General features: G+C 40.8%; 1 protein-coding gene across 2 annotated transcripts; it reads left to right on the plus strand.

Annotated features, from left to right (window-relative positions):
* Positions 1-20,699: 20,699 nt before the first annotated feature.
* slc38a4 (solute carrier family 38 member 4) lies at positions 20,700-58,527 on the plus strand. Of its 2 annotated transcripts, none has more exons than XM_069156523.1 (16): positions 20,700-20,786; positions 36,331-36,593; positions 37,096-37,189; positions 38,517-38,632; positions 41,489-41,562; positions 42,100-42,192; positions 42,447-42,528; positions 42,615-42,697; positions 43,322-43,380; positions 44,293-44,544; positions 46,083-46,162; positions 46,287-46,387; positions 46,584-46,708; positions 53,058-53,202; positions 54,315-54,412; positions 54,597-58,527. In XM_069156523.1, exons 2-16 carry the CDS (start codon positions 36,469-36,471, stop codon positions 54,699-54,701), a joined length of 1,632 nt encoding a protein of 543 aa, XP_069012624.1. In that variant the 5' UTR covers positions 20,700-20,786; positions 36,331-36,468; the 3' UTR covers positions 54,702-58,527. The 2 variants fall into 2 exon arrangements, with proteins under 2 accessions (XP_069012624.1, XP_069012623.1); XM_069156522.1 differs by lacking the exon at positions 20,700-20,786 and adding an exon at positions 32,417-32,520.
* Positions 58,528-60,948: the final 2,421 nt, after the last annotated feature.

Genomic DNA, 60,948 nt, shown 5'->3' on the forward strand with positions numbered 1-60,948 from the left:
TTTTTTTCATTTAACTGGACCTCCAACCACGTATTACTCTCCGGGGTGAGTGAAGACCATCTCAACATGCCAGTATGCAGAAACAATAGTGAGATTCAGAAGTGTTGCATGTTATAAAAATGACCAAAATTTAATCTGTTGGCTAGATTTTGCATTTCAGAAATAGATAATATATTTCTGTAACAAGTGTTTTGTAATTTAAAGGTAAATTATATGAATGGTTGGCCCTATTCACTTTTTTGCCAAGACTCTCAAATCTGTCTGTTAACCAGAAGGTGATTAGCTTAGTTTACCACTTAGCTGGTAGTTAAACAAGAGATGTAAACTAATGTTATGTAAACTTACTGAGCTTTAGAGGTGCTAGTCGGAGGATTTAACTCGTGACCTGTGGCTAGAGATGAGCCAACAATTTCCAAGTCTTTATGCTAACATAAACTAATCAGCTGCTTGCTGTAGGCTTGAACCTATATTTAGCATAAAGACTATGTATGTAGACAGTATATGAAAAGGGACGTTGCCATGAAGTGCAATACCACCAGGGGCCAATTAACTCCAGAAACACTCTGGCTCCACGACTCATTTTGGTGTCATTAGCTGAAGTCACTCCTTGTCATTAGTTTTCTGGCGGCCAATCTGAAAATAGTTCCATCATTAATTAGATATTTAGCCTCAAAAAGTGGCATTTTTGGGGGCATCTGTTGGATTGACAAGCCCATGGTGCAGGGCATAGTGTCCTTGGGTTTCCAATCAGATCAAGTTAGATCCACCACTTGCTCCTCCCCAGCTTGTCCAAATATTTCTGGCTTCAAAATAGTAAGATGGCAGCGGCCAAAATTCGAACTTCAGGCTTCATAATACAAACCAATGGGTGACGTCACTGTTACACTGATAGAGACATTCGAAAGGTATCACGCTTCTCATCTACCTCTAAGCAAGAATTTCTCCAAGTCTTAAACTATTTTAAGCTAAGCTAGGGACATAATTGTAGGAATAAAGTGCAATTTTAGTTTCCATGCACATTCATAACTAAGAGAGAAATTTCAGACGTGTTAATTTTGTGTTTAAAACAGCTGTCAAAATTTCCCCTCCACTTTTCACAGGCAAAGCATTGCACTATTCAAGTGTGTATCTCCCAGCATGAACTGTCTCCATTTTCGGCACTTGAACTTTAAGGACTGACTGAGTGTCCAGAACTGAAGTGTGATTTTAAACACCAGGTGAGATGAATAAACCCACTAATGGAAAATGAAATCCATCCAACCATCATGCTGAAAATGATGTTAGAAAACCATTAAACAAATCATCTTTTTTCATCAGCCCTTTGAAAGCAGACATCAAATTATGTGATCTGTTGTTGCTTAATCATGGAGGGACGTAGTTTCTTCAATAACTTCAAATATAAATTCTGTATGTATTACAGTAATGACAGATTTTGTTCTCAAATTTTTAAAACATGATATCAGTCCTAATTGGAACAGGTGATCAGTTCCGATCTGCACAATCAGGACCGATATCATGTTGGGCCTTTATCATGGGGGGGAAAGCACAGCCTACGTTCTTGAAAGTCTGCACAGTGCTTCATTTTATCCATTTCCATCCAGCAGCTGCTCTGTGTGCTGCAGTTAATGATGACCCTTCAAGCGCTGCAGCCTGTGACAGGTCTGAGGAGCTGCCAGAGTGCTTTTAATGGCAGGACCTGCCATATTTGATTAAGTGCAGATACCATAATTACCTTAAGAATGTGCAAGTCCATCATCTGTATTAAAGAGCAGTTAAGTTGTGTGTGTGTGTGTGTGTGTGTGTGTGTGTGTGTGTGTGTGTGTGTGTGTGTGTGTGTGTGTGTGTGTGTGTGTGTGTGTGTGTGTGACAGAGGGCTCGTGTTTTCTAGCATGCGTACGTGCAGGTGCTCTGTACTGTGGTAGTACTAGTAAACATAGACGGTATATAAAAGTAGACGTTGCTTCCAGCTCTGAAAAATGAGGCCGATGTGGAAGTGCCTCAAGCTGCAATACAACCGAGTGCCACTAGAGGTTGGCTTCAAAAAGCCTCTGGTTCCATAGACTCCCATTCAACTAGTCTCATTAAAATCTCAGTCAATAACATCAGACAGAATGATAACCCACCTTCTGTCGAAACGTGATGGATGGTCACCTTTGACCTGACCTGTCAAGTGATTTATGATCCCTAATCCCCGCCCATTTTATGGCCGTGGGAAAGGCAGTGAGGAATTTAAGGTTGATGACCTTTGACCTGTCAAGTGATTTATGATCCCTTTTAAGGTCCATTAAGGAGGTATAGTATTTATGGTGGATGACGTTTGACCCGTCAAGGTATTTATGATCCCTAAGGTCCATTAAGGAAGGAAGTAAGGTATTTATGGTGGATGACCTTTGACCTGTCATAAAGGTGGTTTATGACCCGTCAAATGTCCACTAAGGAAGTAAGTAAGGTATTTATGGTGGATGACTTGTGACCTGTCCAATGGTTTATGAACCTCTTTCGATCTTAGCTGACCTTAGCCCCCATACAGACTTCCCCTGATGACGTGGCCCCACAGGTAGAGTTTAAAATGAACCAATGAGAGTGGAGTAGGTTGGGTTTATACTGAGCCAATGGATTCGTACGGTCAAAATGAAGTCGTCACTCTGAGCACCGCCACGACAACTGGTAACTAAAAAGTTAAACCATCCAAGTCTCCGATTAACTAATCCATTGTGCCAGAATCAAACAATATCCATGCAAGCACCGTTCAGCAAACATTTAGGGTATTGTGTCAGATAGTCAGCCTTCAACCACAGAGCACACAGATCTTTGTAAGTCACCAAGATAATGACAGCAGTCAAAGCACAGTTGGAACATATTGAGCGAGCAACCACACTGCTACTCAATTTTCCAGCCTTTTTTCAGTTCAGCTTCACTGGACTCCCCACAAGTCTTCTGTCTCTGTCTTTTCTTATCTTACCTTGAAACCCTTACCACAGAGATTTACACCTGAAAAAGTAAACATTTCAACAGTTACTAGATTTAAAATGTTCACTTCTGCACAGTTGTACTCACTTAAAATGGACAGCAATGGATATATGTCGCTTTGTGTTATGACAACATTTTGCAACTGTAAACTGTAAGTAATCCACATTAAGTCAACACAAGCATGAGAGAGACATTAAGATATCACTTTCCTTCATTGCACATGTTAGCTGAACACGTCCCGATGCAGAGTACACTTCTGCATGATGCCACACATTGTGCTCTCTGTTTATGACAGTTGACGTGAAACAAAGAAGCCAAGTATAGTTTAGTATAGCCGATGACACTGATACCAATCTTGGAGATCAGCTGAAGGCTGACTATCTGACACAATACCCTAAATGTTTGCTGAACGGTGCTTGCATGGACATTGTTTGATTCTGGCACAATGGATTAGTTAATCGGAGACTTGGATGGTTTAACTTTTTAGTTACCAGTTGTCGTGGCGGTGCTCAGAGTGACGACTTCATTTTGACCGTACGAATCCATTGGCTCAGTATAAACCCAACCTACTCCACTCTCATTGGTTCATTTTAAACTCTACCTGTGGGGCCACGTCATCAGGGGAAGTCTGTATGGGGGCTAAGGTCAGCTAAGATCGAAAGAGGTTCATAAACCATTGGACAGGTCACAAGTCATCCACCATAAATACCTTACTTACTTCCTTAGTGGACATTTGACGGGTCATAAACCACCTTTATGACAGGTCAAAGGTCATCCACCATAAATACCTTACTTACTTCCTCTTACTTCCTTCCTTAATGGACATTTGACAGGTCATAAGCCACCTTTATGACAGGTCTAAGGTCATCCACCATAAATACCTTACTTACTTCCTCTTACTTCCTTCCTTAATGGACATTTGACGGGTCATAAACCACCTTTATGAGAGGTCAAAGGTCATCCACCATAAATACCTTACTTACTTCCTTAATGGACATTAGGGATCATAAATGCCTTGATGGGTCAAAGGTCATCCACCATAAAATACCTTACTTCCTTAATGGACCTTAAAAGGGATCATAAATCACTTGACAGGTCAGGTCAAAGGTCACCATCCATTGCATTTTGACAGAAGGTGGGTTATCATTCTCTCTAACATTTCTCCACGTTATCTCGGTGTTGTTAGCTAAAGTCACTCCTTCTTATTAGTTTTCTGGCGGTCCATCTGAAAATAATCCCATCATCAACTGGAAAAGAAGCTTCAAAAAGCTGTGTTTTTGGGGGCGTGTCAGTTTGATTGACAGGCCTGTGGTGCAGTCACGTTACAGCTATCGGTGGGCGGGGCGTAGTATTGCAGTTTCCCATCAGATCGAATCAGATCCCCCGCTCGCTCCCTCGTTTCCACTTCGCTATCAGCTGCACATTTTTCCTCCTGCTCTCTTCCACTGTTTGTCAGTTTTTCTTTTCCCAAAATACATGTTTCACATGTGCACAATCATATGTGAATGTGGTCACGTGAGTTTTTGCACGTGAAATTCATGTAGTTTTTCTGTAACGGTTGTACCTTCTAGATTCAGCTCAGCAGGGGTTAAGCACACGATTTAGAATTCTAATGTTGTTGAAAATTCATGAAGTGGCAGAATTTAGTCATTTTTCATGTGACCTTTCACCCTTTTTAGGTTAAAGGGGATGTGTTAATTGAGCATCACCTAAAACTAGCAACCCACTCCCACAGTATTTACTGTTTGAGCTGAGAAGACAACACAGACAAACCTGTGTCATGTGGAAGCTTGGAGTGAAATTTGGATGTACAGTTCCCACTAAAAGTGGAAGTAGAGGGAAATTTAATGTTTGTGCTACTTTAAGAATTAGAGATCAAAACACGACAAAAGTAGAGACTCACTTTCAGCTTTTATTTCATGCTGTTTATGCACATATGTTTTGTCATTTCAAACAAAGAGGCATTTCAATGTTGACTCCCCTTATTTCAAATGTGCAAAAGTAAGTTAACAGAAGGAGGAAATAAAAGTAATAAAGTCTAATACTTGGTTGTTATGAAGGCGTCAAGTCTACGACCTGCTGACATAGCTAAGCATCTTCTTTGGTCATTATTTTCCAGACTTTCAAAGCCTTCAGTTGATGTTTGTACCAGTGACTCAAATTTTGGTAAAAAAAAGGGATTTGATAAAAATAGAAGGGTTTAAATCTGGTGACTCAGTCTGACACCTTCTAGTTTCTGTCCCTGATTAAAACTGTTGCAGGACGAATTGCTGAGTAAAAATGTTTACTTATGTATTCATTGTGCTACCATCATGTCTTCATCAAATCAATAAAGTCGAGTGAGTCACTTCCAGAAGCATCATGTCTAAAGGTCCTGACATTTGTGGGCACGTCGTGTGTTTCTCTGGTTAAAGTTAATTTTTTTTTGTCTCATTTGTCCATAAAACTTTAGAACCTTTCTGGCTTGTCTTTTGGCTAATTCCAGTCTATTGTTTTTCTTTTATTCTTCTAGACCAGAGGTCTTCAACAAGGGGTCCGCGACCCCTACGGGATCCGCGGAGGTACTGCAGGGGGTCGTGAAATTTTTGGTTGATTAGACAATTTTTCATATTTTTTTAATATCCCCCCCACCCCCATTTTTTCCCCCACAAATTTAAATGTCTTTAAATACACATTAACATGAATCCAACATATTGTAGCGAATGGATAAATGGAGGCAGAAGATGTTATCTTTCAGTCAGAAATGGACACATTCAGTGACAGACGGGAGCTCTCTCAAGCTGGACACCGGTTCACTCACAGCGGGACACTAACCTGGACGTGTCCCTCCAAGTCTCCTGCACACAAAGAGGAGGACCCGCCCCTATCGCTGCTGTGCCAATCAAGGCCGCATGTTACACGCTGGCTCTGTCAGGTTCCCTGTGATTGGCCGAGAGCCTATTCAGTCCCCAGCTGACTAAGATCCCAGACACAAGGACGCACACTGCAATATTTTTGGAAAAGAAGATACAATAACAAGATATGTTTATACATGGCACTAGGCCCAGTTTGATATAAAAAACATGTTGTACAATATATATATAGTAGGGGGTCCCTGCTTCATCTCTTTATCAGTTTGGGAGTCCTTGGCCTGAAAAACGTTGAAGACCCCTGTTCTAGACAAACTGTTTTTCTGGTCAGTTGTTCTCTGGTCTCTCTGTCTTCTGGCTCCAACTTCAACCTTAAAAGACAAAAGAACAGACTGAAATAACAGCTCAACACCTGCAGTCCTTTTACTGTATGTATGAACAATTCATGTAAAACAGAGCACCTGGACAACAAGTCACTCCTACCAGTCACTCGTTAGCGCACATTTGCGCATCTGAAAAAGAAGGGGACTCTATATTAAAATGACTTTTTAATCAAATCTGTGTCAATATAAAGTAGCAAAAACATCCATTGTTAACATTTTGTTGGAGGGAAATTAATGTGTTGTGATGAGCTGAGCTGCATCTCTGATTTAGGATCAAACATCAAATTCTAACAACAGGTTTTCGTGACTTTTTGAGCTGCAGAAACGTAAAAACAGTAAATTCGACTTTCATCTTTCAAATAAATCCTTTAATCAACTCAAGACCATTACACTGCAGGTCATGCAGAGCACTGCTGTCAGAGTTGGAACAAGAACCAGGACCACACAAATTTATTGCATTTTTGTTCTCTTTTTTTAAATCTAACACTGTCCTTTGCTTTACATTGATTTGTACTTGTGTCTGAAGAGACTGCAAATCAATTTTCATTTCCTGCCTTGCAGAATTTTTTTTCCCCATCATTGTCATTAGTTGCAATCAGAAACAGCAGCATTCATAACATTCTTGTGCACAATTTGGCTCTTTTTTTGTGTCATTTATTTCAAATTTTCTTTCAGTTTGAACACAAACATTGTTACAGGTGTGTGTTTGTCAGTATGTACATCTGGTGGCTCTTGGAAATGAGGGCAGAATATAAAAAGCTCTGTATGTCTGAACAGACCAAGAAAAGTGACCGACACAAACTGAACTGAATCATCTGACAGCACCACCCATTCTGTGATTGACAGGTTTGACCTCTGTAGTTGCAGCATGAAAGTAAATTCAAAATCGTTGAGAATTTTATTGCTTACAATGTAAAAGAGCTTTGGAAGTTTTCACATTTAATCCATTTAGTTCACTTTCTCATCCAGAGTAATTTACTGGGACAATAATAAAATATCCTCATTACCAGATTACTGCAAAATACCCAAATGTTCCTCGAATCTTCGAGGCTAATGAAGAGTGCAAAATGCCGTTAGCAGAAACATGATGAGAAGACGGAGAGAACTTGCCCCTCCATTAGAGCTGCTCATTTCTGAGGATTAAAGTATCTTCCGGCTGCTGTGGTACACATTCATACATTTGGCAGATTTAGGTCTTTGTGATTGCAGCTAACAATGACAGCTTTTTACTGTCTATTGTGTGCGGTATTTCCCACGGACTAACGTTCTCCATTCTGATCCTGCAGTCCAACACCAATTAAAGCTTTAAAAAAACTTCAGTCCTTTGTCTCATTCAAATCAGGTCTTTTTGTCTGACAAAAAATCCAGGGGCTCAGAGGCAGTTTTGTTTTACTGTACGTGCTGACAAAGCAGTTTGGCTTCACTCTGTAGGATTTAAAATCTTTTGGTTTCAGCTAAATCCTTCAAGGATGTGAAATAGTTTGGATTCATTTACTTAGTACTTATACAATTTAAGTATTCTTCATGTTTGTATTTTAATACACAACAGTTAAGATGATTGAAACCACAGCAGTCAATATCTGTACTGAACTCCTCCGCTGGTTTTATTATTGTAGAGAAGTGGCACTCTCAAGTGGACACATGAGGTACTTCTACTTCATCCAAAGCTCCTTTTCACTATGTGGACTGTACATCCCTGGCAGATAAGAGGAATCCCAAAGTATGAGCTAACTATTTGTCCCTGTGTTGTGGAGGAACCCCGTCACGCTATAGTTATAAGACTTATATTATGTTTTGCTTAAGGGTGAATGAACTATCAATGACTTCAGCATTACATCATGCATTAATGCCTCATGAAATCATCAAGAGTCTTTTATTCATGATGTCAAACATGAAGAACACATTAATCACAGAATTAACTATGGTTAATTCAATGACTATAATGAGCATGATGAATTCTTTGCAAAAAAAATTGTGGACCACAATTGTGAACCACTGAACCAAACTCTGCAGCACAGAGGACTGAGAAATTAATCTTGGATTTTATTTCGATATGCACAACATTTTGTTTATGGATGGGATTTGATGTTTCCTAATTCATAAAGTCAAATTAAATAAAACAAAAAGTCACTTATTCACTTCCATTCATTAACCTCCATTTTGGTTTGTTTATCTCAGCCACTTCTGCTTCGGGCATAATGTCATTACTATAGCAACTAATGTGGATGAAACTGAAAATAAGGGTTGCCACTCGGACTCAGATCAGATCTCATCACCTGGAATATATAATGTAGACGATCAGGAAGATTCTGATAAGATATGAAGAAAAAAAGGCATCTTAGCTGGCAGTGTTCCCAGATTCATGTTGTCACTACACAGTTATCCTTTATGGCTCGTGCCAGACTGGATAGCGCAGGAGGTATAGCTCTGCTGGTGATTGGTTGTTACCGCAAAGTGAAGTCATGTCAGGATTATTTAAATGCCGCATTTAACTTCAGTGTCATCACCCTTAGCCACCACCATTGGTCGCTGATTGGTCAACTTTCACAATTTCTAAGCAAATCTTAATGTGAACAGGGTTTCCAGATGATAATCACAGTGAAGAAAACTGAAGCTGTGAGACATAGTCGGGCTACAAAAGTGCATCAAGACAAAAAGGAAAACAGGAAAATTAAGTAGGAAGTTTTATGAGCAAATAAAAAAAAATAACGAGTATAACATTATAAGTACATTTATATATTTTACATGTATACCTTTACATGTACATATATTTTGTTATATTATTTGTATGTATTTTTCATTTTATGTATTTATATTTTATACAATACAATGCATTTAATTTAGTTTCTTCATTTGTTAATGGACAACTATAAAGTTGTATTTCTACTAAAGTTTTATTCCTTCCATTTTAATTATTTCACGGATTGCATTATCTATTAATGTATTCAGTTATAATTTTGACTTGTGTTCACTACATTTAGTCAGTGTCAAGCCTCATGCGCAGTGAAAGACAGAAAACATGAAAATAACTGTCAAAATGACAAGACAACATCTACTGCAAAATCAGAAACATTTATATTCAAACTTAACATCACCCAGAAGAGACCCAGAAGTTTATTAAATGTGTTACTGACTTTCATGAAGTTTGTACATGAGACTGGCCAGCAGCTCACCAGAGAAATACAATAAAAGTTCCAAGAACAGCATGATCAAACCTGTGCTCATTATAATATTATTTCCAGTCCCAAAATCACATCAAAGCAGCTCTCCTGGGAACACTTCTCAGAGTAAAAGACAACTGAGCGTAATTCACTATAAAAAAAAAAAGAAGTCACTTTACGAGTTGCTCATCTGCTGTTTGTAAAGAAACTGTGTGTGTGTGTGTGTGTGTGTGTGTGTGTGTGTGTGTGTGTATGTGTGTGTGTGTGTGTGTGGCCCTTCCTGTCAGGGATCATTTTCCTTCACCACCATGTTGACACAAGTGTGCTCGCACTGACAACTGTGGGAGGTAAAAACTACTGCGCATATCATACATCATGCTTTCATCGCTGTATGTAACGACAACCCCCAACAACACACGTGTGACTGTGTGGGTGTGTGTCTGTGTGTACACACACACAGACACACACCCACACAGTCACGGGGGAAAGGTGTGTCCCAGGGGAGGTTATGGAGTTCACATTCCAGGTAGAGGTCATGAGGCCTGAATGTGTCCTTGAATGAAACACAAAGCTGCAACAGTTTTGGTTTCACCTGCTTTAAATTCATTTATTTCTGGAGCTCTTTCTTCTCCTCCAGAATTATGCAAAAATTATGCTTTTTTTTTTTTAAAGTCACATATTTTAGTTCTCTGATTAGTCAAATGGATGGCCTCAACTTAAGACCAGTTTAAGGTCAGAGGGTCAAATCCAAAAATATAATGTTGACAGGAAGGTGGCGGTGCCCGTTTTGCAGGTGGCAGGCGTTCAGACAAAGTGTCGCCCTCACACACACAGCAGATCCTCCAATAAGTGTGTCATCTGCAGCTCCGGAAACAATAACATTCTCACTCAGGGGCTTCTTTTAGTCCCCCCCCCCAACCCACACACACACACACACACACACACACACACACACACACACACACACACACACACACACCCGACCGTCCGGACAAAAGCTCAAAGAGAAGAAGGAGGGAAAAACGGATTCCCCTTGATAAGGCTCGGCCTCTTAGAAAATTCCAGAGGCCCTTGCCATTTGTTCAGCTGCCTGATGGAAAAGTACAGGGCTTTGACCGGCCACCCGCCCACCCACTCGCTCGCATGGTAGCATCGCGTCTCGTCCTCCTGAGCTGCAGCTCTGTCTGTAGAATTAGTGCAATTCAATTTGTGAAAACAACTGCCGCATGACGTTCCGTCGGACAAATCCCTGTTTGTGCAAACGCTCTCACGAGGGACAACTCCTCATCATGAGTGGTGACACAGCAGGAAAAACAAGCCAGAGGAGGACACGGAAATATCGGAGACATTTGCACTGAGTCCGGGTGCTTTGAGGAAGTAAAGGCCCTAAAAACCTTTTTTTTCTTAATCACCTTTTTACAATGAGTGAAGGGATCCAACATGAACGCACAACATTCTGCAAAAGTTAGAACAGTTTTGATTGTTTAACTTCCACTTGGTTCATACTTGTCACTATCCTGATATTGTTATTGTTCTAAAAACAGTATTAAACCTGATTAGCTCCACGTGGCAGACAAACTAAAGTGAAGCTAAAAGAATGATGTCAGATATATTACTCCAATTTAATACAAATGTTCTCTTCATCAGTTGGATGTGTAAACAGGCAAATCTTTAGTGGCAAGTTTACTTTTTAAAATGTGATGTCAGTGTTGCTTGCAGCCCGGTCATGGGGTGGTGAAATGGCCAAACTGTCAAAGTAATGGATTGATTCGCAGTCAAGGCCCTTTTGGGGTTGTGCTAACAGACGTATTTGCTCTGGTTGCACTCCACACTCCACCTACTGATGTTTGATGGACAGTAAATGTTGGACGTGTTGAGCAACACGTCTGAAGCTTTTGGCACCCTTGAACTCTCACCCCGACAAAGATGCGAAAATTGACACCAAATGGGTGTCATTTTCTGCACACACTGCAACAGACTGAACTGAGGTTTCCATCTGAATGGAGGAACAAGGTCAGACATCCGTTCTGCTGAAGTGTCTTTGAGCAGGACATTGGTTCCCCATTGGTTCCAGGAGGACGGGAGACATTACAGGGACCAATATGATTAGTTCATGTGACAGCGGTGACAGTAATTGGCGGCTGCCTTCGTCAGTCACGTGGGGACAAACAGCTAATGGAGGTTATTTTAGGGTTTGACAGAGAGAAGTCTGCCTGTTGGCTCCTGTGTCAGAGGATTATATTGCAAAGTTTGAGCTCTGCCAGATAGTCTTTATTTTTATATGGGAATAGTAATATTTAGATTTTACAGATGCTGAACTCTGATGGTCATGGCTATTTTAGGTGCACAGTTGGAAATTGAGGGTTATTGGAGGGTATTTGAGACCAAAAATATCAAAATCAGGTCAGAAATGTTTAAAATTACAGATGTGGTATGAATTTTACAATTAATAGTTTTATAGTTTTAGTAAGTTTGAGTATAGAATATATAGAAGATGGTTCGCAAATGATATTTCAGATGGACACATGACACTTCTCAAGTTTTCCCCCGCTGCCTCTAAAGGAAAAGGAAAAAATAAAACAAGCATCACCTTATTTAATGGCATTTAGAAAAGGAGGGACATTTCCCAGAATGACCCAAATGACCTTTATCCACGTTAGCTTATTTGACATCAATTTTAACGCTGTAAAGTGAATATTTTTATATTACCAATGATGAAAATGAGTGAATAATCTGAAAGGTTAATAGTGAAACGTAGGCAGAGAAAAATACCACCAGCTCTGCTGTTTTCAGCTGGCAGCTTTAGCAAAAACACTCTGATAAACCAACTGTGTCTTTCAAACACAAGACAGTTTGCAACTATTGAGTCGACATAGTGGTTTAACAGCTCAGTTCAGTGAATGACTTGTTAAAGACAAAGGTATTTTTCTCGGAAGTTGTTGAAGAGCAAAACAACAGAAAAGCAATGCATTCACAAAAGAACAAAAATTTAACTTGGGTCATAATTAATATGACATTTCATAAACACAAACTAATGTGTAGGCTAGGCTAAAAGGGGAACCCCTTAGAACGTGCAATCAGGATCTTAAAATGTGTCAAGTATCAAACTAATCACGTGACAGTCAGTATACCCCTGTGATAGCAAAAAAAAAAAAAAATAAATAAAAAAGGATAGATAATTTAGCATACTTCATTTTCTAAAATTGTAACAAATATAGGCTTTTAAATGAGTCTGGAGTTGCAGCCCATACTGTATCTGTGGAATTTAAATTCCTCTGTTGTGTAAAGTTTACATCTGTTTACACAAATGATTACTTTTAACATGACATTTTCCAAAATATTTTTGGTAAAAATAAACACACTGATATTTAAGGTCATATTTATTAGCTTATTTATAAGAGATTCCTTTCAAGCAGTCATGATTGATAATGTATCGTTTTCTCATAATTATATCTCATAATTGTGAGATGTGTTCTTGGAATTATGTTAATAAGTCATACATATAAATTAGAAATATAAATACATTTAAGCAAATATTTAATGTATTTTTGATGTAAAAACTCTTTGCAAACATGTTCACAACATGATTCATAACATGTTATAAATGTCTAAGGCTCTCATGTATTTCTTAAAATTTTCAAAGAGATAAAAACATATCAGATCTATCCATTTTCCTTCTGGGTTAATGTGACATCAAGTAAAAGTTATTTTTCAGACAAACCAATGTGAATCCGGATTTGAAATATTTCACAGCAGATGGCCGATTAATAATTCTTTTGTCTGCCGTGTTTCCAAACAAAAATAAATCTACGATCCGGATAACCCATGCTGTGCAATAACTGACCAACTCCACGTGTCCCCTGTTTTCTCCAAACTTGTTTCGGGACACGTGTGCGTCGTGACGGTGGTCCCTCCGACCCAGCCGACCGTTGGCCTGTTTGGGTTTGTTGGGGCCGGACTCCGTCAGCAGGAAGGGAGCAGGGGGTGAGCATGTGAACGTCAACAACAGCCACAGCCACCAGAAAAGCTCCCCCCAGACCCATTAGTGAGCAGGGGCCTGAAAAATAGGCGTCGGAAAAACATATTGCATAATACCTTCCGTAACAAGCCTCAGAAATTAATAGGTGGTGCGGAGAAGCGGAAGAATCGGGAAATTATGTCGAGGCCTTGCAGTATTGTGTTGTCGCCCCGACATGAGGGGCACACAGGAGGGCTCGGAGCATTCACCAAGGGGAACGCCAACTGCTTGCGGAGGATACACACTGTTCTCTAACAATGTGCAACAATGAAAATATTTGCTGTCATTTAAAGTAGATAAAAAAAAAAAAACGTTCTCCAAACGATCACTAATTAACAATGAAAGAGATTCAACACACTGGGACACTTACGAAAACCACTAAAGACTAAACGGTTTAATCGTATCCTTTTCCAAAAGTCTTTTTTTACCATGGTCCTAGAAAATTCCACTTTCTAGTTAGTAGCTGTGGTAAAATATGTCATAAAAACACTATTAGATAAGATCTGTGGTGTGATGTTTGCAAATACATTTGAACAAGTCTGACTTTAAGATAAGGAAACTCAGTTTCCTCTGCTTGGTTTGCACAGTGTGAAAGGGCAATGAAATTCTGCATAATGAGGGAGGGAGGATATTTCTACTGATAATAAAGTTAAAGGTTCACCTCCATGTGCTACTTTAGCAACAGAAAAATAGGAATGGCATAAATATTTCAGCTATAAACTGTTGCGAAATCTCAGGTGAAGATTTTTTTCTTTTTCTTTTTCTGATAGTCACAGTCCTGCACATTGATCACATGATACTACAGTGTGATGACCTCACCAATCAGCCAGGACACAACACCAGCAAATATGGAGGAATTGATGCTGGAGCAAGAACTATGCCTCATTTTTTTCTAAAGTCTGCAATTGTCACATACTAACATGGCATTGCACTCTGCTCACGTTGGCGGGAGGTTTCTATTGTTCACAGTTGGTGAGTTTCTACCATAAACTCTATAATAAAGTGGACATGGTTCCGGGTCTGAAAAATTAGGCCAGGGTGTAAGTGCCTCAAGCTGCAATACCACGAGGGCCGCCAGAGGTTGGCTCTAAAGAGCCTCCAGCTCTATAGACTCCCATCCCACAACTAAAGCTAAAGTTTTAACTTAGCTAAAGTCTCTCCTTCTTATCAGTTTTCTAGGAGTCCGTCTAAAAATAATCCTATCCTAAGTAGAAAATAAGCCTTGAAAAGATGAGTTCTGGGGGCGTGTCTGTTTGATGCCTACCGATAACTGTAACCTGACTGTGGTGCAGTCAGGTTACAGTTATCGGTAGGCGGGACGTCGAATCTGTGGATTTCCAATCCGATCAGTCAGATCCAATGTTCACTTCTCCCCAAAAAGTATATGCTCTTCGATCCGACAGCTGAGTTGTTAGGGCACATCCCACGTGGGTGCATCTGCTCTGAGCAGCAAGCCTCGGGTTCGGTTCCTTCACTGGGTGGACCTTTACTGCATGTCCTGCCCCTACTCAATTCCCCCTTTATCTGCTGTCTCCCTGTCCATATAAAAGAAAAGAAAAGTATTCTCTAATCTAAATTAGTAGAATTGCATACCCTTTAAGTGCCACTAGTTTTAAGTGGAGGGAATCTTTAGCCTGAACTCCTGTGGACTTTGTTTCAAATGTATTCATGTCATATGTTTAGACTGCAGTTGTACTGAAAAATTGAATGTGTGTATTTGTGTGTGAGTGTGAGGCTCGGTTACTGAAACTGTTATATACTCCATGAACCCACTCTGGGTAAATAAAGGTTGGAAAAAAATACACTTTTCTTTGCTGTGCAAACCTACATGGAGCCATGAGTGCTTAGTGGGAGATCTGTTGACTCAGTATCCACTCTAATAAAATGGTATTTGTCCATGTTGTGGGGACATGTTTGTTTCAATGAACTCTTGAAAAGCTTCAATTTAAATTTAATTTTAGGTAAATTCAGTGTTTTGCAGTTCAGTTATTGGTGTTGAGACATAAATCTATTCTTAGTCTGTATTTGCTCTAATGGTCAAAATAACATCCATCTGGATAAACATCCATTTGTAAGAGGTGAGGGGTCTTTGTGAGGGTCCGTGCTCTCTCCCTCGGACAGATGAGAACTTCTTTTATGCTAAATCAAGCAGGCAGATGTTGGACTTAACAAAAACACATACTGACCATTCGCCCTCCTGTGCTGTTTGTCTGCGAGACTTTCAACTGCAGCAAAACACAGATGTGGTTATTATCCTGAAAACATGGTGGGATTACATAACACATGTCTCTCCGGCCTTGAGCAAGGCACTGCCTGGCTCAAAGTTTCAATTCCCTGTCTGACTTCATCATCTTCATCTTCATGTGCGGTGAAGTCAGCTTGTCCCAGCGATGGTTCCAACACAGGAGGAGAAAGTTGCCGCGTGCATTCGTGTCATTTCTGTGCCGGTTACATAACGAGAGCTTTTGTTTGACTGGTTTGTTCAATGGGAGTCTCCCCACAGTAACAGGTACGCTCCAGTCCCCAGTTTATGTAAGCTCTATTTGTTAATATTACATTCCAAGTTCAAGCTATCAAGTTTGTTGGAAGAGAGTGGACAGGACGGCTGCTGCTGGTTCAGTTGTCGCCGTGCATATTTAACTCTTAACGAGTTGGAGAGACATTGTTGTTGAGTCGCAATCATCCAACAGAAGTGCTGCACAAAGTCAGCTCTCGTTGATTCATTTTTAAACATGGTTGTGTCTTTTCTACAACTGTGTGACTCATTCAAGATAGCGAAGCCTTTACATGCCTGGTAAAAAAGTGAGATCACCTCCTTCATAGCCAAGATATGCAATTGAAAATTGAGTCAGACCTGTGACCGCAAACATGATGAAACATGTTTTTTCTTTTGCACTTGAACTACAATCAATGTGCTCAACATAAAGGAATAAAAACACGGAAAAGTGACAACTGTAAAAAAAAAAAAAAAAAAAAAAAAAAAAGGAGCAATATAATCCACTATCACACTGTCTTTATTGCTTCTTTCATCATGTAGGTAAAATGTAATTTGCATAAAGAGCTCATGTGAGCTCCATTATCTTTATTGTTGGAGGTTAAAGGGTTAAAGTGGAGCAGCTAACTCAAGTTCATGCAGGTGAGGGCTTTTCAGGTTACTGCCTTCAGACCAAGTCATCTCAGTGTAAATGCAAAATACACCCTACTACAATGTTAATCTCATGTCTGCTATTATATTTGGACAACAGAAGTTACTAATATTGTCTATAATCTCATGTCTGTCAATGATTTTGTTATTTTTGATTAATGAATTGGGTTTCATTTGTAACAGACTTCAGATTAATTTATTAAACACTAATAAGGTGAATCACTTTTGAAAAGCTTTTAGGTTTTTTTTACTTCAGACTAGCTACTATTATTGTTTTTAATAAGTGCCTGTTTATTCAATATAACTTTATCTTGGCTTTTTCTAAACTTTCTGTTATCAGGGGAAAATGAACATTTTGGAGGCTACAGTGCTTAAACACACGCAGCTGTGGTGTTTTTACTGAAGTTACTGAAAAGACATCGACACAAGGAGCAACTCTTTAAGTTTGAAATGACAAAGCCGAGGCTCTCATCAGACCTGCTGGCACAATGTTTGAGCTGATCGATGTGCTCCATGGCTACATGGACATTATCCGTTTTCATTTTAAAATTGGGGTGCAGTCTGTAGGCAGCCATTTCACTCCATCATCACCATCATATAATTTAAACATAAAAGTCTTAAATTCAACTCTTCTACTACATTCATAAATGAACGTTACTGTCCTGAAACATGCGTAGGATACTGTGTGAAGAGAAACGCAGTGGAGTTGAGGCACACATTGTGCAGTGCCGCCGTGTTGTCACCAACCTTCAGCTGTCTCCTTTTCCAGATATGAAAGGCATGTTCTCTTTCAGATAACTGGGTCAGACGGCTTTGTGAGTTGAGTTTCGAATAGTTCTGGCGTGTAGTTCAGAATCTCAGCCTGCAGATCCTCCAGTCTCAGAAACAGAGTCTCCACTGCAACAGATGTACAGCAGCTAGAGCAGCAGCTTTGTAAACAATATTTACTTATTGATAGACAAAAAGTATAAGAGCAGTGCCACGTGCAGCTCACATGATACAGAGGAGGAAAAAGACACCAGCAGACAGCTCGTCGTTGAACACAGCACACATGGAGGGTCAATGATGAGCATAAATGTTCTCAAGAACTACTTACCTGTTGACAGAAGTCTGAAGTGTTCATAATCATTGTCAGCTGAAGCAGGCCGACTCTCATGTGAAATGCTTTACTGAGTTTCTGTGCTGTGATTCAGAACATGAGACAACTCTTGTCACGCAGCACCAGAACAAGTCGAGCTGCTGCGCTGTGAGCTGCCCTACATGGTTATTTCTGAACTCAGTGGCCACTCAGAACATTCAGGTGTATTCTTCTTTTGTGTTTTTGATCTGGAAACATCATCAGTGATCTTCAGTCAGACATAGGTGATGTATTTTTTCTATCCCAGAAACATTAGTCATTCCTTAAATATAACAGTATTTGTTTCAGGCTCTGCCCTGTTCTACATGAATGTAGCTGCCCCATTATTTCAGAGTCTTCTACACAGTGAGGATTTTTGTCACCTGGGACATGTTGCGTTGGGATCAGACTTCTGGCATTTTATGTGGTCATATCAGCTTGTTCTCATTTGTACGGCGTCAAATAAACTACTGCCGTTTTGTTGAAGTCATTGGCATCAGAGGCACCAAGACTGCCCGGGTCGAAGAAGAAGGTCATTTGACCGAGTAGAAAGAGTGACAAAGTTTGTGTAGGGAGGCCGATGGGGGTATTGGATGGAACAAATACTGGACTTTCACCTTGGACATTGAAGTTTGAGTACGTAAGAAAGCAAAAGTTAACATAGATTTCTTGCATGAGTAAGTTAGTTGGGTAAGGGAATGTATTTACCTTATGTAACTTATGGAAAGTAACTTAAAGGACATGTGTAACTTTGAAAGTACTTATCTTTAACCAAAACCATAATCTTTTTCTAACCCTAATCAATAAGTTTTGATCCCTAAACATTAGAAACTGCAACAGTGTCACATTAAACCAAAACCATGATCTTTTCCTGAGCATAACCTTGTGGTTTTTAGTGCCTAAACCTAAAACACCTTGCGTTTCAATACTGTGTGAAACGCAGTGATGAAACTGCAGTATTTGACGCCCTGGAATGAGAACGGTTTGTGCATTTTGAACCTCTTTCAGAGGCTTCTGGTTCTGAGTTTCCAACCAACCAGTTTCAGAGTCAGTACAAGCTGAGGCAAGAGAGGTGCTGGGCGACGGCTACCTTGTCAGAAGAAAGGCCACTCAAAGGCAATGATCATAAAGTATTTATATGTTGCACAATAATAGAGAAATAAAGGTTACTTCCTGTGTGCCTGGGAAAATGTTGTTCACTGGAGGATAAAACCAAAAGAATGCACAAAAGCTAAGTTGACTGTCCATATATGAAACATTAAAGTGAGACAGTTACTCTGTGAAAGTCTGCAAGATGGGAAAAAAAGTCATCTATCAGGACAAACGTAGCATTTCCTGCTTTTTCCCTGCTATTTGTTCTACACCTTGTTTAAATTTTTGCAAATAAACATGTATTTCAAACTAAAAAAATTATATTTTTCTTTTGATCTTGTGAATGGGCTACTAGAAGATATACCGCATATTAGTGTAGTATGTTTGACAGCCAGCAGTGTTTTTAATCTCATGTGGAGTGGGATTACAAATGTTTAGAAATGCCTAAATACATAAATGCCTGTTTTTTAAATGGACTCGTTGGAGTCGTTATTTCTTTGAAAAAAATCCTCCAGCACAGAGAGTCCTGTGTTCGTATTCATAGGTTTGTCTGCAGTAAATGGAAGAAGAACAGAGATTTGTGCAACAGAAATACTCGATGAATGAGCAGACAAAGAAAAGGGTGCTGCAGCAAATCAAAGAAAGAATGAGAGCGCCACCCACGCTGTTTGACTGACAGCTGAACTCTGAGGAGCGAAGTGCAGAGAAAAGGAGTTAAGTAGGACCACACTGTAGACATCTGGCAGATTATTGGTAAGAAGAGAAGCAAAATGTACTAAACATAAAAAGTAGCCATCAGAAAGTTCCTGTTGCAGACACCTGGAAGAGTTTAAAGAGGAAAAACGATTTCTACACTAAATTTTTTAGCTCTTTTCATCTTCCGCATTGTTTTGAAATGTATTTTTCTTCAAAGATTCATACATTGTTACCTGCTTTTTATAACTCTTTTACTTGTGCGCCTGATGTTGTCATGTCCAGTCTGAAACTTTTTTGTTTTCTGGTTATTCCTACAAAGACCTACAGGGAGTCTGGAATAGTATTTTTAGATTGATGTTAATTGAGGTTGCCGTTGTTTAATCTTTGTTTTACAGCTGCATTGTTTTTTCTTTATTATTTTGACTATACTTTTAAGTTTTGTATCTTCTTCTGTGAATCACTTTTCGATGCTTTATTGTGTTTCTGAATGGTGCAATACAAATGTCATTTGAGCTGAATAAATACATCTAAATAACATATACACAGATTTTTAATGAGTATTCACATCCTGGTTAATGGTTCAATCCTTGAAAACAAATGAACATTTTAAAACAGGAGAGGTTGTTTTTTTTGTGAAATTCTGAATTGGAATGAAGTAAAAAAAATAATAATAATAAATAAATAATAATAATAATAATAATAATAATAATAATAATAATATGCATCCCTCTGAAAAGGTAAACGATCCTCAGACTGTCCACCACATGAAAACTTAAATGAAGGTTTATAGGGAAATTCTTCCACTATTTCTGACACTACTCCCATCTTTGCTTTTGCTTTCCCTTTAAAACAGAACTACAGTGAACGGGCAGTGCGGAGCTCTTTCCTCCCACAACGTGGTCAGCCAGAATGTAAACAAAGGATCTGACTCAGAAAACGACCGCAATCATTGAATAAACCTTTTCTTTTTTTTTATCTTAAACGTTGCGCAATCGTACTTTAGCCACTGCAAATATGTACAGTTTACTGATTACCATACGGGAAGATTACACATTTTTAGATGAGGAAATTGTTGACTCAATCCACTTAATTTATGGCCACAAGATGTTTTCCAGCTTTTAAGTATCTTTTAAGTACCTGGAGCACAAAAAAAAGAGGTCTCGGAGAGAACAAGGGGCCCCCAGCAGCGTGCGGTGGCGTAACACGACGCTTCGAAGGTTGCCATCATCACATGGCAGATGGAAATTTCCACTGAGTCTCCTTGCTTGTTAAATGGGAAGGGTCTTCAACTCTTGTTTCCAGTAGTCCGCCTCCTCCTCCGCCCGCTGCAGCTGTTCGCCGCTCCGACACACTCGGTAAGACCCCAAAACTTCCTTCCACATCTCTTCTTTATTCCTTTTCTCTCCCTCGTGTGATTAGATGGTTAATTTCTGACCATGTTTGACGCGCGGAAAGCGGGCAGTTTAATTCCGGTTATTTCTCAGCCTGGAGGTTTGATAGCCCCAATTAGAAAATGTAAGAAAATAAAAGCAGACTCTGATGTCCGTGGATTTAACTGATTTTACAGCCTTCTTTCTTGTTTCATTTACCATTTCTTCTCGTGTTTGTAAAGTGAGCCCGCTGTCTTTTAAAGAGCAGCTGTCTGTGGAGCGCTTCTTGCAGGGTGTTGACTGAAGTCAACATAAAGCAGCGTGGACGCGACAGGCACGCGTCTTTATTTATCATAAGAGATAATCTCGCTTCATTGTGGTCATTGTTCAGTGTCACCAAAAACTACAAGTCTCTCAAGCCACCGGTTGATCATCCGGACCGAAACGTGATTTTTTTTTTTTTTTTTTTTTTTTTGCGTGGAGCCGTTGTATCCTGCTTGCTGCGACTGCCTCGCCGCGTTCACTGAAAAACAAAAAGGCAACACACAAAGGCGAGTCTTTATCGTTCCCAGTCTGCATCATCAGTGTCTGCTTCCACAGTGTGTCTGCAGCGCAGAAATCATATGGATCATTGTTTGGCAGTGGTGGATTGTGGGAAAAGGTAAATAAAAGGTTGACAAATATTGATGCTGGCTTATGTAACATGCGGAGTGTGGCCTGCAGAGCGCACTAAGGACTAATAAATATGTTATGACTGCAATCACAGGCTCGAATTGATGCCATGCTTTGATGGGAAACATTATATAAGTTATTGGAGTTAATTTTAACTCGATTTAAGCTCTAAAAACTTCTCCTGGACTCCCCTGAGTGGATTCTTCTCTCTGAAAACTACAGAAACAAGATTTTTTTTTTTAGGTTATGTTGTAAAAGTGATCATGTGTATACTGCACGTACTGTAGTCACTCAGAGGTGGAAAATCAGACGAATTTAATTGGCAAGACAACAAGTAATGTTGAGGATTTTCCAAAATCTGCTTTTCCTCAGCTGCTTTTCAGACTTGCGTCGCTTGTCGTGACTTTCTTCACTATAATATTCCACTTTCATTATTTTCTCGAGTCAGTTCTGGTTCCGTTATTTGAAGCAGCCCACCGGCCGCACACATCAGACTGACAGCTCAGGACTGAAAACGCAGACAGCCGGAGAATATCAGGGCTTCGATATATTTAAGCGGTGACTTCAGGTTCTGTCGCTGCCCCGCTGGACACTAAAAATACCCGGTTGCCACACAGTGAATGTACTCTTTTAAAGCCAGGGCAGTTTGCTCCTGACTTGCATAATAGTGATCTGGTTGTAGCCTCCCCAAATGAAGCTCCACCTCCACCATGGTCAAGTTTTATGCTGTGTGTGTGGTGATGATGAAACCTTTAGTGAAGGCGCAACACAGACTGGAGTTATTGAAGAAAGATTAAGGCTGCTTTTAAATAGGATTACAAAGTGAAGTGTGAATTGGATGAAGTTTAAATGGAGGTGTGTAAAAGCTACTTACTTCGTTTAAAGGTTCATTCCAGCTCTTTAAAAGTACACTTCCAGAAGGTTTGAGGACGTACAACACTCAAGTTTATTAAAAAATAATCAAAATACGAAAATTTAGAAGTTGAAATATCCTGACTTTTACTTCCTGGTCCGGATAATTCATTTCCCAGGCACATTGTTAGTGTCTTTTATTTGCCTGTTTTACATACTTAGATATTGCAATGCTTCCATAAAGAAGACCCCTAATTACTGCGACTTTTCCTTCCTACACTGATCGAGACAATGCTGCCATAGACTGGGACTTTTGGGACTTTTTCAGAACTGCAACACCGGTTCAAGGTCCAAACCAAGGTGCATGTTTCTGATATATTCTGAACATCTGATCTGGTTCACTTTGCAATTCTGCGAGTGCATTTAGAACTTTGCATGGCGAACCTACATCCTTGTACTTTACATTGATTGGTTTGTGGACAGGCGTGCGTCTGATGTCGGTGTGTTGACACTTCAGCCTGTAGCCTTTTCTGTTTTAACACAGAAAACTGAATGAACAGATTCATTTCATTGCCACTATGGTGCTTCAACCGACACCGATTTTCCTCTCAGAAAGTACGTTTTGTTATTTTTGTGCATTTTTAAAGCTGGGTTTTGATTTCTTTGTCAGACCAGATTCCAGTTAGATGCTCTATTCTTCTCCTCGTGCTAACATGGCTCATTTTTGCTTCTTTTCTGGTTCTTTTCCTTTTTCTATCATTTAATGAGCTGCCTTGATGCCCTATAATTGGTCCAAAAAAAAAACATTCCGTGTTTTCACACTGCAAACAAACCAAATCATGATTTGTTTTGATCTGGACCGGAACCACCTCTTTTGGTCAAACTAAATTCTGATCCTTTGGTGCAGACCGTTGTCTGAGGCTCCTTTCACACCTGCTACTTTGGTTTGCACCAAACTGAAAAGTCCAACGGTCCGGACTAGACAAGGTAGATGTGAAAGCACCCTTAGATAGCCTGCTGATGTTCCAGAGTCAGAACGCTGGAGTCCCATGAAATGCTGGTCCTCAATGCCTTTGTAAAAGGGAGAGCCGACATGGTGCCAATTTGTCTCTGTGACCACCTTCACTGCGGCACAATAACACCTTCCCATTCAGTATTCATACCTTTTTATACAGAACAGCAAGGCGTAGTAACGGAGCAACATTCCCGCCTTGAACAGGTTGTGTAAAAGCGGCCTCCACAGAGATTATAGTTACATAGTTGTCCAGCTGTTTTCTCAGGCTGGCTGGCTGGTAAACCGACCTCCATGTGTAACATCAGCGGATCGCCCCTTTAATGTTGCACCTGTAGACTTTAACACATTTTGTTAAAACATTCTACAGTAACTTTTACCAAAGCTGCAGGTGAGGAGGAAATTCCAGCACAAGTCCGAACACCTGTCAGCAGGGCGGAGCTTGGCCGCAGCTCCTGGCTCCTCATTGGCTGTGAGGAGACCTAAATGACAACTGTAGGTCGGCCCCTGCTGCTTAGCGGGGTGGTGGTGGTGGGGAGGGGGGGCCCCATACGTTTGTCAGCTTTCCAAAAATAACTGTCAACACTTTCAATTGAGATGTGAGAAAGTGATACGCCCTACAATCAAAGAAGGCGCCAATTCATACCTGCAGGATTGCATAATTCACCAACCTGGAATGTGTGATTTAATAACTGCATGCATGTGGGATTGTTTGTGTTTTTTTATTCATGTAAAACTTTGCTGATCCACGTAGGGGAATTCTGCCTCTTTTTCTCGGCCAACATGGTGGTCAGGGGTCAGAGGTCAGCTGCAGGGGTTCGGTGTCTTGCTGAAGATCATATAAACATCAGGGGATGTTTGCCGACGCAGCTGCCTCAGCACTTTGTTCACTCCACAAAACCTTTACAACGTGTGCGGTTCGTGTTGACAACCGAGTTTACTTCTATTATAATATTTGTCATATTAAAGTCATTGTTAATATGGAGATCCACGTAATCTGTGATGGTAACCTAAAAAAGTCACATGCATTTTATTTATTAGTAGTTTCATGCAAGAGTCCTCAAGCTCAGTATTTAAAGGTAATCCCATATCCTTTTTTAAATGCCATGTTCTTCCTTAAAGAATGCAACATGTCCAGTGACAGGCCTGCAGCCTGGTATCAGCCAATGCTAGCGGCTACAAGTAAAGGTAAATGAAGCCAACACTGTTCCTGTGCATGTCAAGATAGAGTATATTTATACTTTTTCTTTCTTTACTATGTACACTTTTTTTTCTCCAAGTGAGAAAATGTTATGTTCCCAGTTCTCCTGACCCGTTTACTCTGTTAAAGTTACTGCATTACACTGTTAAAACAAACAACACTTCTTGTATCCGTTACAAATTAAAAGCTCTGTATAATTTCAGCTAACAGAAACCCTTCATTTCTTAACAAAACTTGTATTTGAAATATTTACAGGAACATTTTGTCACTGATATCAGACAAAACACCTTAGATTGGTAATACAAAACAACTGATGAAAATAACAGGATGTTAGAAAAATTACTCCGAGGCTGGATTCAAAATCAAACACATCGGACATTTATTCTTGCAAGAAGGAGCAAATACATGTACACTCAAAGAAAGATGTCCAGCATTGCTCGAAGTCTCTCCTCCGTAGTTCATCTTATATACAGTGTGACAAACAGTTGACAGTCATCCCCACTTCCTCTGTATATCGGATTTTGTAGATAGTACCGAGTGAGGTCGTAGGTCACAAGATAAAGGTACAGAGACGTAACTGAGACTATAGAACCATGTTGTGCAACAGTAAAAAAATTTCTGAGACAATAGGAAGATGTTGTGCAACAGATAGACAAATATTTGACAAGTACGATGAGCTCATTATTTTTCCATCACATGATTATATTGTTCACTATTTATTGAATAAAAATGATAGAAATATACATGACTGATTATTGTATGTAAACTTGCCATTGTAGGACCAGTGGTTCAGGGGCCTAATTTTACCCCTCAACAACGTAACCACTCGGGTATGTAGGTCTTTCCTTTTCTAAACTACTTAGCTAAAGTCATTGATATGGGGAAAAATGTTACGGAAAAGTTTGGAAAATTCATCTGTAAAAATGAGTGGAAAGGAACCACGGCTTAACTGTGTGTGTGTGTCAGAGATGCACTCCATACTTGAACAAATAGCACTACACCCCTTCATAAAGTCCCACAATTTGCCTCTAAACAATCAGGACACACCAAGTTCATGGTCACTGAAAGGTCCAATGAACCATCTTGTGTAATTAAATTGACCTAAATCACAAATTAATGCTTACCTAATGTAGAAAGGTATCTCTCAGTTTGGGCTAATTTAATACTGTTTACTTTGATTGCATTAGATAAACATGTCACAGGTGGGAGGGGAGAAGATGACAGTCGCCCGATATCTTTAAACAGGTAGTCAGGCCAGTTGTGTGTATTTCTCTGTTTGTACTTCGGTGAAGAACTTAGAAATGTGCAGAATTGTGTACCCAGTGTTTGTGATGGTCTGTTGAGGACAGTCAGAGTTCAACATGCTGCAAACAAGAGAAACAAGGAGCAGATGATTCTGAAAATGTGCTCAGTTGCTGAATGAGCAAACGGGCTGTGCTCTCCAGTTACAGTCAGAGGATGTTTTTGTGGTGGACAACGGCACAGACTGAACCTTTTTAGTGTTTAAGCTCCACATCAGTCAAACTGAAACTGAAGTCAGATCCGACTGTTCCCGACTGATCCAGAGTCGAGGTCGAAACCTTGTACTCGAGAGGAATTGCATACTAAACAAGATGTTGTCGTCATTATTAGCGCACGAGCTGGCAGATCAATACTCATTGATAAGATGAAGAGAGAGAGAGTTCACAACAGGTTAAGAAACACTCGGCTTATGTACAAAAGGCCAATACGGTGTTTACTCAAGGCTGGCCGGCCTTTAATGTCACATGACAACTCTGGAGTCAGAGAGGTTTTGTCAATATGGTTGTTGTTTTTTTCCACGAATCTGATTTGTTTTAGATCCGTCATAGAAAAGTCCACTTCTATGTAACAGTTTTAATGTAAATGATCAGTGTCCTCCACCAGATAGAAATCCTGATTGAAACCAAACCAAATGTTCTTTGTGATTTTCTGCCTTCTTTCTGAGAATCAGTTTTCTGCATAAATTCAGGCAGCGACAAGAAACTAAGATTTGGACTGGTGTGGAGGAAAGGAAGTCTCTGAAGCTATCCGACCGGCAGATAAGCGCTGCCTCCACAACTTCTTTCAGGAAGAGCATATAAAGTCTAACTCAGTAATTACTCAATTAAATACCACAATCTTCTTATGCTCATGCGTTCTATATTATTCAAATCATATAAACTCTGCCAAAGACGTATTGGCTCACATGAATTGAGTTGTGTTCAGACATCTCGACCGCTGAACAAGTTATTGGAACAGCAAAGGAGTGAAATTAGTGCAATGGTACAAGCAAAGACCAACTTTTTTCTTCTTTTTTGACCCATGTGTTTTTAGCCGTGCTAGCGACGAGGCTTTAGGGATGGTAATATCAACCGCCGAATAAAAAGAAAAGTGTAGTTGTAAAATTTTAACCAAACATAAAGCCACAATGGAGCACAGATTTATTTTTTTTTTACAGTTAAGATATGCTGTAAACTGCAAAAACAATATAACATAAAACGAATATGTAAAAGTGCTTAAAATGATCCTAGCAGGTGTTGATGCATACAACAACAAACTACAGAAATAATCAGCTGAATTTTAGTCACTACTGGACGTGTGAGGCTTTACGACAACTATCATGTCTGAGAACTATGAACTGGTGGATTTCTATGATAAAATGCAGTGTCGAAAAAACAGGTTGATGTGAAGTGGAAACCTACAAGATGTGTTTTTGGCTTTTAGCTTTGACCTATGTATGAAAATGACCTCTGGATTTCTTAAAGCCAGATGTTAATGGTGGATCACAGCCTGTCCTGATGGTCCGTCCTCATGCTCTGGAGATGTAAAATGTGTAACCGCAGTGTGATGGAAGGAAATACATAAGAGGGTGGGAGTTGTCTCAAAGTGCTGCATATGATAAATTCCTCCCGAGTGGAAACACACACAGATTGAATCATCCGGAGGAGCATGTGTGGCTCTCAGCTCGCTGTACTTCGGTGGCCGTTTACCACACAAGGACACAAGTGAAAGTAACCAGCAGCTTTAAATCTGTCCTGTATGACATACTTCACTACTGCCGAATGGTTGGGTTGGGCATCATTACACATTGCTGCTGCATGATGGTTTAGTTTCGATGAGATGGTTATGATTTGAACTTGGGAGAAAGAGGGCTTAATGACTTAAAGGAATAGTTTAACATTGCTTCATTTCGGGGAACTTTCCAGAAAACTAAAGGCTTCCTTCAGGCCTTTGTTATCTGCATTTATCATGCAGATGAGGCAAAAATCTGTCAGGCTGACATGTCAGAAAGAGCCAGAGTCCTGCTGAATATATTTTTCTCTGCATAAATGCTTGAGACTTCAGTCCATCTATCATAGAACTTACTCAGTAGTTTTGTGGTTGTGTTGAAGCAGTTGAAGGTTTTTCTAATTTTCTGGTCGCTGGCTAAAGTTGTAGCTTACTGGACCAATCAGAAACGTTCAGTGGTGCGAACCCCACCAAGTTACAAAACACTTCTCTCTTGAGCACAAGAACCCTGAGGTCCATAAAATGTTTCTGGTGGCTTTTGTTAATTTAACATACCTGCTCAGGTATGTATACAACAAACAGGATATAGCCTGTCAATTAGTAAAATCTAAAGCTTCTGGGAGAATCGTTTACCTCTAAATAGTGTCCAGCAAGCAGATATCCTCTGTTTACAGTCTTTATTGCAAATCTAAACTAATTCACTGCAACTTAATTGTTACAGAAAAATACAACATTTAAAGAGAAGCCGAGGTCCTTCGGGACAGATTTAATCCCTCAAATGAAGTTACAGGAAACCATTAGCAACCTGGTGTTCATATTATTAATGGTTATGCAGTTCAAGCCAAGTTGTGATCATTAGTGACTGATAATTTTAATAATTTCTGTTCCACAGGTTAGAGAAGTAGTTATGTAAGGTGGGAACTTCTCTTTAACAGCTCCAGTTATTCATCCAAACTCCCTCATTAATCTGGCTGTGTGTCTTCCAGTGGAGGACTGTGGTTGCAAATTGCAGCTCCCGTGATGTGTGTTAATTTGTGTAACTGAGTCAGCGTGAAGCAAACATGCCCTGATAACTTTCCACTAACTTTTTAAATAACATGCTGTAAAAAAGATGGGATTTTCCTATTTTGAATAAAGTTTATTGTGTAGTGTGCTTGAAATGGATTTAGAGGTTTTTAATTGCAAATGTCCCGAGGCTTCTCTTGAATGGTTTGACCTGTATAACGCATTTCTACACATGACAAAGACTCATATGATGTACTGTATGTTACATCATATAGCGGTGTGCTATTTGGTAAACAAGTGCCCACAGATGATAGATTTTGCATGCAGGGGACAGAAATATATGTTGCTCTGGACCTGTGAAATTCTTCAATAGGCCCCTTTCAGTTATTTTAAGGAGTTCGGTAGATTCACACTATTCAGAGAAATACATGCCCCAACCTTCACCTGTGCTTTAGTCTTTTTAGATTTTATTTTATTTTGCATTTGGCCAGATATCTGGCCAATGATTTATCAGCAGAATGTGTTTGGTATTTGCACCCGGTCACATGGGAGTGAGATGTATAGGCAAAATTTAGAGGCCTTCAAATTCCAGCTCATGATGAGCACCGACGCAGACGTTGGGTTTCACAACAAAGATTCAGGCGGATTGCAGGTAGAGAAGTTAAGGTCCCTGGTGTCAGGTTAGGGATGTTTTGGTCAGAAAAGGGAGGTTAATAACCCCTTGATTCATGACAGAAACATCCTCCATGGCCTCTTTTTTACTGGCTGATAACAACACACTCCATTATTCTCCTGCTACAAAAATGACCACAATCACACACCAGAAAACTCTGTGTTGATTTCTTTTTAGCACTAAGTTAGGGTCAAACCCGGCAGCGAAGTCACAAGTGTACACTGAAATATATTGAAATAACCAAACAGTGTTTCCTCACCTCTTGTTTGAGCAATCCCTTTCACAAACCCCCGGGTAAAAACAAAACCAAAAAGTAGACTCTTCAAAATACATCTAAAATGTTACGGCAGGCTCCTGCAGTAGGACTCTGCTCGTAAAATGACAAAGTTTTCCCAAAAACACTTGGCAGAGAGAGGGGAGACAGCTGAAGCAATGGTCAACATTTACTGGAAAGACTCAGAACAAAATTGAAAGTGTGGAAGCTTACATCCTCTTCCAGTCAGACTAATCAAAATACATTTTATTATTGACCATCCACACTCTGTTTTATAATCTAGGGAAAATTGTTGCACCAAAATATGGTAGGTGATTTTAATTTAAATGGGTATCCATTGATTTTACTTCCAAATATGGATGAATCTCCTGCAGTTCCCATAATGCAACTTAACATCTTTCTTGAGTCCATCATTGCTTGTTTAACATCAATTTTTCAACTCAAGCACAAACACAAGAGGACATTATCAGGGTTATTTGGTCACACTTTGGGAACCTTCCTACAGAGACTTCATACAGTAGTACTTCTTATGACAAGTACACAGATCTTTACACGTGTGGAATTGGTGAACTGCCTCTTTAGGTTTTTCTTCTAAACATTACAGGGTTGTATTGGGGCTGATACAAATCATGACATGCATCAAGTCATTTTGTTCCTGCTTGAACAATGTTAATAAAAGCAGATTCTGACAATGGAGATATCAGAGACTTTTCTTCAACTGGATCCTTGGAAGTATCTTTTTGGTTTTTGTTTGTGTGCGAGACGTATTTGACCTCTAACACTGAGCTCGGGCTCTTCTATAGCTGGCCATTGCACTGCTCTTAAGTTTTCTGATCTCCAAACCCCGAGGCTAACTGCCGTCCCCATTAGATATGGAGCCTGATTGGCCCATGAACAGCTTTCCAGTCACAGGTGATTGGCTGAGTATGTGTGTGAAGCCCACACGCACTCTTCAACGTTTGCTATGCCATTTAAGAAATGTCCCTGCAGCCACATGGGGGAATCATGGCGAGGAGTTCACTGTTGTTGGGAATTTGGATTTCATTTCATTTCAGTTGTTGTTTTTTGTAGTGATTGGATTATTTTTCTGTGGTTTCTTTTTTTTTTTTTTTTTTACAAAATGACCAAAACTCACCTGACTCAAAGAAAAGTCTGTTAATATGGAGTCATCCGATTTTGAGATTAGCCTATGTTTTCTCACAATTGAACTTTTCAGCCAACTAAGATGTACTCAATCTTGCAATGTTCATGAAAATGAAAAGTAATTGGTGGATCTGCCCTTGTGATTTGTGTCCAAACTTCAATGGGGAAGTGGTTTCTATTATCCTGCAGACAAACATGAACAAACAAACCACTCCAAACACACATCCTCCTTGGCTACGTTAATAAAGGCACACCTTTGTTTTGCTGCTGTAGCTTTGTTTGGTCTGTTATAACCTGTATAACCATGTGGTGGCTAATTTTAGCTAAAATTGACAAGCTTGTGGTCACAGGAGCTGCTGTTCAAAAAAAGTTACATGATCAATCTCGCTGTATAAAGATTCCCCATATTATTTATTTGAATCGACCGGCACTTCTTGTGTTAGCATGATTGTTGAGATAGCTTATTGCTTGACTTTTCCTGAATTTAAAGGTAGACTAGAAGAAAAAACACATTCATCTTCTTACAAATGAAAAGATAAATGAATAAGCAAGAAAAGATCCTTTTTGTCAATCAGACTCGCAGATAATTCTTTGACAGCCTCAAGACCAATCTTACTGGGTCTGGTGTAGCGTTGGCCACGTTAGCAAACCATCAACTTAAATCATTTCTCAGATTGTATTTAAACATTGAATAACCCTTTTTAATATCACTTTACTATTCTGTGAAGAAGTGTTGATTTAGTTGGAATTTGCTGACATAGGCACACTCGAAAGATTTTCAACATTTGGATGCTTTCATTTAAAGACACGAATAAGGTTTTCATGGATAATGTTCAGCCCAGTTGAAGGATTGTTTCTTCTATGACATGGGAAAAGTTTTTTTGAAACCAGGTACATAAAGTTCATAGTTTCTTAGCTGCTCACTGATTTTCAGACCAAATTGGCGATGCAGTTTGTTTCTTTCATGCTGCGTCTGTGTGTGTGTGTGTGTGTGTGTGTGTGTGTGTGTGTGTGTGTGTGTGTGTGTGTGTGTGTACACCCCCCCCCCCTCCCCGCACTCACACACACACATTTGGACAGCATGACAAAGTGTACAGATAAAACCCTGACACAAACCTGACCTTGGGCGCCGCGACATCCCGACAACGCTGTCCTCTGATTGGTTGGCCGGCGGCACGGCCTACCCCTGAAACCACTGCACCTGGGCATCTGTGTGCGGCTGCGTGTGCAAGCGATTGTCTGTGATGAGTTCACCAGTCTGCTCATGGCCGGCCGGTGGCTCTGTCTGACCTCAGTCTCTCATCAGTCAACATGTGATTATGACTATTATTATGTCTTGAGGCAACTGTTGCTATATAAGAGCGTTGGTGCGCGCTGATGTCTTCAGTCTGATGGTGGCGAACATACAATGTACACAATGATGTCACAATATAGATCTATCTATCTATTGCTGATCTATCTATCTGCCTATCTATCTATATCTAATCTATCTATATCTAATTTAACTATCTATCTTTCTTTACCTTCTTTAAAACATTTTAACTTCTTGCTCATTCCTGTGTGTGTGTGTGTGTGTGTGTGTGTGTGTGTGTGTGTGTGTGTGTGTGCATTGGGGGGGAGGAGGTGCAGGGGGGTTACGGCCCTGCCTATGACTGTGCTCAGAAAAAGGTGGGGCCTGATCATACAGCCTTTCCTCATTGGCTGACAGAGGCCCTCCCTCCTCCCTTTTAAAAGCCTGCGTTCTTACCTGAGTTACAAAAGAGCGCTCCTCACTCACTCACTTGTCTTGTCGGTCCTCTGTCCTTCATCTTGAAATACATTCATTAAAAAACAGGGGGAAAAAGGAGTCTTCTTGGAACCTCTTGAAGGAACTTCTCAGTAAGTGAGCGCGTTTGTTTTGCTTGAAAAATGTGTCATACATGGCAGTTCAAATGCTGATGAAGTTTTAACATATTATTTGTCTTTGAGGAATTTCCTCTGTAAAATGTAGCAGTTTGGACCTTTGATTTCACTTCCCCAGCTGCAGCAGGGTGTGTTTGAAGAACACACAGTTGCGCTTGTCAGAAGTCATGTAGACTACGTTCTGCAGAGTCGTGCTGAATGAGATTTTAGAGGTGGCTGATGCAAGACTTTGTTTGGTAGGAGGATGGATCAGGCAGTAGGAATGTTTTCACAGTGAAGTGAACTGAAATTGATCTGAATGGAGAAAAAAAAAGGACATTTTCAGGGGTTTTTTTTAATTCTGAAACTACATGCAAAAGTTTAAAGTTGAGAAAAAACATCTGTGTATATATTGGTCTCTAGGGCTTTTCGACATCAATGAATTTCCATTGTACAACCAATGTTTGAGCTCGGCACATGGTAGTTTATTGTAGAAACTATAGCAGATATTCTGTCAATCAAAGTAAACTAGAAAGATGCCTGCAATACTTCAAAGTTGTGTGTTTTTTTGGGGGGGCTTTAATATTGTTGACTGAGCACAAAGTTCAGTTGTGTTTGCTGTTCTTGAATGTTTCAGCTATCAACCGCAGGAAGTGTGATTACTGATAGGTTTGCTTGCACTTTCCTGTTCAATAATTTCTCAAGTTACCATGAAAGTACTTGCATGCTTTATCCCACAGTCAAGTCTGTCACAGCACATTTGACCAACTCATCGAATGATTGTTTCATTGATTATCTTTCATCTAAAATGTGAAGGAAGGAACGATGGTGAAATCGTGAAGTTGAATGACTTTGTGTTATTATGTAAAAGCTGCAGACGGCAGTGTGTGTTGGCCAGCGAAGTCCCCCACATTTGGTATTTAATATGAGGAGCCATAGATAGAAGTGTGAAGGCATCCAGGACACCTTGACAACACAATGGGACCCAGACAGTTCGGCCAGTTTCAGGAGGGATTTGGGATGCATTTGTCTGCATGCAGTATTAAGATGTTATCTTTCATCTCTGCAATCCCATTTGTTACTTTCTTTTCTGGCTGATTTCTTGGTATTTAAGATTTGTATGTGGGTTTATCCAGTATGCAAGTTAAATTTAAGCTTTATTTCTGCGCACACTATGTTGATTGTAGTTGAGAAATGTAGTCTGTCATGCTGTGTGTGTGTCTGATACCACATCAGAGCTTAGCCAATGGGTAGGGTGGCACACTGCCAATTGTGTGCTTCTGTAAAGTTATGGTTGTAACAAAATGTGAAGTTAACCTAGTTAGACAGGTTAATCCTCTTTGGCCGCAGAAAGCGAGAGCCGTTCTCTCGCCTCACAGCAGAGAGCGACATGGGCAGATTAGGTGTACCAGTGTGTGTAATGAGGTTGTTAACGGTAATGTAGCCGCTTAATCTGTGTTGGCTCAAAGATATCAGGTTTTACTTCCACAAGAGCAAGATCAGAAACAGAAGGACAGCCTATCAGTAGCATAAACATTATTCGAAAGGAGGTTCTGGTCTTGTGGGTCAACCTACGTCAGCCAGGTGGAGGTCAGGGCAGAGAGAATGAACACTTTGTTTGGCAGCTGATGTCCTTGTTGCAAAATGGAAAGCTTTGTGTGATGCACAGTGGTGTGTTGACTGTAAACACTCGCTCACTTGTGATGCAAATATCCTGCTGCTCAATCACTTCCTTTACTAGAAACTGCTGCTTAACTATGATCTCCTGGTATTTTACCAGCCGACCTTTAAAGTATTTATCAGTGGCAGAAAGTTGCTTGGTGGATTGACTTGACCAGCTTTACTTGAATACTTGAATATTTTACATTTGGTCAATACTTCATTTAGAGCTGTATTTATGTGCAGATCTAGATTTTACTCAGGTTAAATTTCCAACTATAAAGTTTTTCCAGCTGAGCACTATCATGCTGCTCGTATAGTTTTACTATATGCTTCACTTCTGTTTTGGTTTGATTTTGTTTTTTCAGCCCACAGCTTTAGTGTTTTGGTTCATTTTCACCATTTTCAACAGAAAAACTGACCGTATGCTAACTTATAAGCACCATGTAGCAGAAGCTGGTTGGCTCATACGCTGAGTTCAAAAGGGGTCGTATTTACCACGTACACAAGAAGAGTGTATATGAACGGCCCTCGAGTTCACGAGTTGTGACGTGTGCTGGCGTTTACGGAAATGACAGAAGCCATGGAAGTACATTTTTTGTTGCAAGGTAAACTAATATGTTGTAATTTTGGTCATGTACTAGAGTTCTCCTTCTTAACTTAAATAATAATAGCCTGCGTCCGAGGAAAATGTTGATGCCCCCAATGGCCTCATCTTTTCCCTCTCTGCCTTTACATTTGCTAAATTGTCAGCCTCCGTGGCTATTAAACGACGTCCACGTTGTGTAACAGCTGTGTTGTTACGATTTAACCATTTGAACATCAAGCATGTTGTGCACCGGACTTCCTGTGTTGTAATCACGAGCTCATGAGTCCCATTTAAACACAGCACCAGTGACCAGATTAACAAGAGCTGAAAGGCTATGAGTACTGCACCTTTAAAGAATGCTAATGTTGCTTTATGTCTGCTTTATGCATAAATAATAACTCTTTTGCTAACTTGTTAGCCATTAAAACATCCCATAATGCCTCAGCTATAAGCAGTTAGAACTAAAATATCATCATTGGCATCTTCCGGTATAAATACACTTAGCATGCTATGCATTTCTTTTCAATGTTTTCATATTGACATACTAACATGCAGAGCAACAAGTCGGCTGATCGGATCTCCCCTTTTTCTCGTGTGTCCATCGATGTGAGAAACAACTCCGTTGGTGTGGTTGTGTTTTTGTTCCCTGAGAAGTACTTGGACTCGTTTTCTTCTAACCTAATCAAAGAGCTCTTTGTGTGTGTGTGCGTGCGTGTGTGTGTGTGTGTGTGTGTGTGTGTGTGTGTGTGTGTGTGTGTGTGTGTGTGTGTGTGTGTGTGTGTGTGTGTGACAAGTAACACTGTAAATCATTTTGCTGTTAGTTGCATTTAGAGTCATGCAGGCTCTGCTCACTGGATTTGACCTCTACTTTACATCATTTAATGATGAATGTTACGAATGGAAATTGGAAGTGTGGGCTCCTGTGTGGCATGCTGGATTTGTTTCTTTAATGGTAGTGAGTGAGGCTGAGAATAGCTTATACGTGAACAAGGCGTCCTGTTGATGATGGTGGTCAGACAGCTTCATGAACCCTTCGTATCCTTGACCTGGTTTCAAGGTTTGGTGACTTAACTCCTGTCAGCAATCTTTACGTACGTTAACACTTCTTTGTAATGTCCCCCTAAAGATAGAAGAGACTCGAGTGACATGATTTTGTATTTTATCGGACATCACTCACAGTGTTAGTAATTACAAATCAAGTGTAGCTGTGAACACTGCCAATCAGCCTGGTGTGAAATGGAAACTGCAATAAAGCTAACAACCTTGTGCTGGTTGCCTCATCCAGTTTTCCTCTTCAAGTAATAAATATCAGAGAGTCACTCGGCTCCATTTCACTCTGAAGTGTTCTTCATCAAGGCCGAGAGGCTCCGGAGGAGGCTGTTGGGGCCAAACAATAAATGCGCATGCAGGCCTGTAATCAGTGGCAAACTGAAATTCCTGCGGTAAATTTGAATATTGTAAGATTGGGGAAAGAAACTATAGAAAATCTGAACAAACTTCTACTAAACCATCTCATTGAGTGAACTTTTCCTCTTGCATTTCCTCTGTTATTTTTCTAGGTCTTTTCCCATCGGTAACAAGATATAGCTGAGGTCGTGGAAGAATACACTTTGTGTCTCCTCCTTGTGAAGTCTAAAGCCTGAAAATCCTGATAACCAGATTTGTCCGCCTCTCGTCCTGCTGTGTGCACCACCACCATGCCGGGAGTTGTGGACCGCATGGAGCTGAGGAAAGTCTCCACAGAGGCCGATGACGACAGCACCGACAGCCTGGACGACCGCTACACCGAACCCATCGACTCTGAGAAGGCCACCATCAACAGGTGAGCAACCAAGATGCCGGAGTTTTTGTCTCGTTAATTCTTAAGACGTATGTAAACTAAACTCACTTCAGAGGTTAAAAGAATTCATTCAGCTGGAATTTTGTGGGATATTTTTAAATCTGATTACCGAATGCAGTTTTACTGTAACAAGGAGCTGTATTGCATGTAAAAACTTGTTTTAACATGCCTTACTGATAACGGGTTGATTGCGTGGGCGGCTACTTTGTTTCTGTCGAACTATTAGATTAGGTGTGTCTTTAATGTGAAATACAGGAGGTGTTGACTGGTGTGAAGTAGTAAGTTTGATTCTTTTTTTTAACACACTCTAAAGACCCTGACACACCCAAATGACTTCAAATAACCTGCACAGACACTTGTCTTTCTTTTCTGTAACACCTGAACACGTAGACTTCAGCTGATGGCAAGAAAACAAATCGCAAAATGTAATACACATAAACTGCCCACCGTCTTTGCTAATGACTTGTTTTCTTGATCCTTGCAGCCAATTTATGGATGAAAATGAAGACGGGGAGAGCCAGAAGTTCCTGGCGAACGGGATGATGAAGAAGAAATATGAGGAATACCATGAAGAATACGTAAGAGGATTCACAAGTCTCATCACTGATGTAGCCCGTGTCTGTCAGTCAGAGTAAATAGTTCATCTGAATACACCAATCTACAGATTTCAAAAGTAGATTCTTGGCAAAAGCAAATCAAAGTAGTCTTTCCAGTGAATTAATTTGAAAGCAGGAGGTTAAAGGCAAAATTGGCCACTTTTTTTGTTTTTAATGTCCACTTAGTGTTGATGGTGAATACTACAAAATGTAACATCCACTGCACTCTCATTGTTGGGAAGCTAGTTGCAGTAAAAGCGAAGACACAAGTTTTTAGTTTTGCTTTCGCATTGACATTACCCTCCTGCTCCCCAGTCAGTTTGTTGTCCTACTGGCCACAGACTACGTCACTGTACACGTCAAATGATGATGCCGGTGCCAGAAGAGATTTCACTGATGCTCCCCAGAGACACAGAGAATTTATTGCTTCAATTGACTAAATATACCATCAACAGTAATTGGACATCCAATTTTTATTTTAACAACCAAAGGAAAAGGTAGAAAATCATGGATAGCCTTGTGGTTTATGTTTAGAATATACAAAACCAGATAGGACTGTCACAGTATGTGCCCACAGTCACAAGATAGAAAACCCTTTTTTATTGTTAGTAGTATTCAAATACTTTTAAAATGTCTGCAAAAACCTAATTGATCATATTTCTTTCATATTGCCTTCCAAATTGTCATTTAATGAATGTTTCTGTTCTATACGACATAAATTGAGCAGCTGCAATGGAGTTTGAAAGTACAGTGAAAGGGTATTCATTTAAAGGCACATTTACCACATAATGGACCTTGTGAGTAATGAAAATAGGAATGTGGCAAATCCAAAGTATGCATTATTCACATATTAGCACAGATTTTTGTACGAGTTTTTTTACTGCGCGAACGCAACAGTTTTCATTTCGTATTCTGACAGCCGAATTTAGTCAGACAGTCAATACACAGGCTCTCCATTCATTTAAATGACACCACTGCATCGGGTGAGCGGAGATGCAGCCTCAGCAGTTATGAAATGAAGTCGAAGTTGAAAGAGAATTAAATTAAAAACTGCTGAAAACACACCAAGCAGTCAGTGTGAAACAGTGTAAACGTGTTCTTTTCCCTGAACTGCAGCTCGTGTCTGACAAAGTATTTACCAGCGGCATCAATGTCTTGTGTGGTTTGCTGAAAGTTGCCAAATGTTGTTTTCTTGCTGCAATGCAGAGTACATAAAAAAAAAGTTGTTTTTTTTTAATAAAAATCTGTCATCTGCAGCTGATTCTACCTCAGAGGATTACAGATCTCGTTGTCTCTCTTCTCTGAGCAGCACCCCGGCCACGCCTCCTTCGGCATGTCCGTCTTCAATTTGAGCAACGCCATCATGGGCAGCGGCATCCTGGGCCTGTCCTACGCCATGGCCAACACGGGAATCGTTCTCTTTTCGTGAGTACAATGGTGCCAGAACAAAGACACTGTCATGCCTGTTTATTAGGGCATGTATGAGAAGAGATGTGATGGGACGGGCAGCACCATACAGAGTAGTTACCGATTGGATTTCTTTAAAACAGTCCTTTCTGCATGTTGCTGCCCAACACTAATCACAGGTTGGCTGTCTTTACTTACACGAGTCTTAATATATTTGTTTCATCTCTAAATTACTAACAATGTCATCTCTCCTGAATGAGATCGACTGGTAGGATGTTTTTAAATCAAATATATTAAATACAACATATTTAAACTGTAAGACAAAGGTTATTTTTATTTACAACTTGTTTAATAACAGCTATGAAAATTCACTGTCAAGCCTTAATAGCAGGTCTTCCAACTGAAGACGTATCTTTGAGTCAGATAGGCTGCACCGAAACTGTAATTTCTTCATAAAGACTTGTGTTAGCTTCATAAAATAATTGAAATAGATTATGTCGTGCCTTTAAATACTTTCTCAAGACATTGGGCCTCATTCACTCACCGTTCTTAAGAAGAAATTTCTTATTAAACCCCACTTATGCAGTATTTACGAGATTCTGGCATTCACCAGTGTTTTCTTATATGAGATTTCTTCTTGGGTAAGAACAAAATCTACTCACACTCAAGAGCACCTCTGAGTGCTGAAATGTTTGTGCCAACTAACTGGCTAATGTGTTTTTTGCAATTCAACAGTTTTATGATATTATAGTATTTCATCTACAATTATATTTCTTTCTAATTCATAATTTGAATAATTATTTTCATTACTTTACAAAATGTCATGGTTCTGAATTATCACCACACTAACACTTTGAGGACCGGTCAGCAGATTGGCTGTCCAGGTTTGACAGCAGTCAATTGCTTGTTCATGAATTTAAATTTATTTGACTTTTACAGTGTGATAGTTAATACAATACAATTCCTCTCAAGAAGGAAAGACATCACCTAAAGAATCAAAGAGGTTTCAGTGTATTTTTACTTTTTGTTTCTGGGATTGTAACCCGTGTTGAGGCGGTCTGTGTCTGTGTTTTGGCCGTTCACTCCTGGATGTCTAGGATCTGAGATCAGCCATCCAACCATCTGAACCAGCTCGACCAGTTTACCAGCCGCTGGTTTTGGTGATCAACCATCTGGCCAATCAACTTGGCCAGCTTCTCCTGACTGGGTGACCTGTCAGGCACTCACGGATCCATAAACTTCAAGTTTTGATCCTCGCTACAACCCGGCGGAGTTGTGCATGCTATTTTTCTTCACCCAATTATACCGACTGATCAACTTGAGCAGCCTCATAAACCAACTAAAGCAGCTGAGAGCAGCTAAAACCATCAGCCCTTTCAAGCTGGCGGTGTTGTTCTTTTTAAGCTGGGAAATCCCAAATTAAAAGCCTCAAAGTAACCTACAGGCACAGCTGACTAATAACTCCACGATCAAATGAAGACATTGTCATTATGGGATTTGCAAACATTTCTTGCTGACAGTAAGCGTGACGTTAGGTGTGTGCCGTTTATATAATACTGTGTGAAAAGAGGAAACCCTTTCACTTTCTGTTAGCAAAGCAGTTCAGCCTATTTTTTGCATGTTTGATTTGATACACTTTATTAATCCCCGAGGGGAAATTTCTTCACTACAGCAGGGGGGCTCTCAGGGGGGAGATGCTGCAGCAGGCTGCCACTAGCGCGGCGCCAGGTAACCTGACCTGAGGTGCATGTTTTTGGATGATGGGAGGAAGCCAGAGAACCCGGAGAGAACCCACGCAAGCACGGGGAGAACATGCAAACTCCGCACAGAAAGGCCCAGGACCGGATTTGAACCTGGAACCTTTTTGCTGTGAGGTGACAGTGCTAACCACTGCACCACCGTGCCGCCCACCAACCATGTGACGTTAATATGTACTGCTGTCAACAGTGAAACGTAGTTATGTAGATTAAAGTCGTAAAGCGTCAACAAGCTTGTAAGACTTAAAGAAATGAGTCTACAGACAAGCTAGCTGCTAAGCATGCTAATATGTTCACAATGCCAATGCACTGATGTTCAGCAGACCACCGTCTCCCTCCTAACTTGGCTGGTTAGCATTTGGTAGCAGCACTAACCACAAAGTCCAGCTGAGGCTCAAGGGAATGTCCCCAATTTGGCAGGTGATAAAATCAAAGTGAACAAATATAAATCGTGACTTGATGATGTATGAATACGTGGAAATCATGATCACATTACCACCTGGAATAGAGCAGCTTGGCCTCATGGAAATATCTGAACTCAAGTACCCCGTGGCTCTGTTCCTGGTCCGTCCTGCACGGGGCTTTTTCTTGCTTTCTTGCATGTGCATTTCAAGCTTTCATGGGTGACTTCCAACAACCGACACCCCGCGGTCACCCAACACCCCTAAATGCCCTGTGTCCTCTGCCCCTGCTGCGTGGCCACCTTGGAGGTTGGCGAAGTTACAGGGACCAGTATTACAGTCGGGAATACTGAACAGTAAAATGACTGCAGGAAGCTGTAGGACTAAATGCTCTGTCCCAATGCTTCCAGCGTCACCCCGCTGACATACAGTATGACATCTGAGGAATGCTGCAGGTGGACACGTTGACGTAGTTTTGAAACTCCACTGATTATGCTGAAAGTCTTGTTAAAAGGCCACAACGTCCCGACACGAGCCCCCCTCCTAAACACACATCTAAGTAGCTGCCGTCAAAGCTACTCTGAGGTACCTTATATTTTATTTAAACGGGAAAAAGTCGGACTGCCGGGACTGAGTCAAAGCAACTATTTCAAAGTTACATGTATACATTTTCTCCACCTAATATCTATATCCTCTCTCTCTCTCTGTCTCTGCAGAATCCTCCTTGTCGCTGTTGCCATCCTCTCCTTATACTCGGTACATCTGCTCCTTATGACAGCTAAAGAAGGAGGTTGGTATTTAAATTCTGTTCAGGTGCAGCAACCTCGACTGGTCCCTGAGGGTTGCGACCCCTTATGGGGCCGCGAGATGAATAGGTTGCGCTCTGGAGCTGATCACCCAAGTAGGAAATAGGAAAATGTCTAAATTGGGCTCCACAAAACCATGTTTATTTTTTGTTTACTTTTTGTGAAAGAACAGATTTACTTCTTCAGACCTCAAAAAAATATTCATATGGGTATATATTTGAAATATTTCTGTACCGATGGACGCACTTGGGGGTCACTGACAGCTATTCTGAGGAGTACAAAGTGATCAGGTACTTAAAGGAAAGACAGCAACACTATTTTGAGAAGTATTAAGGCTCAGGCTCTTGAAGAAGCAGCAGCAATACTATTTTACCAGTCAGTAGCTTCAAGACACTATAAGTACCGGTTATGTAGGAGTGACTGTCAAAACATTTCCATGGCAAAGTATACTGTTGTAAAAATGGTCCCACCCTTCTCTGAGGGCATCTTGTGAAACTTTCTTCAACCTGTCTGCTCTGCAGGATCGCTCATCTATGAGAAACTGGGAGAGAGGGCATTTGGTTGGCCTGGGAAAATGGCAGCATTTGGATCGATCATCATGCAAAACATCGGAGGTAGACTTTAAATCAGTGTGTTCAATTGTACACTTGGGAGACAAATTAAAGTAAAAGTCTGAATACATGAGTGTGGCAACATAATGAATGCAGATACTTAACAGTTTTTACTTTCAGTTGTCACCCATTAGTGTGATAGATATTTTTTTTTTGTGCAATATAATAGTTACTACAGCTTTGTGTGCTTGTACTGTGTACATGTAAAGGAATATTTGAAGGGAAATAATAATGTTTTCCTGGTTGTCCTCCTGCAGCCATGTCCAGCTACCTCTTTATCGTGAAGTATGAGCTGCCAGAAGTGATCCGAGCCTTCTTGGGCTTAGAAGAAATCACTGGGTGAGAGGGTGTGCTTTTTAGGATAATATACACTTCCGTGTTCGTATGCCATCTCTTGTGATTTTAATCCTGCGCCGTGTTTTCAGTGAATGGTACATGAACGGAAATTACCTGGTGGTGTTTGTGTCGATCGGAATCATTCTGCCTTTGTCTCTCCTCAAAAATCTGGGTAAGGAAACAAGTGATAGTACCTCAAACTTAAATGCTTTTTGATGCTTTCAAATATGTTAAAACAAACAAACAAACTTAAATTATAGCTTCCAACGTCCAAGAAAATACAGTGTTCAATTTGCTGCCTCAAACCAAAGTTCTCAGTGCCTCCATGTTCATGCAGCTGTCTGTAACCAGCTCCATCAAGCCCTTAGTCAGCTCTGGCAATCAGGAGTTACAGTAACAGAAGACTGCATTTAGTCTGCAGACAGCTGCGGCACTCAGATGTAATTTATGACTGCAGGAGTCAGACCTGACTCAGCTGGCTCGGCTCCAAAAGGATCAAAGCTGTATATCAGAGCTGGTACCAACAATTAATGATTTTGACATCTTCTGGCATTACATTTGTTTTTGTGTGTATTCGTTTTGGCCAGTGTTTCTCTCAAATCATAAAGGCTTCATTGAAACTGCAGGTCAGTTCTGCTCGAATCTGATTTTTGTTGGTCTATTCTTGGATGTGGGTCACAACCCCGGAATAGGCTGTGACCCATATTCCTAGAATAGACACAGAAATTATTAGAAAGCTGAAAAGAGTGAGATAAGAAAAATGTATTTTTATTCACTACTGTTTTCTCTACTGTAGGTTACCTGGGGTACACCAGTGGTTTCTCCCTGTCCTGCATGGTCTTCTTCCTGTGTGTGGTAAGTTCATCTGACAGCCTGAACACATGCTACTAGGATATTACAGCACACGTCAAAGCTGCTATAATCTACATTTGTATTAATCATATCAACATGTCACATAAAAGACGTCACTTCCCAGCTCTGGGGCACGTTAGCATCCTTTAGCTCCTTGTTTTGGTGTTGCGGCTGCTTACACATCATGTAAAAGTCACAGTCATTTTCCCATTTTCAAATCCAAGTCAAAATTTCTACTGGGAAAGTAAAAAAAAAAAAAATGTAAAGCTTCAATATATCCAACTCGGTGCAAAATAGTACGGAAGTGTCAGCAAAAAGGCAAAAGTACATTTTTAGAGGTAATTGAAAGCTAAACGTTACGGTGCATTGCTGAGCCGTGAGAAGTGGGCTTGACGTCACTGAGCATGGAGGGTTTGTGGTGGAAAGACAAAATGTACTTTGTCTGAGGTGGAATAGCTAGCGGTTAGACGAGCGTAACTAATTTGCTGGCTGTGTTGTATGTTAAACACAGCAGTACATCAAAACGTGTACAAATGTAGTGTACAAATGATTCATATGGACAAGGACAAGATTGTTTATCTTTTTTTTTTTTTTTTTTTTTTTTTTGCTCCCACAAAAAAACCATCATAGCAACAAGACATGCTTGGCTAACCAGAGTTCAACTTGCCAATTACTGTAGCTGAATAAGCACAATGTGTGCCTGAGAGTTGAGGACATCCGATATGAGTACTATGTTTGTGTACTTTTGACTGGAGGTCACTTTTTGAGAAAATTACATAATGTACAAAACAAATGGTGGATTTAGAGAAAGGCTACAATGAAGGAGTTTTCTCTGTTTTTCTCCCCTTTTATTTATTTATTATTTTGCACACAATTTGTCAGAGCATAGCATGACCTCATGTTGACCTTTTCCAGATGATCTACAAGAAGACCCAGCTGCCGTGCCCTCTTCCTTTCTTTTACGACCACTTGTCCAACGGCAGCATGAACGCCTCGGACATGCCGGGGCCGTACACGGTACGGAACAAGTCGGCGCAGATGGATTTCTCCCGTGCCAACGTTTCGCCGTCGGCCCTCGGCAGCCATCACTCCACGGGAATCCATTTTGAGCCTCACCCCGACGACGAGGAGATGTGCACACCTAAATACTTTGTCTTCAACTCACAGGTACAATGTGTGCAGGCTAAAGGTTGATTTGTAATGCTGGTTGAGAAAACTTTGATTGGCATATTTTTCAGATTTCCATCCAACTCGTTCAATGTTACATCTAAACATAACCTTTTTTTTTAAATGCAAAACTAGCGGGTTTGTCATTTAGTCACAGGCACTAAATGTTCCCCATTGGCTCAGTTTACCACTTGGAACAAACAAAGATAATCCTGTGGCAACCTGTTGAACACAGAGATTGAAAATTAGAAAACAATAAACGTATACAATATGACATGAGGCTGCAGGGACGAGTGGAGTGAAAAGACGTCTGTTTGCATCTCAGCTTACAAATCAAACAGAAGAAAAATGCCACGTATTTGCTAAGACATGTTTGGTGAAGGTGGTGCGTCAAAGCAGGCGTGTCGTTGTGCATGAAGAGGTTTTTTTTCCTGGGCCTATCTGATCTTAAATTAGTCTATGACACAATTATGTTCCCACTGTGAGACAAGGTTAACTGCTGAGTCATTTGTATGTGTTTCAAAGATGAAGTATTTCCACCTGTGACTTGATCTTTCAGCTTGTTTGTCATATTGTGGAAGTTTGTTAAAGCGAGAAGAATTACTGACAGAATACACAGCATCGCGGCTTCTGTGAAAACGTGATATATTTGAAGACTGCAGCAGACAGACGTTGTTCTGCACCAAGTTAGTGGTGTGTGGTCCTAATCCAACCAACACCGCTAGATCAGGGTCATTCAAATGAACCTTCCACTTTAACACCTTGAAACATGCCTCAAATAGAATTCAACTATACATCAGAAAAGTGAAGGACAAAAACAAAAAGACTAGCTCTGATTAATAGTGGCAACTGGAACTGTAATGTGTTGCTTTGTTTGGCTTTTCATTGGCTGTACTTAGTGCTTCGATTGTGGATGAACAAGAAAACCACGTAGGAGGAAAATAAATAGAAACCTGCAAGAAATCAGTTGTTTCTGGCTTCAAACGTTGTTTCTCGCTACAACCAGAACTCCCCGTGGTGGATCAAAAATTATGGGGTGATGGTAGACCACAATACAACTTGCTTCATGTCCAACTGTCTGGTGTGTCAGAACATTCAAATGCTGTAGAAACAGTTTCTAGATGCTTCCTGTTATTCCTGTTTCTGTCTTGGAGCCACAGCACCATCCACTGTCAAAACGCTGTCTGGACTTTGTTCAGACCAAATCCACTTTTTGTCACATCAGCAAAAAACCACATGAAAATGTTTGAAATACAGATCCAAGCCAGATTTTAAGGTGGTTTGAAATGTGATTCTAGTCGGATTTCTGCAGATGCGTCTTAATCCGGACGCTCTGGTTCGTCGTTACCACAGCAACCAATGCAGATGAGCTAGTGATATCTGGACTTCCCAAAACCGATCTGTTAACTTGCAAATATCATTTCGTACAGTCTGTCCTAAAAGATCAGATTTGCCTGCAGTCTGAACAACGTCTTGGATTGACAGCACCATCGATGGTGAATCTTACATCTTTCTCCTTTTGTATGTTTTTCCCACAGACTTCATACACTGTGCCCATCCTGGCCTTTGCTTTCGTCTGCCATCCCGAGGTGCTGCCTATCTACAGTGAGCTGAAAGAGTAAGTGCACCTCTTTACATCAAGCAGTGAAGAAACATCCTCACCTGGTACAATCTTTTACAGTTTATATGCATCTTTAAAGTCGGGTTATTGAAGTGCAACCCTCTGACCGTGTGCGTTGCAGTCGCAGCCGGAAAAAGATGCAGAACGTCTCCAACCTGTCCATTTTGGCCATGCTCATCATGTACATGCTGTCGGCGCTGTTTGGCTACCTCACCTTCTATGGTAAGAGAAACAGTACACAACCAAGCAGTGAGAGTCAGCTTTACGAATTGACAAAAAGGAGCCTCAAATGTTGTTTTCCTGTGATAAGATACGATCGGAATCAGACTATTTCTGCAACAGAATTGATTTTGTCACAGATTTTATCTCAATGTTCTTCACAAACTAATATTTTTTCTTTGTCTCCTGTCAAACACAGAAAATGTGGAGGCAGAGTTACTCCACACCTTCACCAAAGTGTACAAGTTTGACACCATGCTGCTGCTGGTGCGTCTGGCTGTCCTCACTGCCGTCACCCTGACTGTCCCCATCGTGCTTTTCCCTGTAAGTACAACAAGTTTGAAAACAGTCTGTCTCCGTTCTGTCTTGAAAAGCCCTTTATGAATTTTTTTGTTTGAACCGATCCTCTCTGAGGACAAGCAGGGAACACACGTCCATCAGCATCCTGTCGAGGGCGTTTTCTCCTGCGTCTCTCTCATCTCTCAGCATGATTAAATGCAGCCTCGTGAAAGCAGCATTATAACTTGATTTACATCAGAGCACACAGGCACACACAAACATACACCACCCTAATACATTTTGAGCATTACCACCACTCTGTCATTCTGCTTACAGGCTGTTTTGTGTTTGCTGCAAAGTCGATCTGTTTTTTTTTTTTTGTCATTTTCTGGACGCAGCTGCTTTTTCCAGTTTGGTAAAAGAAAAAGAACAAACTGTTCAGTTGGGAGCTCGTCTTGTGTCGTCATCTTCCCACAGGCCGAGGCTGTAAAAGCCCACACCTCCTAATTACATCAACACACACGTGCATACACACACTTGAAGATTGCTGCAGTCAGGCCCGTTTTACTTTTTGTGTCAGTTTCCTGGTTTTCTGTAAATGTAGGTGTCCAAGGCTAGACTGCATGTGATGTCCAGTCACCAAAACTTGTGGTCTCAGTCACACACCCACACCCACACACAGACACACACTCACACACACTCCCCTCTTCCTTCCCTCTCCATATTTGGTCATGGGCTAATTTTAGCTTGGCTCTTATGGACTTCACAAAAATGGCTGCTGGCCAGAGGAAGTTTCCTGCCCTGTTTTAGCTTTAGGGCTCGCGCGTGCACACACACACACACACACACACACACACACACACACACACACACACACTTACACATGTTTGCACACAAACTTGGTTCAATGGAAAGACAAGTGGCGACTTCTTAATGAAATATTTCTGAAGTGGTTGTAATTACAGCATGCTACCACCAGGGGGCAGCAGCTTCGTTGATATTCAGAAACAGGGAAAGTACCGACAGACAATGATGCAGCAGTGAGTGCATGTTATGGAAACTCACACACACACACAAACACGCACAGTTACAGGATCTGAACTAGCACATTTCTGTGCATCTGCACCCTCTTACATCAGCCAACATCTGTTTGTATCAATTTGTTATTTTTTAGTTTTTTTCTGCTCCTGCAGACTGGATCTGCCTGAGCAGACACCTCTCTCCTTTTTCTTTTTTTTTTTGTGTCAAAGAGAGAGTGAGAGGATTCCCTCATGCCCCGCCCATCCCCATCTCTGCAGTGGAAGTTTACAGACTGGGTGGACAGTGGAAAAACCCTCACCCTGACCGCTACAGAGAGGCGGAGCCACCGAGATGGAGGGAGGGGGTTTGGGGTGTGGGGGTCGGGGCGGGAGGGAGGCAGAGAGCCAACCTCTGCCCACGCAGGCCTAGAAGACTGATATTGTGATGATAGTGTACAGAAATCTGGATCTTCCCTAAACATGAGCCCGTTTTAAACAAAAACCGAGCAACCCTGTTGTAATGGAGTCCCCTCAGTACGCTGGCTTTTCTTATTTACGCTGAACCAAACAAAGCCGACACAATGATACCACAGTGGGGGATTTTTGATATCATACTTCCTCTGAAAGTGACGGGGTTTAGTGGAAATGTGGTGTTAACCTGAGATTAGTTGCACTTCCCTGCGTCATACTAATTATACAGCATGTTAAATTACATGAGTTTATACATACTTACAGCTAGAAGAGACTGTAGACAGTAAGTATTTATTCTATTCTGCATTCATAGACTGTCTATTTTGTAAAGCTATGTCACCTTTGACATTTTTCTTTTTGTTTTGTTTTTTACTCAACTTGCAACTATTACACTTATATCACTAAAACATCACATAAAACTCCACAATGTCTTTTGAAAAGCCACTGTAAAATCAGGATTTTTGTTGTTGTTGTTGTTGTTGTTGTTGTTGTTGTTTTTAATGCAGCAATCATAAATACAAAAAAAATTCTTGAAGGTAGTGGAATAGTGAGTGTCTGAGCAAGGAGATAAAAAGTTGATAAGGACAGAGAAACACAAGACTGAAATAAGATGCTCCAAAGCAGCTGTGGTTGATTAGTGGAAACAGCAAGTGGCAGCAACACAGTAGGGAAACCTGCAGTATGTCCTCATGTTCCTTTAATCAGCTAAACTCTTTAAAAAAAAAATTTAAGTACATTCTTTTTGTGAGGGAGTGTTACTTGTAAACCTGTTTTTGCCTGTACTGTAAATATGTGACTTTCAACAGTCATGACTCATGGTCTGCTTTGCTGAAGAAAGTCGTCTTACTCGTTGCCGAGAGACATTAAGGTGAATGAAACGGTGACCTCAGCTGAGTTGTGACTGGAAAAAAGTTGATTTGTGCACGTTATTCTGATTAATGAGTTGGGAACGTTTCATTAACTGACCATAACTATTCCTGCAGTAAATTAAACGGCTGTAATACGGTCGAAAGACATCAGGCATCAGAGCGAAAGAACGACTCAGTCACACCGTCGCTCTGCCAAATTTCACTTTGACCTTTTGAGAATCTCATCTCAAATCCTCTCCGCCTTCATTTCGCAAGAAAATGCCGGCGACCTTCAGCGAGAGATTAATATTGGCTTTGTCTGTGACTGTCCTTGGCTCCTGTGGGGAGGTACATGAGAGCACGGGGAATGTGTGCGGGGGGTGGAGTGTGCGCTTCGAGACAAATGTTTAGGTGTGTGTGTGTGTGTGTGTGTGTGTGTGTGTGTGTGTGTGTGTGTGTGTGTGTGTGTGTGTGTGTGTGTGCGCGCAGTCACGTGAAGGGTAGATGCCAACAGAGGCCAGATCACAGGGGGTTTTCCAGGATCCAATACATAATGAAAGGGCTTTATGTGGAGTCAAACATGCCCCAGTTCTCAGGCTCCATCTGGAGACTGAAAACACGGGAGAGGGACGCAAAGTGAGCTGATTAACACCTCAAACTTCACCTTCATATCTTCCCTTCATAAAAACTTTCTTTGTCGAGACTACCTTGAATAAACGACTTGCCTGTAAACCCTTGGCCTACACGTCAGTTGGTTTCTTTTTACCAAACATGGTCATATTTATATATTTTGGTCTTTTTTATCAAACAGTTACAAAGCAAAATCTACATTTGCTTTGCTAATGAATATATGACGTTCACAAATGGACAAAATACAGTTAGCTGATCCTGATTTTCTAGACTTTCTATCTAGTTGATAAAAAACTAAGTTGTTCGAGGTAGCGGGATTCTTCTACTTTGACTTGATTTCTCTTAAATTAAAAAAGTAGGACAATCTTTGGTTTCCTTTCACTGAACATGAACACACAGCAACTACATCAACATTTCAAACAGTGCGATTAAAGCTTAGCCAGTAAGCTGTTAGCTAGTAACAATTTCTTGTGTGCTATGAAGTTTGTTTTAATTTGTGCCCTTTAAAGGAGACAAAAGTCACAGTTAAATGTTCCCAATTACCATTTCGGTACCAGCAAAGACTCTTTTTTTTTTTTTTTTTTTTTAAAGGGTTCGTAAATGGATCCTAAAGGCTTTAAAAATGGTTATAAAAATTGTAAATAGGTCAAAAAAAAGAAATAGTCATGAGTTTCTTACTTTTTAATAATCCAACAATTGTGCAGTTACAAATGTTAAATAAGTAGTTAATTCCTTTCGGTCCAGATGCACTGAGACTCTTTTCAACAAGAGCTGAGGTCAAACAAGCCATTATCCTCTGGTGAATTAGAGCCAATGCAGGCCCACGCTGGAGCAGCATTAACAGCAGCCAGTCGGACATTTCACAGCCTGGAAACCCAAAAGTGCTTCTTACTGCAGTAAAAAGGAAGTTCTATATGTATCCTGAAACGCAGTACACGATGTTTTCATGTGACACAGCAGGGTTGTTGAGGTGCTGCAGAGGGCCTGTTTCACCGCCAGAGAGCTCGTGTCTACATTCATGGCTCCAGGTTTTGCGGCCTGTTATCTGTTAAGATTGTTTTGGTTGAAGCAAAGCTCTGACTAAAAGCTTCAGAAACTGAGCGCCCCAGTTTGGCGGTTTCATTTCGAGTCACGCTTCAGTGCTGACAGTCAAAAACCCTTTGATGTGACTTTCCTGTTGATATTTTTACTTGTAAAGGGTGTTTTTACCTTCTGCATGTAGTTTCTGTTCTCACTCAGCTTCTGTCAAAACAAAGGGACTCACGTTTAACAGCTGCAACACAGTGTCTTTAGTCTTGAATACGTGAATACAAATTCTGCAGAACCAGCTTGCATTTTAGATCTTAGTCTCTGGTTTGGGCCAATCTGTTTGTGTGTACATGTGGATGTGTGTGTGTGTGTGTGTGTGTGTGTGTGTGTGTGTGTGTGTGTGTGTGTGTGTGTGTGTGTGTGTGTGCAGGCAGATAGGTAAAATACAAGGTCTAAAAAGTGTGCAAATATCACACGGTGAACTGCAAAGGCTTCACACCAGGTAACAGTCGGGTGCTGAATAGCTTGGAGCCTCGGGGAGAAATGTTGCATCCAGGCTCGAGTTTTCCAAGTTGGCTTAATTATGCAACAGCTGGTGGGAGTAAGCGGAGGGTCGGGGGTGGGGGTGGGCACGGTTTTAGAAGTTTTGGGGAGATGCACTTTAAATTGTGGTCATTATCTCCAACACGAAATGTGCTTTGGCTGCAGCCGTGACACTTCTCTGGCAGCAGACAGTGGAGCGCAGGCGTCTTCCTGGTGCCTCCTGACATTCATGATGGAGGTCACTAGGTTCAATCTGACAGTGCAGAAAATCCACTTAATTTGATTTTTTTTTTTTTTTTTTTTGCCCCCACTGTGCCATACTAACTGAATATAAATCTTGTGCTTAAGTCAGACTTAAAAGGGCATGTGATGTTCTGCCAGCAGTGGAAAGTATTACACATGCCTCGTCCTTTTCAGGTATACAGGTGACAAGAAGTTCTCTGAAACACATATTTTATCCTCCTCATACAGTTTGATGAACTGTGACCCCTCATCTGCTTTAACGTGGGACTAGTTGGTAAAAGCGGAAGGAAGACTGGCTGACAGAAAAAAAACAATAGTGACTTAGTGTAAAGACCCTCCCCACCCACACACACACACACACACCCACACACACACACACACACACACACACTCACACACACTCGCACTCACACTCGCACCCGCACCCTCACATTCGCACCCGCACACTCACACTCGCACCCGCACCTATACACTCACACTCACACACACACACACTCACACTCACACTCACACTCGCACCCACAAACACTTACACCCACACACACTCACACTCACACTCACACTCACACACACTCACACTCACACACACTCACACTCACACTCACACACACACACACACACACACACACACACACACACACACACACACACTCACACACACACACACACACACACACACACTCGCACTCGCACTCGCACCCGCACCCTCACATTCGCACCCGCACACTCACACTCGCACCCGCACCCACAAACACTTACACCCACACACACTCACACTCACACTCACACACACTCACACACACACACACTCACACTCACACTCACACTCGCACCCACAAACACTTACACCCACACACACTCACACTCACACTCACACACACTCACACTCACACACACTCACACTCACACTCACACACACACACACACACACACACACACACACACACACACACACACACACACACACACCTCCGCCCCTGCCGGCGGGCCCTTCCTCCTCTCACTACTGGCTGATGCAATCCCATGGCTCCATTGCGCTGCGGGAGATAATCCCCAGCCTTTCTGAATGGGTGCTGTTAGCAGCGCTCTTGGTAACCTCTCTCTCTCTGTGGCCCGCGAGCTGCCGGTGCGTCAGGTTTCACCTGATACCCGCAACCTTTCACCCACTGAAGGCTTGAACAGGCTGTCTGTGGCTCAGCAGCTCTGGGAGTCTTAGCTGGGATCTCCTGGTTCTCTCTCCCTCTGTCACACACATACACACACTTGCCCTCGTAGCACTTGACACACTTCAGTCTGTGGCCAAGTGTGGGAATGAGCTGCAGGCCGAGGCTGGCAGACTGTTGAAGATATTTGTTTCTGTGTGTGTGTGTGTGTGTGTGTGTGTGTGTGTGTGTGTGTGTGTGTGTGTGTGTTTCCTCTGTGAATTCAACTAAATTTAGTGCAGGGTTTTAATTTAATTTATCAAACCAAACTGATGCCTTTGGAGTCACAAGTCAACTAAAAACAGTGATTGTTGCTCTCCATTCTTAACATGTTTTTGTTGTAATATTAATAGACTGATTTGTCTGATGAAGGCCAAATCTTAAGTGTCGATACTTTTTGTTTTGCCAGATCCGCTCCTCCATCACCACGCTGCTGTTCAGCGGTCGAGAGTTCAGCTGGACTCGCCACATGCTGATCGCCGCCGCCGTCCTGGCCTTCAACAACATGCTGGTCATCTTCGTCCCCACCATCAGGGACATCTTCGGCTTCATCGGTGAGTCTGGACTCGTAGAGCGACGTAGATAACGGCTTTTCCTGAATTAAACATATCTTGTGAGTGAGACTTGGTAAATGTGGGACACGAGTGACCTCCCAGCAGGGATAAATATGATTGGATAAAACCGCGAGGGTGGCAGTCGGGGCCTGATTAGCGGCGTCACTTCAGGGGTGAGTTTATGAAGTAAAGATGTTGGAGGTACAGAAGCTTAAAGTGCAGTTGCGCGAGTGGTTTGTGACCACTGGATCTAAAACACTCACATTCTTGCCAACACACGGTGAAATTTACAGGTGTACTACTTTCTCCCGATAACAGGTGAAACCATGGCCTAATTTGTAAAAGGTCTCAGTTGGTTATCCGCCCTAACCCGCCAAGGATTCTCATGTTGATGGATTTGAGGCCTGGGAGGAAGAGCCTTTTATTAATCTGCGATATTTAGTGGAGCCTCAGCGGTGCACTAACCTAAACCTGCACTAAAACGATGACATTTGCATGCACTCACATTCTGTGGTTGGGGAGGCGGTCACTGGTGTGAATGAGGTTTAAAGATACTGTCGATAATTACCAAGGCAAACGCAAATATGACTCAGAACTCAAATTTTAATAGCAATAAATAAAACTTAAATCCCTCCTTCAGCTCTTCAAATGACTCCTAGATCCATTCATTTCCATAAACTACATTCATGCGTGATGGATTATTTATTTGTTTAGAATAGTTGATGGTGCGTAATAAATGAGAGCTATGGTCACTTTAGCAGTATCATCGCAACCTGTGCAATACTGCATGATGTCCAAGTTACAGCATTTTAAAACCACGTCAAAATGGGCACATTTAAAAGTTTCCATTTGCTGAATTTCAAATATCTATTTCAAATTGCTGGATGAGAGTTTTGAGTGTGACAACTGCCTCAACCAGTTAGAGTGAGGGGAGAGCGGAGAGAGAAAAGAACAGCATGGAGAGACAACAAACAAAAGACATCGGGTAGGTTTGTAGGGCCAGTAACTACAGATTGGAAACGCGCAGCTCGAGTCACATACCGGCAGGGAAAGCTCTGAACTACAGGAGAGAGAAGGACAGCGTAGTAATCTTCCTCTTGGTTTTGTTACAGGCTCCTCTGCGGCCACCATGCTCATCTTCATCCTCCCTGCTGCCTTTTACCTCCGCCTGGTGAAGTCAGTGCCGTTCCGCTCCCCACAGAAGATCGGGGTAAGTGTGCGGGAACATACTCGCAATCCCGCAGCGTCAGCTGCTTTCTCACTGTATCAGCTTCCTGCATTTATCTCCCGAGGGGCAGATAACGTTTTCAAAACGTGACCAGTCAGAACTTTCAGCAAACCTCTGCTGTTGCATCTCCACACACTGAATCTCTTCTTGTTCTTTCTCTCTTCAGGCGCTTATCTTCCTGATTGTGGGAGTCATCTTCATGATTGGCAGCTTGTCACTCATCGTCCTCGACTGGATCCACAACCCCCCCGGCTCCGGCAGCGGCCACTAAACTCTTTTTGTTCCACCTCAGAACACCACCACCACCACCACCACCACCACCACCACCCTCACCTGACCCCACCGCATCTCTTCTGGTTTGCCTTGCCTACTCGTTCAGTTCAATTTGTCAATCGATCCATCATAAATGGACATAATTGTTGCACCGGGTAAAAAGACATCCTCAGTTTCCCCCCAGAGAATATCACTGGAGGGAGTCTTTTTAGCAAGGTTACTGTTTTTTTTAGATTTTTGTTGTTTTTGTGGATGTGACACAACACAAACAAGAGAATCAAAACCCAGAGAAGGGGATAACAGACTCTGGTTCAACATGCTTCCAAGACCGCCGAAAATCATCATCACACGACTGTCGTCATCTTCATCTGCAGCTACGAAGAGACAGAACAAACGCATCCTCTGCGGCCCTCACCTGAAGCAGATGTGTGAACTGTAATTCGCAGGGCTGGGAGGATGATGCAAGTCCAACAGTCTGCTGTGAACTTGAAGGAGACATTTGGAGGTGGAGTGAGTCGTCATCCGTTGGAAAAAAGAGCATTTCTAGCATTATGTTTCACTGTGTGTGGCGAGCTAACACACACCCAGACATAGACATGGACACGCACATCTCTATTTTCCAGCTACTATCCATGAAAAATACCTGAAATGAATCAAGCAGACAGCTCATCTCAAAACAATGGTTAAAAAGTAATTTAATTTTGATTTTTACACTGAAAAATTAGGTTTTCAGTTGCTGTTTTGCGACACATTAACAATCAGAAGCTTTGCCAAAGTCTGCATGCACATTTGGATTTAGTCAGTAGGTTCACGCTGGAGTTTCCCAGCTCCACAAACTCAAGGATCTTCCTCGCTGGATGTTTTCATCCCGGCTGTACAGTATTACTGTCACGGAGGGATCTGAACATACAACACATGAATGTACATAATCAAGTGCATCTACTGAAAAGATTAAGCGCTGTGCATAATATCTTCTTGGCCTCTTAACGCTCTCTGCCATTCAGGTTGGATGAAGTTGGATGATCATTTCCAACAAGTGGTTTCTGGAATAATTTATCAGGCGCTAAATATCGGGCTCAAAAGCTCAACATGTGGAATCATTTGTTGTTATTTTTTAGAAATAATTGGCAAAAATGGACGTAAAAACAACTTTAAAATATGCATTTTGGACAATTCAAAATGAATGTCAGCCAAAAAGAAGAAACATGAAATAGACCTAGTTTATTTAAATTTTCATATGGATGTACATTCAAGATGTCACGATTGTAGTACAATATTAAGCTGTGCCATAAAATCCTCATCACTGCCGAATAACAACCCTCACGCTCTACAAAATGTAATTTATATGTAGGAAGATCCTTTTTGTTTTCAATGCGACTTTTATGGCTATTCAGCTCATAAAAATAGTTCAATATTTTGGGAAATACAGCAGAGGGAGATGAGAGGACAGATACCAACGTTACAGCCAGTAGGCGATAGCTTGGTGTGAAGATTTGAAAACAGCTAGCTGACTCCACAAAATCACAACTCAACCATTTTCATTTTGGTTTTCATCCAAATGAAACCAACACAATTTCAGCTATCATGCTTTAGAGGTGCTGTTTTTTTTTTTTTTTCATTTTCAGTTGTTTATGCTGCACTTAGCTCACTGCATCAAGGCGCTTATCTTCGGAGTCTTAGCAGAAGTAAAGTATTTCTTTAAAGAGTGGTGATTTTGAAGAAGTGGCATGGATAAACAATATCACACACATTATGTCACTGTTTGTTGCAGAGAAGCTCGCTAAAGTATGGATACCTACACTATGCAGAGGATGTGACCCAAGTTTAAGTACAAGAATGTATACCAAGCTCAAAATGTGTTAATCATGTTTAATTAATGTGGAAACCATTAAGAAACCATTTAGTTTTACTGTTACATGGTTTTACATGGGTCACTTCTACTGTTTTCGTGACAAGAGTAAGGTTCACTCACTAAACTTAGTAAATCAATCATCAGGTAGTTCATTGTGTTGTACACTCACTGTTAACATTTATTTCACACTTTTTACAACTACTTGATGCCTTTTACCTAAACATTTAATCAGATATATATCATAACGGGATTCAAATATTTAAATTGTGCCTTTTGGATTATTTTTAATTGGCTTCTAATACAGGTATCTTTTGCAAAATAGTTGATGACGACGTAAAAAAAAAACCTCAGATTTGTCTCATTTCACTTCTTTTCTTGTGCCGTTACGTGTCGTGAACACATCCAGCCAAAGTGGACAACATTTATAGATCTTTTGTGGATCTATGTACGTGAAACAAATAGATATTTCAAATGAAATAGTGTATTATGTGCATGTTTTTGGACTACAAACATGGTCTTTTTGGACAATTGTATATGCTCTGTAAATAATCTTTATTTTATGGTACACTGACACTCATTTCCTATGAATGAGTCATTGGGGGATTCTACCTGACAAGTCTTCTGCAATCCAGTATTTGTTTTAGTATATATATACATATATATATATATATATATATATATATATAAATATATATTACGTGTATTAGTCCTGTTTTGTTTTTGTTTTTCTCTCTTGCTGTATGACAGTATTTTTTTTTTCTTTTATTTGATGCTTGTATATTTGTAGAAAATGTGTTCCCTATATCCATTTTCATGTCTTTGTGTTAACTTCTCATATCAGGATGTATTAAATCAACGACCTACTTAACACAGTTTTCTTAGAAGTCTCAGAAATTAGGCGACAAGTTTCTGAAACTGTCTGGCTCCTGCTGACCAACGCTGGGTTGAAAATGAAAGCCACAATATTCATGTTAAATGTGTTTTTTAAAAACGGCCATGTAACACTTTATAGAGGCAAGATGAGGTCATCCAAAGTGTAACAACACTGCAGGAAGGTCCTTACAAGAGAGTCTCGTGGCTTTTGCTATCTGTCACATAGCATGGATGCTATCATGTAGCCGTACACACAAACCATGTGTGGGTTGAAGCTCTACCAGGACAATCGAACACAGTTAGAGTTCACACCTTACTGTGGCTTATAATGTTTATCACTGCTGTCATAGAAATACCTTTTACAACCCAGTTTTGGTGAGGTTTTCTTTCCACGATGTTACTTGAATTTGAAGCTTTCCACGGCCTGGTGAAGTCAGCGAGCTTCATGACCGAGGGGTCCACACAGCCGGTTCAGTATTCACTATGAATGTTCAATAATGGATTGTTCTCCGTTTGAAAATCTGTCTCACTCTCGAAAATTCATTTATGAATGTTTAGCGCTAGTGTCATTGGTCTCCTGCTAATGTCAGAGCCTCGTCTCTTCCTCAGTTTCATCTTTTTAAAAGAGTCATCTTACAAAGAAAGCCGAGGGGCAGCAGACTTTTATCAGAAAGCTCGTTACACTACACCTCGACCCACTTTAGTATCTCAGGTATTTGGTCTGGATGAATTTTTCTTCTCACTTTTGTATAGCTTCAAATCTCCTCAACTCTTTTGCATGATTGAGCCGAGCTGTACAATACGGTTGTATATTGTGCTGGCCAAGATGAGAAGCCTTATTTTGGATTTGTAGAGCAGACAAGTCCCCAGCTAAAGCTGACTGTTTCGAAAAAGATGTACAGAACCACCTGCCTTATTTTTCTATGGACCCTCAGCCGTGGAGAAGCACTGGCTCGATGTTTGTGCTGTTCACAGTGTCTCTGCTTCCTGTGGATCAGGCTGAACATTCAGATTTGTAATTTTACCTAAACAAAGGGGATGTTTTTTGTATCAGTGATGCTGTTTCATTACGATGAAAAATAAAAATGTGAAATAAAAAGGTTTGTTTTAGTCTTTTATTATGAAGAGGTTACACTATAAATGAAATCAAAGCGGGCTGAAAGAGTACCAGTGCCCTGGTTATTAGTTTACTATTACATAATGTGTGTGTATGAGTCTATATTCAAACACCGGGAAAAAACATATTTCTGTCACGCTTATATAACATGTTTCTGTCCAAACTGGCATCTGGGAATATAATGACCACAGTCATATTTCTGGCATAACGATTAGATGATATTAGGCCTCCAGAAATAAAATGGATCCTCCTGTTCTTGTGTACCTAGCATCTACTGCTGACATGTAACACCTGTTTGTAATCTCTCAAATAGTCAGGATGAGGAATTAGATAACTTTTCCATGTTTTTTTTCTAAATACAGGAAGAAATCAAGCTGGAAATAATTACATAAACATAGCTGTATATACTGTATACATTGTACATATCTAAAGTATACAGTAGACTTTGAGTATCTATTGCAGGATGTTGAATTAATATCAACCTTTCTTTATGCATATGCACAATGAATCCAGCATGGGAATGTTGGACAACAAATAATAAAAATATATAAAGAGAAATATCATTCATGATCACCAAAACTAGGAAGAAGAGTAGATGTCCTTGTAAGATGTTGTAATCGAATAATAGCACTTAAAATAACATGTCATACACTAACTATGGATGTTTTTATATTTTTGTTTTACTTTTTTCCCCTTCAACTTCTGACATCTTCTCTCTGAGGAGTTTGGCTATGTTTTTAATGTTTTTAATTTAATACATTTAGCTTTGTGTGTAAATAGAGTAAATATGCAAGCTTTACATTCTGTGCACAAAACACTGAAATATCAGTTTTACTCTGCTCTATACTCTGGCACTTCATCAAAGGTGTGTGTGTGTGTGTGTGTGTGTGTGTGTGTGTGTGTGTGTGTGTGTGTGTGTGTGAGCATCTCCGCATCAGAATACAGGTCACATCCACACCACACGGTTTTATCGTAAATCTGGTTACACAACCCTCCTGAGCTCGGCCCTCTGGATGACCACCTGCTGTGTCCTCACTTCACCTCTCTGTGCTGCTCCTCTGCTTCTCTTTGTGTAGTTGTCTGCTGGTGAGGACCTCTCAAGGTTTTTCCATCACTTTGTCCTTCAATAGTTATTGAACTGTCTCCACGCTGTCTCTTATCCAATCGACCACACACATTAGTGGGCATGTCTTTTATATTTCCCAACTGCATTGTTAAATTGAAAACTACATTCATCTGCCACAGGATGCAGCAAGTGTGACTCATTGTACACTGTATCAACAGTGAGTGCAGCTGTTTCAGAAGAATAAGTTTGACACCCTAAACAAGTTAATCTGAGTCATAAAGCTGCAAAGCAAATAGAAACTGTTTCACAATGTGTAATTAAGTGAGATCAAGACTTGTCGCTTTCCAGTGTAAACAATCAAAACATGACCTGCTTATGTTTTTAACCGGTTAACTTCAATGAATGACAACCCGTAGTTATTTACGACCCACCTTTACTCCTGTTATCCTTCCTTTTTTCCCAACTGTCTTCATTACCCAGCTCTCAATCAGACGTTCAATCTTCTCCAAATTCCTCCCTCCTCTTCTTCCCTCTCCACCTCTGCAGCTAAAGCTACCCCCCCCCCTTTCCTAACCCCGTTCTCTCCCTGCATTTTTTTTCATCCCCACTCTATCTTCTTTTATGAGGATTACCGTTCAGTACAGTACAGTGGGGGTAAATTCCAGGAATATGTTCACGATTAATAACCAACTATCTGTGTGGGAAAAAAGCCTCAGGAGCTCCAATCTAATGAGGACTGAAGTCACATTAGACGAGGGTTGGATTGTATTCACGGAAAAACTCTTATTTGAGAGAGCAACAATTTGCCTTACTAAACAGGTTGGGTGGATGACTGATCCATATAATGAACTAGAAGGGCACTCCACAAGCGCAGATTGACGCCAATGCTGACCTTCCACTTCCTCTATATCCACCATATATGTCTGGATACATTTCCAAAACTTTTAGAAGGATTCCAAATACTCTTGTGTCTAGACTCCCACCTCAGCTGTTGTACTGGATCAGTTCTCTCCAATGAAACCTCTGTCCCCGAATGCTCCATGAGGACTTCCTGCTGTATTACGTTGGAGCAAGCACATGTGTTTCTCAGAGGATTATTGATACCAATGAATGTGGATTGTGATATAGAGTCATCGTATATCTAGAAATGGCTGTTTTGTTACTAAAGATCTTGACCTACTATCTACTTCATGTATCACATTCAGTATGTCGCATGCACTTTCTTGCAATGTTAATGAAAATTAAGAATTTATTTTGTGGATCCCTGTGATTTGGATCTGCTTAAAAATGTAATGGGTTCTTCGTCGGGCCAGATTATACAGCAAAGACTGGAGCTT

The sequence above is a fragment of the Embiotoca jacksoni genome, unplaced genomic scaffold, assembly GCF_022577435.1.
Source record: "Embiotoca jacksoni isolate LCO1_2020_lvr unplaced genomic scaffold, fEmbJac1.0.p SCAF_21, whole genome shotgun sequence".
NCBI classification, from domain to species: domain Eukaryota; kingdom Metazoa; phylum Chordata; class Actinopteri; family Embiotocidae; genus Embiotoca; species Embiotoca jacksoni.

Excerpts from the sequence above, each read along its gene's own strand:
- slc38a4 (XM_069156523.1), top strand. The coding sequence starts at position 36,469 with ATGCCGGGAGTTGTGGACCGCATGGAGCTGAGGAAAGTCTCCACAGAG. Across the intron at positions 53,203-54,314 it reads GGACATCTTCGGCTTCATCG|GCTCCTCTGCGGCCACCATG; the intron begins GTGAGTCTGGAC and ends GTTTTGTTACAG. Across the intron at positions 54,413-54,596 it reads GCTCCCCACAGAAGATCGGG|GCGCTTATCTTCCTGATTGT; the intron begins GTAAGTGTGCGG and ends TTCTCTCTTCAG.